Genomic DNA, 71,322 nt, shown 5'->3' on the forward strand with positions numbered 1-71,322 from the left:
TCCAGGGCTGCTTTCTGGGGATGACAGGCTTGTCCCTTCAGCAGTCAAGACACCAAAGAGAGTCTTTCTGAGAATAAAAGAGAGAAGCTTTTAAGGAAAAAAGCAGTTTCTCTCTCTGTTTGGGAGTTGAGTGCATTTTCCTACATTTACTCGGAGATGTTCCTTGGTTCCCACCATGTGCCATCGCCCCGCTATGGGGTAGGGTCACCCCACCTCGTACCTAACCCAGGAAAACTCCTTTGTAGTTATTTCAGAGGCTGTGTGCATTTCTCTTGCCTCAACGGGTAGAGTGAGTTTTTCTTCCTACTGTTTTTAGTCAGTTTTCTTAATCTAGCCTGTTACTGGGATAAGTTCCAGAGACGAGCAGTTTCAAAAACAATCTTTGTACGTTGCGTAGAGAGCAGTCCACCTGTAACCAGTTTGTTCCTGGAGGTACCGCAGCGGCCTTGGTTACGCGAAGGCCCCGTGGCTCAGGATGGGCCGAGGAAGGAGTGCGTGAGCAGTGGGCACTGGCCGGAGGCAGGGGAGGCGTGGCCACCTGTGGCTCGAACTCCCCCCATCCACTCTACCGCACCGCTGGGACGTGAACATTCTCGCCCTGGACGTTTTGTCTGAATGTTCAGTGCCCAGGCTCTTGGGTACACAGGCGGCCCCGGGTTTTATTTCAAAAGGGTGTCACGAACAGTGAAGTAACCCACGTGCCTAAGCTTTGATTGACATGAAGGAATGTAGAGGCTGCTGAAATCCTGGTCATTTTAGAACAAAGTATTTTATTAACAGTTTTCTAAAAGAAAGAAATCATTAAAAAATTGATCCCTGTTGAGGTAGAAGGATCTCGTCCTCATGCTCCTCGGTTCCTTCCAGAATCAGCTTCCAGTTCAGCTGCAGAACAGGTTCTGGTGGTGGCTGGAGCAGCCCAGGCACGTGCCGTCCGGTCTAAGTTCACACTGGTGTCCGTGTGGTCTCCAGTTACGGTGCGGGCCGTGGGGTCTGAGTTCACACCATTGCCCATGTGGTCTCCAGTTACGGTGCTGGCCATGGAGTCTGAGTTCACACTGGTGCCTGCGTGGTCTTCAGTTAGAGTGCTGGCCATTTGTGCCTTTCTGGGAAGTTAGAAGGAGGATCATTTCATCACGTCTCTGTCCTCCCACACCTGATCTATGCTGGGCCACCGTGAATTCTTCCTTTTAACTGTTTCTCTCATCACGGGCAACACTGGTGTTCTGTGGTCAATGTTTGCCATTTCTGAAAACGGATTCTGTGTTTCTTTATATAATCACCTGGTCTCTTTTACGAATTTCGCTTTTCTTTAAGAAAATCATCGTGCTTTTATCTCTTCAATGTCAACTCTGTTCCCTGACACAGGCTCTTACCAGCTCGAAAATTAAAAGTAATCTTTGATTATACTTAATACTTTCTAAAGTTTTCAAAAGTTTATCAGCATGTGGGTTACTGAACATTGACTGTTTATTTAATGGAAAATTAGATTCTAAGTAGAGTATTAGAGTGAAAATGATCTTTTGATTTTATTAAAATATTCAGGTAAAAATATTAAAATGCCTTCGCCAAACTTCATGCCTGTGTAGCGTGAAAACATTAAGCTGCTCTCTGCTCCCGGGAATGCATGAGTAGAGTATGTGTTTGAAAGCGTCATTCCAGTCTTAAGTTTTAGGTATTCTTAAAGGGGTTGGCTGGAGAAGTGACATTTAGCATTGAGTGAACGTTTGACAAAGATTTGTCTCGATATAAAAATAGTTAAAAACAATCTTTAGTGTTTCCTGTCAGGGTTCACCCATTAAAGAATGGTCTTGTAAAAAACTCATCGAGAGTGTCGGCGCCCAGAGGTGCTACCTTGCCCACAGTTGTGTCATCTGCTGTCACCAGGCGACACGCCCAGCGTTTAGCTGCACGTCAGATGTGGCCACGGGGCCACAGGACATCCCTGCGGACGGATGTTCTTATGCAGATTAATGAGGATGGAGACCGCTGCAGAACTGTAAGCCCCCCAGGGGCTGACGGAAGCCTGGGAATACCCGAGACACCAGAGTCGCTGCTGCCCTGGGTGGAAGGAAACCTGCCCTGGAAGATGGGAAATGCAATAAGGAGAAAGTACCAAGGTACATGATGCTGTGAAAACGGAGATGTTTTAATTAAATTAACAATTAAAATCATTTTAATTATGTGAATTATTTGAATTCATGTTAGTTCTTTTTAGGAAATTAATACTTAAAGCAAGTTTGTTTTCTGAATTGTTTGATTTAATTGAGTCAGCACAAGGGTTAGCATTGATATCTGACCCTCTTCCAGGGTTGGGGCAGAGGAGACAGGCCTCCCACCCGCTTTCCCCTGGAGCTCAGCCAGAATTTCCCATTGAGGAGCCCTCAGCTCCCTGAGAGCCAGGAGCTCTTGCGGAGAAGCCGCTGTCGGCATGCCACCCGCTTTGATGGCCCTGCTCTGCCATCCCTGCGCTCCAAGGGCCGGACCCTGCCGCTGCCTGTGCCAGACGGGTCTCAGGGAGGTGCCAGCCAGGGGTTATGCATGGCGGGGCCTGGGCATCGCTGTCCAGATTCCGTGGCTGCCGGTTTCATTCTCTCGCTGTTTGTCCCCCTAGCAAGACTCATGAGGTTCCTTGAGGACAAGACCCCCTCCTGCCACCTGGTCTGTTTCCTGAACGTTCTCTGCACGAGTACAGCCCCGGGATGCAGCCCTCGGGAATCAGGGTGTCGGCCATAGTAGGGCGGGTCGCTCTGCTGGGCACCATGATGGATGTTAACCGCTGTGCTTCACTTTGGGGACGTGTTTAAGTACAAAAGTAATTTTAAAATTTCACCGTTATTTCAAGACAGCTAAGAGCCTGTTAGCACAGAATCCCTGGTCTGAATGAAATCAAACGGTTCTTATTAATTATTCATGATGCCACGAATATGTAGCCTTATTTTTTATAATTGCCAGTCTGTATAATTAACCTTTCATTTGGTTAAAGTACTTAACACTAAGTAGAGCTGTAATTTCAACTGTTTATAAAGCATATGGAAGAATGTTTAAATGTTTAATTAGAACCACTTTTTTAAGTTTCATAGAGAATTTTTTTTCTTGTCAACAAGGGTCTTTAATTATTTAAACCAAAAGAGAAAAACAGACCAGAAAAGAAAAACAACTAGTAAAGCTCGGAACTGCGAAGGTGGCATCATTCCGTTAGTCTCGGATTTTGCTTCCTGGGTTTGTGACGTGGTCAGAGTCCTTGTCTTTGATTTCCTAACACAAGTTGTTAAAGTTGGAAGTGAGTGTGAAATTGAGTTAGTCTAGCTTTATTCTTTCACGGATGAGAAGTGAATTATCTTCAGCAAGGTGGGTGCAGGCGTGGTCCCCGGGGGTCACTGTGGTGAACAGGCCGCCCTTGTGGGGAGCCAAGTTCGTCATCACTGGGGCAGAGCCCAGGACACTTCCCCAGCTGGCCAGCCTCTTCCTAGAACCTCACACATTGCAAAGGATGGAGTCCAGATCTATACCGTGAAGAAACGAGGGTGGTTACAGAAAGCACCACGATCTCAGCTGAGTGGCTCTGAGCACCCCAACGTTGGGGCACCTCAGCATCCTGTGTGGCTCAGGCTGTGCCCAGCAGGGAGGCCGGCCCGATCGAGCTGCGGTCTCCACCCTGAGAGTGAGGGCTCCTTCCCCCAGCGCGAGTTAAAGCATCATGTGTCCACCTGTGCAGTGGCTGGTCCCAGTGGCCCTGGAGGGCTGAAACCCTGGGTCCCGCCACTGGTCCGGGGCATCCGTTTCCCCTTCCTGCAGTTCCTGTGTCTGTGTGTCCAGGGGGCTCCGATCCCTGTCTTAGGACCATGGCTGAGGGGTCAAGTTCACCCGCTTTGGAGCTGGCCCGGATCTTGGTTCTGTGGATCCTCGCTGTGTGGCTCTGGAGCAGTTCTGTCCTCAGGAGATGGATCCTCACAGCCGCCTCTTGGGGCCATGAGGAGAATTAATAGGACGACCCCCGGGTAGCTGCTCAAAGCCCTGTGCGGGGCCAGCCCTGTGTCTCCACCAGTTCCTTTGCTCTGTGCTCCCCCCCACTGTCACATCGCCAGCCTTTATTTCCTTTTCCTTGGACCCAGACAGCGAATGCTCCGCTGGTCTTGGCAGCCCCTTCTCTAGTCTATCCTCAAATCACTTCCTGACGGACAGCCATGACTAGCCATCGGCGTGACCAAAACCCCACAAAATAGAACCCAACTTTCCTATTAAGCTGTACAGAGCTGTCCCAGCCCCACTTCCCACAGGCTGGCCTCATTCACCATGGGATCCGTGGTTCTCACCTGGGGCTGGGGGTGCCCCTGGCATCTGGTGGGGAGTGTCAGGGATGTCCCTCCAGGCCCAGTACAGTCCCCCAGCCAGTGGCCGGCAGACAGCAGCACCCAACCTGATGTCCCTGTGGCTTCTGGTTCCCCGAGGCTGGCTGTGCTTTGCTGCCTCTACATGCTCTCAGACGTGTGCCCTCTCTCCACCTTCACTGGTTAGCAGTGTTCCATCCATTAGAGCTCAAAGCACTGCCTCCCGGCAATGCAGCCCCTTCTCCTGGCCTGCCGTCTGCCTGTGCCCCACGGTCTGTACCGTGTCCTCACGGACCGATCAGAGCGAGGCTCCCAGGGATGGAAAGGTTCCTGCTTGTGTCTGCTTTGGGTTGATTGTCAGCGAAGCAGACAATCTATATGGCTCTAAATGGCTGTGAACATGCTTGATTGGGTTATTTTAAAAATAGTTGTATATGTAAACATTTGAGTGTGACACAGGTGGATTTTTGGGCTAATGGTCTTGTTCTTCAGGGAGTAACCACAGGCCCATGCACAAGGACCATTTCCAGCTGATTTATGGAACGCTGTTCTACCTGGTTAATTTTCAACGTTATCTCAGCCTGAGAGGTAGGTCAGCATGTGACGAAGTTCACTGGTTTGAATCCTAATCTGCTCCTTAGGAGCTGCACCTTCCATGCCTTCGTTTCTTCCTTGGTTAGGTAGGGAAGGTATGAGCTACCTCAGAGTTGTGAGTGAGGCCTGCATCGAGTGACCGCATTAAAGTGACAAGGACTGCACCCGGAGTGTTGATATTTAAAGACCTTTAAACATCGCGATGCTGCATTTTCGTACCCAGGTAAAACAGCAAAGTTCTTTCAGATGCAGACACAGACCCTCGGTGAGGTGGGGGGCTGATGGCAGGAGGTGGACCACCGACCCTGTAACGAGGGCGTGGTCTGTTCGAGGCTGAACGAAGTGCACATCATTGCATGTACCACGGAGGTCCCTCTCGTGAAGTCCTGGAAGGGTCCATGTGGCTAAGCCATGTGGTCTGTCCATGACGTCTGGCAGGAGCAGAGCTTTCGGGTGCAGCTTTGCTCTTGTGCGCACAGCCCTCAACGGTCTCAAAAGTCTGAGGCTTAAAGCAGGCTTGGGGTTTCCTTACACCTCCTGGACATCTAATTTGCCTGGCAAACATGTTTTTCTTGGGTGTAAAGGTGAAGGAGTGGGTGATTCTGGTGAAAGTGTACTAATTACTGCACTTCTGGGTCAGTGGCGCTTGGTTGAAGACACTATCTGCCCTGGATGGACATCTCTGGGATGGTGAGAACCGGTGGCTGGATGTCGCGGGGTTGCCAAGAAGATGCCAATTTTTTCCTTTTTCCTGAGTAACAACACCCTACTTTGTTTAGGGAAGCAGCACACCCAGCTGAAAATCCAATTCTCTTGTACGGCGGAGCGGCTGGTGACACAGGTCCAGATGCTGGGATGCTGATGGGGGGTCCTGGAGTGGGAGGTGTCAGGAGGCTTTCCTGACCCACAGCAGCCCTGGGCCCTTGTCCGGCCTTCTTGCCCGGGGCAGGACACCTGGAGGGAAAGCAGCTTCGGGGGCCCGAGGGCCAGAAGGCAGAGTCCTGGCGTGTGAGGCAGGCCTGGGCCAGGCTCCTCGGAGGATGTCACAGACCTGCTGCCCATGCAGGGACCACCCACCTCTGAGCCCCACGCAGATTTTCCTCCATAGCCGAGTGAAATCCTGGTACAGCGAGTGAGGCAGTCAGAGGCACCTTTTGTGGAAGGAGGACAAAGCTGGAGAGAAAGAGGTTTTCCTAAAGGCACAAGGCGCTGATTCTGCGTTAGGGATAATTCCTAGGAGTGTGGTTGCTGGTGGGTGGAAAACTGTAGCCAGAGAATAAGTGGGAATGGCACTTGCTGGTATTTAACTGATTCGTTCACGAATGGTCCGAACCGTTCCAGTGAAAAGAACATTTCGGACACAGAAGTTTTCATCCTGCCTGACAATGAGCATGACCGTGGGCTGTTCCATCCTTCCTGGGCGACAGTGAGAGGGTCTCAGGCCCTTCCGGCCCTGTGCTGGCATTTCCCCAGGGTGTGTGCCCCATCCTGAATAGGCTGGAATGCCTCTGGGTGCAGCTGAGCCTCTTGAAAAGGGAAGAGACATGTGATGTGCTCTGGCTGAACAGGAAAACGAGGGAGGATAGGGAGAGGGGCCTGGAGGTGAGGAGGATGGTGAGCAACACTGGGGACAGAGGAAGTAGGGTAACACCAGGGACAGGGGGACGGAGGGTAACGCCGGGGACAGGGGATGGAGGGTAACACCACTTCTCCAGGTGCCTTTGGGGGATGCTGCCGCCTCTCGCACCCCAGAGTGAAGTCAACAGGATTCTGTCCCGAGGAGCCCCAGAGCCTGGCAGCTGGGATTGTCGCAGTATGAACCACTGTTCACTAGCTCTGCACCCTGGGACAGGCTCCCTGGTGTTTCCACCCTGGTTTCCCATCTGGACAGTGGGACCCTGAGTGTCCCCGTCCCAGCTGCGCCCAGAGCCCTGGACTCCAGCGTGTCGTCGGCACTCATTAGCGTTTCTTTTGTTGTGGTCCGTGGACGAAGTGGCTCTCTCTTTGTGTGTTCACAGCCCTCCTGCTCACTTTACCTTCTGGGAACACTTTTTACATAGCTTCGTATGTGGGGAGGACTCGAGTGATTAATGGAATGTTTCATCAGGTGCAGTTCTTCTGTTTCTCAGTTTTGACACAACATTTGGTGAAATTTCCAGGGACTCCTGTGGTCAGCCTCACGGTTTCACTCTGTCGCTTTCTAATGCAGTATTCTTTGGGAGTCTTTTCAATTAAGCGCCATCATTTAAAAATAAGTTTTATAATATGCAGTTTCAGGTTAATTCTTTACCTTTGTGTCTCAGGCAGTAGCTACCTACCTGTGAGTAGTCACAAAGGTTCATGCAGTTTTCTCTAGCTGTCCCTAGCTCGTAGCTCAGCAGGTCCCTTCAGATGAGTCAGCCAGCTGTGTACCTGCATGTTCAGGATACTTGTCAGGGGCCTTCCTCAGAGCAAGACCGACGCTCACCTCATCCTTGGGACTTTGGAGCCCGCCCTGGAGAGACTCCAGCCACGTCCAAAGGGGCCGTCCGGGTCCCACAGGCTGGTGGGAGTGACTTCTGAGCCACTCCAGACCACACTTTGTGTTCCTACACCCCACAAAGCCACTTAAAGTGCCATGTTCTGGTGCTGTGTGCCTCACCAGTGTGCCACACAAGCCTGCACGGGGATCTGAGCGGGCGCTGCCTTCCTCAGGCTATGCTGGAGTTTTGGGGCAACTGGAGCACTCCTGGCTGTGATTCTCGCCACTGTCTGGGCTTCCCTAGAGGGTCTCACCTGCAGCGTGAGGACCACATCGGCAGCCACTGAGGAGTCGTCAGGTGCAGCGTTGGTCCCACTCAGTCCTTCTTGACTTTGGTGAGAGAGTAGACAGCAAAACTTCAGCTGGGAGCCCCAGGCCTTCTCTGCTTGGGGCCCTGGGACTGACATAGCACAGATCCTGCCATCCACGTGCTGGGGGCCCCGCCGTGCGGCTCCCTCCTCTGGTCAGGGGCTGCACCCTTGGGCTGTGCAGCTCCTGGTTCTCACACTCAGGGGCCCAGGGAGGGTGGTGGATGAAGAGAGAAGGAGAAGGGTGGCAGTTTGAGCCCAATTGTGTTGGCTTCATCTTCCGCCTCTTGTCCCTAAGTACATTGGCAAACTTTTCCAGGTGAAAACTCAGAAGGGATTTTTAATGACTGGAATCTGTGAATTCCATGGAAGCCACGTCTGTCCACCTCTTTCACCCACCTCATTTCTCCCCGTTGGGGCTGATTTTGGCAGCGTTCATAGGGGCAGGGACGGAAGGGGTGGGGGCCAGCCGTCGGCCCTGTGTCCCTCCCTTCCTCCCCTCAGCGCCACAGCATTTCGGTGTCATCCCCTTCCGTGCACGCGTCCTCATGAAAACCAAGTGCGGCTGGAGGGAGATGCCTGCGCCCACTCCCGTGACCTTCCCGGCCGGCCTGGCTGCAGCGGCCCCTCGGCAGGCATCTTTCTGGTGCTGCCTCCGTGCCCCTCCCATCACCTGATGCTCGTGTTCCTGAATCTTCACGCCTGTGCTCTGTGCAGCCACCTCACGGGCTCCCTGGGAAGGAAGACAGTGTCTCACGCCGGTCAGAATGCTCTTCTCTGTCCACTGAATAGTCCAACACAGAATCATTCCTCTGTGATTATTTGTGCTTTGTTATGTAGAACTGGAATAAAGAAAAAGTGAATTTAGACATTACAGCCATCAGGTTGAAGCTTAGTAATTGCATTAGGGAATTAAATGGAAACATTTGAGCTTCTCGAGTTCTAATTCCACATCTTCGTATCCCCATCACCCCATACCCAGTGTCTAACAGAGCTCTTGGTCTAGGAGTTTCTTGATAAATGCTTACTGAATTGAACTGGACTGAGCTTAACATTCCCACCCAGAGTTAGAAGCCAGTCCCTGAATAAATTGCATTTAGAATATGAGTTTGACGTTACTGTGGTAAGGGGTATCCTACACATCATAATTCCTAGTCAATATCGGGTATTTAGTCAAATAGACTCAAGTATAGAGAAGCATAGGCCCATCTGGCAAAAGGGCAAGGCACGCTGCTTTAGGTCCAGGTCCCCAATATCAACTATGAAAATAAAACGTCAACTCCAATGACAGCCCTGTCCTCAGCTGGTCACTGTTTATGCTAACAATTATAAACAGCTTGAACTTGCTGTCCTGAGAGGCAACACACCCTCCATTCTCTCTGCAGTGTAGCTGCCTTGGTGGATGGAACATGCCCCTCCTCCCTCCCTCTCCCTATCCCTCCCTCCCCCCTCCTCTCTCCCTCCCTCTCCCCTCCTCTCTCCCTCCTTCCCCCCTCCTTCTTCCTATCTTCTCTCACCTTTCTCCCCCCACCTTCTCTCCTGGACAAGGGGCAGAAGAAAGGAGACCTCCGGAATCTTCTGCTTCATCCAAGCAGCTTGGGGGCAGCATCAACAGCTGCAATTTGGCTGCCCCAGCAGGTGCCTCAGGGCAGCCTTTCTAATGGGAATCCTGGAATCATGTCTTTCCTTAATGTGTCCTAAAGGCTGGAGGACATGAAGTGAAACAATGCTCCATGCTCAGTCCTGTGATTTTGTGTAATTATTGGACTTACTTTGAAATTAAACTAAATGATACCCAAGGTAGAGCATGAAAAAAAAGAAAAAACAGGCTATGGTGTTTGAAAAACAAACAAAACCGTTTGGTTTGTTGGTTTGTTCTTAGACCTTCACAGGCTCCTAGGTCACACGTTTCAGTTTCTTAGCAAGTGGCATTCTCTGCAGAAGCTGTGTCAGTCTGTTTGATGATGTCAGCCACAGCAGAAAGAAGCACTCCGTAGGCCCCGTGCTCAGCACCTTGGCGTGAGCTCCTGCCATCTTCTGTTCATGCTCATCACAGCTCTGTGCAGTGGGCATCCTCCTGATCCCTGTGGGAGGATGGAGGATGGAGGCGGAAGGGTGAGTGATGGCAGGATCACATGAGGGGTCTCTCCCGAGGTAGGGAGGGGAACTGGCCCAGGACCTTAGTGCCCATCGCATCCTTCTTCCTCCTCCTCTGCCTCTCTGTGACTGTTTGACTCAGGCTGCAGGGACAGACATGAGTATGTGCAGAGCCTGTGTGCATCCCTGGGAATGTGTACTCATATTGGCAGGGAGGGATGTGAGTGTGTACAGAGCGTGTGTGCACACCTTGGCGGTGTATGCCGGCGTTGGCAGGGACAGATGTGAGCGCGTATGGAATGTGTGTGCACACCTTGGGGATGTGTGCTGGCATTGGCAGGGACAGATGTGTACAGAGCGTGTGTGCACACCTCGGGGTGTATGCTGTTGTTGGCATGGACAGACGTGAGCGTGTACAGACCGTGTGTGCACACCTGGGGGTGTGTGCTGGTGTTGATAGGGACAGATGTGTACAGAGCGTGTGTGCACACCTGGGGGTGTGTGCTTATGATGTTTTGTAACCGGCAAATACGTGGCCTGTTGCATCGGGCGGCCCTGCGCCCATGCTGAGCCCGTCAGTGGCCCTCGGGTTGGGGTCTCCATCTGCCCAGACAGCACTCGAGTGGCTTGAGGTTTCAGATTCTTCCTCTACGGATACTTGGGCCTCCTCAGGACCAAACATCAGAACCAGCCAACTGCAAACTACAAGAACGTTCAAATGCATCTTCAGTAGGAAAAACAAAAGCAATTGGAAAAATTTTCCAACGTGACCCCGTGGTTAAGCCGTTAGATACTCCAGCCAACAGATTGAGTCACTTTAAAATTCACACCAATTAAAATGGTTGTGAGAGTTGCAGAGCTTTACCGCTAAACCTTGAAATAATTGAAGCATTCTGCTCCACTTGCTTACAAACTAGAGTTGGGGATACCTTTCAGTCCAAAGTAGCAACCTTCTAAATCCAGCTTAGATGCGAGGCTCCCACTGACACAGGAAGAGACAGTGGCCCTTGATTATTCTCCTGTGTTCAGATACTGTGTCATTTCTTTTTTTCTTTTTTTTTTTTTTTTTTTTTTTTGTATCCTGATCATCACTTCTGCTTTTCCAATTCAAACTAAAGGGAGTTTAGTTCTGTTTTGGAGAAGCTGTGGTTAGTGGTTTCTTTTCATGGTTTGCTTAATCTCTTAAGTCTGGTGCTTACATTACCCAAATAGACTTTTCTTTAGTACGACAGTGCCATAACCCAGGGCTTCTCCCTCCATATCTTCTCCCCAGGAGGCTCCCTAGGAATGGGTGCTGGAGATCCAGCCCCTCTCCATGTGCCGTTTTCTTTGAGTCCAAGGTAGCTTTGGCTCAGAGAAGAAAAGAGGCCTCCGGGTTAGGTGCCTCTGACTGCTTGCTTGTGAAATGTTTAATGATAAGGCGACTTCCAAACTAATTTACACATTGATAGTTGTAGCTTGAAGTATCACCGCAGTCATAAGAACAAGAAACACTCCCATAAAGTAGATAAGCAGAAAAAAGCCATAGAAGTTTAATAAAGCGCAAATAAAATGGTGTTGTAAGAATGTCCAGTGGGAAATGCTCTCAGTCCAGCCAGATCCAGCTGTGGCGTCAGTCCAGCTGTGGCGTCCTCCTGTAAAAACATTCAGCCACGTGTGGCCCTGATCGCAATCACTACTCTGAATTGTGATCCAGAATGTTGTTGGGGGCCGATGCCGGGACTGTTCCAGCAGTTGAGTCTGATTGGGCGTCACGGTGGTGATGTGCTTAGCGCGGCCAGCTGGGCTGAGTGGTGGCCACCCGTGCACTCGCCACGTGCAGCCGTTATTCTGGTGATGGGGTTGCATGCGGCGCGGCTTGTCCACCTGGGCAATTAAAGTACTGGGAACCCAACCGCGGGCGGGTGCCTCCCGACATGGGAGCTGTCTTTTTTATCCAGGGCCCTGTGGCGCTGCAGACCCCTGCCGCCAGTCTGAGCTCACAAGGAGGTACCGGAGGGCTCTGCTGGGGCATGGAGGTCCCTGAGCAGGTGGTCACTTATTGCTTGTGGAGTGGTCCATGGCCTGTGAGTTTATTCTCGGGGTTTGTGTGGGCGAGGTTAACCAGTTCACAGCTGGGCACTTACCCCTTACACAGGTGACACTAGTTAAAGTGGAATCTATATTAGCTCACACGGGAGTGTGTGAGGAGCTGGGAGGGTGGGGAGGCTTGGCCCTAGCACTAGATCCCGGTCTCCTGACGTTTCTGCGTCTTCCAGTTGAGGGGCCGTCAGAGCCGCTGTGGGTCCTGAAGACAGGGGGTGCCATATGGACCAGGGGATGCAGAAGCCTCTAGAGGCTGCGGGAGGCAAGGAGACGGTCGCTTCCCCAGAGCCAGCCCTGCCGCCACTTCGACGTTAGATGGTGGGACCTGTTTTGGACTCCAGCTTCCAGAAATGTGAGAAAATAAGTCAGTGTTTAGGGCGCTAAATTTGGGGTGATTTAGTGGAGAAATAGAAAACTAGCCCACAAAGGTGCACGCATTGAAATGTGCTCTGTCCAGGTGTTCACAGTGGTGTGAGGGGGATGGCATCGGGGTTCTGGGAACTCTGCAGTTTTACTGAAGGAAGGGGGCTCGCCACGCCTTTCCTCATATAACTGAAGGTATGTATGCCTGCCACACTGCCCAGGAGACAGGGACTAGAATTCTGACTTTATTTCTTATGGGAACCAAGCCACAGTCAGAACACGGTGAGGGCCGAGACGAGCTTCCTACAGCCTGAACTGGGAAGAGGAATCGCAAGTAGTTTGTGTTTTTCTACACAGACCTGTCCTTTTCAGGTTTTGTTAAGTTTTGGAAAAAGGGAGAAGCCAGGCACACCTCGGCGAGGGACAGTGTTTCTGGAGGTGGTGCGGCTTCAGCCTGAACGTGGCCGTGTGGTTGGGAGGCTCAGAAACTGCCCTCCAAGGGCACTCATCTATTCCTTATTGCAGTAATACCTTGTTTACAGAAATCCACAGAAATTACAGTGCGGGAGGCTTCTGGTCTGGATGGGTTTGGACCGAGGTCACGGGGTGTTGTCCCAAGTGCTAATCCTGATCTGGCAGAGGCTCTGTTCCCAAACAATTATTCCACAGTTTCAGAGCCTATATCTGAGTGATAGTCTTTTAACTTTGTTGCATAAAAGGAAACAAAGTATGTCTTGAGGGTCCAAAAATCCATGTGGTAATCATGGCTGTAAACTCATACCTGGGGCTTTGGGATGGAGTGAAAACCACCGTCACCTGGCGTGGACGCTGCGTGGTATTTTTAGCGTGGCGGCCTGCTCGTGCCTTGAACTCTATCTGCAGTGTGAGCAACAGCTGTGCATTTGAGAAATGTGGACAGGTCAGCTTGCTCCTCCAGGGGCCTGCAGGCATCCGGGTGAGGGGCCTGGGATGAGGCCACATCAGTGGGAAGGAGCTTGGTTGTGTCAGCAGATCTGTCTGTCTCTACAGGCCCGCAAGCCAGCCAGAACCCAGTTTTCCTTTGGTCATCTAATGCCAGAAAAAACCTGTTTCTTAGAGATTCTCATAATTTATATTAATGAACCATTTGACCGTACCTAAAATGTTATAAATGCATGAGGCTTTACAACTTGGCAGATGTGTAACTCACATGTCGTTGTATCAAACTGTTGAAGATATTTGTTTCACTTGAAGGTTTTTAACATTTTATGTGCAAAGCAAATGCCAGTAGCATTTTGAAGGAGTATTTTGGAATTTTAAACACAGTGGGATAGTGCTGGGTCTCTGGGATACTGGTGAGGTGGACGTGACCTCAAGCTCTTGTAGCTTGCAAGCAGGATTGTTAAATTGTCACAAGTGCAGTGCTGGAAAGTCAAAGTGGATTTCTGTAAATGAGGTATTAGTGCAATAAGGAACAGATGAGTGCCCGTGGAGGGCGGTTTCTGAGCCTCCCAGACACCCCAGGAGGAAGCGGGGGACGGGGGCAGTTACCCACCAGAACCTGGACGGTGAAGCTGGGTTTGCTGGTGGCCCTGCTTGGCAGGTCATTACGTGCAATAAGAAACAGGTGAGTGCCCTTGAGAGCGGTTTCTCGGCCCCCTTCAGAACCGCAAGTGGAAGACGCTCCAAGGTGGGGGGTGGGTGTTTGGTTAATCCACAGGAGCCTGGATGGTGGAGCTGGGTTTGCTGGTGGTCCTGTGTGGCATGTCATTACATGCACTAAGGAACAGGTGACTGCCCTTGAGGGCGGTTTCTCGGCCTGCTTCGGAACTGCAAGTGGAAGACGCCCCAAAGTGAGGGGGGGCTGGTGGTCGGTTATCTAGTGGGGCCGGATTTGCTGGTGGCCGCTGCGTGGCAGGTCACTGCGTGGAGCGATGGGAGGTGAGTGGAGTGGGAATAGAGGATGCACCCTCCACAGCTACTGCTGGGAGTTGGCTGTGGTAGCAGAAGGGGCATAGAGGGATTCCCATCAGGGGCAACACGACTGGGGTCCCACGTGTGGTGGATGCCGAGGTGTGGCTATATGTAATCTCAGTCTGCACAGCCGTCCTGGTGAGTGGGTTCAGTTACCTTCCCATCTCACATTTGAGAAATCTCGGGGGCTCACATCACAGCTAGGTGGGTTGGAAGTAATGTCTCAGGCAGGACGTTGGCCCCAGAGCCCAGATCTTACCCGCCCCCGCTCTTTTCAGTCCACCAAGCTTGTAGAGAGGGTTGTATGGTGGTGGGTGGCGGCTGAGAAACCAACACAGTAGAAGGCGGGGAGGAACTAAACCAGGCAGGAGACACAGGCAGTGCTTGGGAGGTCTGCACGGGGTGTGGGTGTGGGAGACACCTCTGGGCCAGTGAACCCCGTTCTGTGCTCCTGGCTTGCCCAACCTTGGCCCTCAGCCACATGCTGCGTGCTTTAGGTGAAATCTCAGTCGCTCGTGTGGTGCGGGCATCTTTTCTCCCTGGCTTTGCCTCTCTTTAAATCACGGAGTCTCAGTGGGGATGACGGGGCGGATGGTTGTCCGTGGAATTTGCCCTCCACCTCCCCATCCTTGTCCTGTCCTGTCTGGCCTGTTACCTGAATCTGTGTCTCTTCAGAGCCTGCAAATGAGTGGAGGCCACGACAGCCTCTCGCTGACCGACCTCTCAAACTTTTATTCATCAGAATAGTGTTAAATGCCGATTCCTAGGCACCCCCCTTGGACTCTACGCCTGCCTAGCATGGGTACTTTGGGGGAAGGTACAGAGGATTGCTGGGCTGTTCCAGGGGGGAATTTGCATTGTTGAATGTCTATTGTGTTCCTTCCAGCACTCTACTTTCCACGCACACGTGGCATTAAACCTGGAAGACCTCTGGGTGCTGTGCTGGTGAGGAAGCCCCGGCTGGACGAGGGGCTGCTGGGGCTCGGACTTGATTCCTGGGCTGGGGGCTGCGAGCTTATTCTCTTCAGTGGGTCTGCTGATGGGATGCCCTGAGAAGTCCTGCTGTGCACTCAGGGGAAGGTGCAGAGACAGGCTCAGAAAAGACAGACCATGGATTTAAAAATTCCTACTGGAAAATCTTTTATGTGCAAAGTAATTTGCATCTAACTGAAGACAATCATTGCTTGAATAATTGGTTTGTTTACAAAGTTGGTCCTATGAACAGATTAAAGTTTTCATTCATGCCTTATCTATAATGTGAATAGGAGCTATTACCGCAACTTAAATTAGCTTTAAATTTCGTATCAGATTGCAGTACAGATTACAAACGGCTGCTTGATAATCTAATTGATAAAACGGAGGAATTTAGTGCTTGGAACCCAGAGTGAAGGGAACAGAATTGCTTTGGTTTCTCAAAAGGGTGTTGACTGAGTGGTGACCTGGGGTGAAGAGAAGTGGCTAGAGTCATTACACTCGAGGAGATGATCTGCCCCCGCCTTTCTCAGCTGTCTTCTGGACAAAACAAAGGGTGATAAATGGAAAAAATTCAGCACTGAGTTCGTCTATGCCCTGAGCTTCTCATACAGTCATTAATGGGCTGTATCTGTGAAGCCTCCATACAGGCACAAAGGAATTAGGCTAGAGTAAGGCGGCCGGCGACCTCTGGCGTCTGGACCGCGTGTCACTTCCTAAAGCCCTTTTGGGTGAAATGACAGTGGCAATGTCGTTGTTCGGAGGAGTGTAATCTCACGTATGAGATGCAGATTTTAAATGATGCAGATTTTAAACACCAAAGTCAGGAAGCTTGGTGGGAGTGGCTGTCTTCCAAGTGGTTTTCTGTGCAGCCATGGATGAGGCGTGGATGTGTCATCTGTTGGTGAGATCCACTGGTGAAGGGGCTAAGCAAACCATGGAGGTCGGGGGGGTGAAGCTGCATCTCTTCTGGCATCCCAAGTAAATACCTGGGATCCCATCTCCAGCCTTTCAAAGGACACAGACGAATATAAAATGCAGATGGGAGAGTTCATAATTTGGGCATCTCTGTTCTTTTGAAATCAAAGTGCAAAGAAAAAGTTTTGCCTTGAGGTCTTAACCCATACTTGTTTTTCTCCTGAGGTTTTAAGATTTTCTTAACTGCTTTTCTCTCCCCCAATCCTTGAGGAAGTTCTATCTTCATATCTTCTTAAAAGGTATGGTTAAAAGATATGGTTAAATTCAACACTGAAATATAAAAACATGCTTTCATATTTTTCTTGAAACTGATGTATCTGACATTGGTGAAGAACTAACTGGGAGTATTGGTTTATTTTTATTTTTTTGAGACAGTCTTGCTGTGTTGCCCAGGCTGGAATGCAGTGGCACGATCTTGGCTCACTGCAGCCTCACCTCTTGGTTCACGCCATTCTCCTGCCTCAGCCTCCTGAGTAGCTGGGATTATAAGTGCCTGCCACCATGGCTGGTTCATTTTTGTATTAGTAGAGACGGGGTTTCAACATGTTGGCCAGGCTGGTCTTGAACTCCTGACCTCAGGTGATTCGCTCACCTTGGCCTCCCAAAGTGCTGGGATTACAGGCAAGAGCCACCACACTCGGCCTGGGATATTCTTGATTATAATTGTAACATATCCCTTTAATAAAAACAAAACAGAACAACAACAACAACAAAACAGCTGTCTGAAAAGTCTCGAAATTAAAGAGCTCACTTGGACAGGGATTTGGACACCAGTTGAATGGCCCAGCACACCATAGTTACATGGGCCACTCGGCCTGTTAGGTCCTTAGGGTATTTGAAGTCATATGGATATTTGCATTTCTGCCTCTGGATATCGTGTTAGTATTCGGCTAGTGTTTGAGGGCCAGGCTCAGATCCGGGAAAACAAGAGCCCCTGCCCTCACGGCACTTCTCTTCCATGTGTGTGTGTTAGGAAAATAGAAAGCATAAGATATTTTTTTCAATGAGCTGGGAAGATGGAAAAACAAGCTTAAGATGTTTACTTGTTCAGAAGAAGGGAAGTGCAAGGAACACTCAGCTTTGTTGCTGCTGAAGGAGGCCCCTGGTGGAGGCTGTTTCAGAGGTGGGGTTTCTCTGAGAAAGGTGGTAAGAGGCCAATAGGATGCCCCATCTGGTTTGCCAGAGATGGGGAAAGTTAGTATCCCCAAAACAGCTTCAGCATTCTGGCAAAGCTTTGGAAAACCAGCTACGGTGTAGGACCTTGTTGGCCGCTGGGTAGAAGGAAAACATTGCTGGTCCTGAGGACTGTACTGTTGTTCCACTGCTATAAAGAACTATCTGAGGCTGGGTAATAAGGAAAAAAAATGTTTAATCGGCATACAGTTCTGTGGGTTGTACAGGCTTCTACATCTGGGGAAACTTACAATCAGAGTGGAAGGTGAAGGGGAGGCCGGCATGTCTTCACATGGCTGGAAGGGGAGAGAGAGTGAATGGGAAGGTGCCATGCACCTCCAAACAACCAGATCTCAGGAGAACTATCATGAGGACAGCGCTTGGGGGATTGTGCTAAACCATTAGAAACCACCCCCATGAGTCAATCACCTCCCACCAGGGCTCACCTCCAACATAGGGTTAGAGTTCAGCATGAGATTTGGGTGGGGACACACAGCCACACAATGTCAGGCTTCCCATTCTTCTCCTGCACGTGCTTCGCAAATGGTTCTGTCATTGGTTTTTGTTTCTGTTGATACATAATATACGTACATATTTTCAGAGTGCATGTGATACCTTGATTCACCCCTATATTGATGAAATCTGTGTACTTGGGATGTCTTTCACTTTAAATAGTTTCTTTTCCTTGTGCTGGTTATGTTAAGTTATTCTCTCCTAGCTGTTTTGAAATACACAGTAGATGACCCACTGCCATCCCCCTGCTGATTTATCAATAGTAGGTCTCGTGTTCCCATTAGGCTGTGTGTTTGTGCACATTACCAGCCTCTGCCCATCCTGCTTATGAGTGGGCTCTGCTGGGCCCTGTTGACCACCTACTTTTGGCCTCCATGAGATCTGCTCTCAGCTCCTGCTTATGCGCCGTTTCCTTGCTTGACTCGTTTGCTTAACGTAATGTCCTCCAACTCCATCCATGCTGCCGCGGATGACAGGGCTCTCCGCTGTGTGGTGGAGTATTGCTCCTGTGTGTGTTCGGGCCACGTTCCCTTCATCCCCTGTTGGCGGGCACTCAGGTGATTCCAGACTTTGGCTACTGTGGATGGAAGCTGAGAGCAGTCACTGGCTTTATACTCGGGGGACGTGAGCCACTTTGATGTTCTCAAGCAGCCTATCCCCAAAGCCCTCCGTAGAATGCCGCATTCGTTTGTACTCATGGCTTCTTCCACTAGGATGAACAGCTGGGAAGGGGCTTTGAGTGAATGCTTGGGTTTCTGTCTTTAATTGGTACCCAGCTACACTGGCCAAGTAGGGGTCCCAGTGACCCTGGACACTACCTCACATAAGGTCCAAAGATGCAGTTAGGTTCTTTTTTTAACACGCGGTGGCTCACGCCTGTAATCCCAGCACTTTGGGAGGCCGAGGCGGGCGGATCACAAGGTCAGGAGATCGAGACCACGGTGAAACCCTGTCTCTACTAAAAATACAAAAAATTAACCGGGCGCGGTTGTGGGCACCTGTAGTCCCAGCTACTCGGGAGGCTGAGGCAGGAGAATGGCGTGAACCCGGGAGGCGGAGCTTGCAGTGAGCCGAGATCGCGCCACTGCACTCCAGCCTGAGCTGGGCGACAGAGCGAGACTCCGTCTCAAAAAAAAAAAAAAAAAAAAAAAAAAAAAATGCTTTTGACCTGGGTAAGCTATGGCATTACCAGTTAGAGTTTTTTCATATTGGAAAGGTGTATATTTTATTTTCTAAGAAGGAAAGAAATCCTCTTAAATACTCTAACCACAGATTAAATCATGTCAAGGAAAGAGGTACTATTTTGGGGGAAAATGACCCCTTCATGTCAAAGATCAAGGAGATGACTTACATTGTTTAATTGAGTTAATTATGAAATCTTAAGTGGTTTTAAGAAGATGAGCTGTGGATCCTACAAGACATGAGACTGATACTGATTTAATGTTAGTCAGCCCTGGCAGAATGTGGCTAATATTTAAAGCTTGCTCCAGTATTGCTTGATAGATTGTAAGTTAATGTAAAGATCTGTTTGACGCTTTTATTTTACAAAATATTATTGAGAAAAAGTTTGACAGCCAAGGAACGGCCTTCAACCAATTTCTTCCTAATTTCTATCACCAGAAAATTTTGTCCTGTTAATTCCAGAATTTACTTTTGGAAAGTTCCCGTAAGGAGAGCAGAGGTATTGGTGGTTGAATGGTGACTTGAATTTAGGTGAAGATCGTTAAATATTTCATAGTCATGTTTGTCTTGGTGGTTTTAGCAATTTTATATTAAACTTAGAACTGTGAGTCAAACCAAATCTGTTCTTTTGCTTTTGTGATACTCCTTTGTATGACTATACTGGTAAAGAATGATAAAATGTGTATTGGGTATTTTTTCTGTGTAGATATTAGGATTTTTAGGGGAACAAATTAATCATTCTTCTAATATACACTGCTGTGTGTTGGGTCCTTTGTATATTAGTTGAATCACTCTAATGAGGACCACTTGAAAGTCTGTTTCTATAGCAGATGTTTTATATGTTGACTTGTGTTATGCAAAATCCTTCATCCTCTAAGAAGACTAAGCAATGGGTTGGAGGAGAGATTTAATCACCCATTAGGTCTATTCCGAATGCTCAGAATTGAATGCAAGTACTAATTATGTTTTTGAAGTGAGGTGTGTGTGTGGTGGACTCCTTTTTAGGTCATGGGAGGGAGGTAAAGCGAAGATGAGATTTGCTGATGAACATTTGTGCATATGCTAGTGGAGAAGTCATATGACTTGACTGCACCTGCGTACTCTGATTTTGGTTTCGTTAGTGTCCGTAGCCACAAGCCTCAACTGCCTCTGGGACCCACCCTGAGGGGCTGTGGTGAGGGTTATTACAGAGTCGTGCGTCTTAGTGAAGGGCACAAACGGCCTTGTGGGCCTACTTTGGCTTTGTTTGAACGTCTAGATTGTTAAACTAAGTTTACCATTTTGAGGATTATAAATTGTGATTCTTGTCTAAGAAGAGGTTTCTGTTGTCTCTGAAGACAGGAGCCCCAATACAGATGGTCCCTGGCTCCCAATTGTTACATATCTGATTTTTTTTTTCAACCTTGTGATGGTGTGAACTAGTCACACTCAGTGCATTGTTTGGCCCAAGATGGGCTGCCTCTGGATGAACCCGTTGTAAGTTGAAACTATGATGTCAAATGCACTTTCTATTTAGGATATTTTCAGCTTACGCTGGGTTTATTGGAACAGTTTCATCCCATGGTAAGTCAGGGAGCATATGTGCTCATAAAAGTGGAGACGATCTCATAGATACCGTGAGATATAATGTCTCTGATGTTATAGAGATACGATGAAAACAATCAAGTGGGACTTGGAAGCCTTGGAGGGACTCACATGGGCGGCTCCTGGAATGCAATCTTGAGCGCCACTGGCTTCTGGATGTGACATCTGTACCTTCTGCTTAGCCCAGTGTGTTATCGGCTGCTCTCGAGGGCAGAGAGGTCCAGCGTTCCTGTGTTTAGGTATTTGAGCTGCCTTAAGAGGCTAGGTCAATTCTCACTGGTGTCTTCAGGGCTTTAGGCCTTCTGAACAAGCAGGAGGAAGCACGACTTTGTAGAGCTTTGGAAATCTCAATGGACTTCAGGGCCATCCCCTTTGGCAGGAGAGAGCCCCACTGGAGGCGAGCAGGGTGCCGTGCGGGCCTCTGCTGGGCCCAGGCATGTACGGACGTTGTGAGGGCCACAGGACACAGATCGGTCTTGGTTCACAACTGGTGTCGATGGCCACGCAGCATTTCTGCCAGGTACATGAGTGCGGGGACTTGGGTTTTGGGGTGTGCGTCCTGGTTGCCTAGTTGCTTGGAAGACCCCCATTCAGACCCCAGCCTGAGTCACCGTGACAGGCCTCCTGCTTCACACGCCACACGGAAGCCGTGGCGTCGGTCACTGACGTCCACCAGCTGTCAGATGTGCGTGTGTATCTTCCTTGGTCTCGGGATGTGTCTTGTTTTGAGGTTATAGTAAACGTTCTTTACAAGGGGTTTTGGATTTTTTATGTTGTTTGCAAGGAGGCAGCAGGGAGTGCTTGAGCAATGAGATCCCCTTTCCAACCAATACAATTTCAGATCCCAGCAGGTAATTAAGGCAGCGGAGCTGTGGGATCACCTTTCCAACCAATGAGAATTCAGATCCCAGGAGGTAATGACGGCAGCGGGGCGGGTGGCAGAACCCTGAACTGTGGCTGTTTCTGGTGTCTTGCCCCGCGGACAGAGCGTGCTGGGGCCTCTGTGGGGTGAGTGGAGCGCATGAGCTGGGTGCTGCTGGGCCCTGGCTGGCTCCCCAGCCCGGGGTTTATGCAGGACTCGTTAGACAACTTGGAACCCAGAAAGCAGCACGAGGAGAACGGGATTGTGCCTTTCTGGATCCTTGGTGCTTCCCAGTCTCAGACACTGAGTAGGCTCTGAGGGGTCTCGCCGGGAAGACTTGCACAGTCGGCCCCCAGGATGGAGTGGGGCTGCAGCGGGTCTTGCAGGAGCTGGAAGTGGGGGTGAGTGTCTCGCAAGCGGGACCTTCAAGCGGGCCCAGCAGGATGCATCTGTGGAAATGGTGCCACCTAACGCAGGGCTGCGGCCAGCAGGACCTGAAAGGCTACAGCGGGCTGTGTTTCTGCTCTCTCTCTCGAGTCTCTGCACGGTTTTCCTTGGTTTTTGTCTGTTTGGAGGACGCTTCCCCCTTTCTTGCGCTTACCTAGCCTTCTGAGCTTCTTTGTTGAGTATGACAAAGCCCTGAGAAGGCATTTTTATCGCATAATTGTGTTATCCTGGTGGCTGGATAAATGACCTGCAAATGTGGGTGACTCAGTAGCTCTGAGGGTGTTCAATATCCAAGACAGAGGTGGGAAGGAAATGTTCAGGCAGGCATCAGAGGATCTGTTCTCTGCTTTACACTGGGGCCCTGGTTTGCTGACAGTCTTCACACTCGATCCAAAATGGGGGATAATGAAGTCTCACGGATTCGGCTTCAGCTGAGAGTTGCCTCCAGCACAGTCTTGTGTGAGTAACAGTTTCTGTGTTTGGTGCGAAGGGCGGGCGTCAGTCAGTTGATCTTATTTGTGGTGGTGCTTATGGTGGGTTTTCCGTAAGGAATGTAGACTTTATTAGCTTTGGCAAGGGAATCCTGAGTGATAAACTGGAAGAATGTCTCAGGAAATTCTGGAACCTGCAGTGAATCTGGAATCTGTATGAAATTGAGATTTGGATTCTCACGATTTCCTAATGCTACCCCGAAACCCAGTAGTTGAGACAGTCGTAGAGCTTCAGTTGTGCTGCCCCGGTTCCCCATTTTCAAAGGAACACGTTGCTTTCCTCTAGAATGTTCTGAGCTCTGAGTGCTGCCGGCAGAGTGACCAGCTCTCTGCATCAGAGGGGAAGCCAGGGCTGCGTTCACGGCGTCGCGGCAGCCGGGAGCTGACCCTGGACCTCAGGCACGTGTGATGCTGACCATTTTCTGTAAACTCCAAGGGTGTAGTGGTCTCCTTGGCCGCTTACAGTCTTCTGAAGCTTTTGATGTGTCTGCACTTTGTAGATTTTTCAGAAGTAGACAGCCTTTTCCCACACCCTTGGGCTGAGTTTCCTCAGAGGCTGGTGTGTGGGAAGCACCACACCCACATTCTGACAGGGAAGACTCTGGTGCCCAACTGAGGTCAGAGTGGAAATTTGTTCTTCCTTCCCTCCAGTCTGGTCCAGCTGCTCCCTGCTTGGCCAGAAGAAAATCATGCTTATTCAAGTCGTAGGCAAACCCCCGAAGTCAAACATTTGTCTTTTTTCTTTAATATGCCCATTTAGTTTATATGGAATGATAGCTAGAGAAATGCCTTTTAGGGGAAAATTAATTTCCTTAATTACAGAGAACTTTTTGGATAAAAATCAGGAGGCTATTTTGTCATAAGATCTAGTTAAATACTACAGTGGAAAGCTCCTTATATTTGATCTTACACTTGGGCCCTGTGTGCGTGTCCGCATGCTCGTGCTCATGACGCCAGGCGCAGATGTGAACTACAGGCACAGTACATACTTTCTGGTTGCTTCTTTGAACGTCTTATTGCTTGACCTCTCCGACTCAAATGTTGAGTTATGTTGATTCTGTTCAGAATGTTTATCCCTCTGTCTAGGGTCGAGTCGTCTTTCAGGGAGGAACCGTCTTCCTCATCTCTGTCTCCTACAGTATTGTATATTTAATAGTCAAATATTTGTAGGTTACAAGGGTGACTGATCTGTTCATTAGGAGGAAAACAATGCCAATTTTCACATCATTAGAATGGACTTGTTAAATGATTGTTAGTATAATGAAGTTTCCATGGCAAAAGAGGCTTTGCAGATGTGAGTGTAACGGACAGTGAGATGGGGGAGGACCCTGGGTTGTCCAGGTGGGTCCAGTGTCTTCACATGTGCCTTTTGAGAAGGCAGTACGAGGGTCTGCTTCAGAGGAGGAGACCTGAGGACGAGATAGAAGCCAGAGGGCTGTGGGGGTGAGGGCGAGTGTGGGGCAGGGGCAGGGTCCGGAGGGGTGCAGGACTGAGGCCGGGGCAGTGGTAGGAGGGGTGTGGGGCTGTGAGCCAAGCTGCATGGTGGCTTCTATGAATTGGGAGACTCCAGGCAGGAATACAAGCTACTGACCCCTTGACTTCAGGCCTGGGACTCCTGACTTCCAGGGCTGAGAGGAGGTTTGCATTTGTGGTAGTTTGTTGCAGCAGCAATAGGAAGCTAATGCATTGTATCTGTTCTTCACCTCCAAACCTTTGAAAAGTAACCCTGTTGTATTGGCCTTTTGTGTGCCCTAAATTCTAATGAGATGGTTTGTAGGAAATAATGGACACAAACGATGGCAGAACACAAAGTTGGACAGAAGCAGCGTCTTCTGTGGTTCTGTAGTTTGGGTCTGGGAAGTTAGATTTCGGTCAGAGTGTGTGGTCTTGTTCAGCGTATACCTGGAGTACTTGTTCAGAGCTCCTGGGGGAGTGGTCTTTAACACTGTTAGGATTAAAACTCCAAGCACATCAGGGCCAGAGTTCCTGAGTCAGTGTTAGGCGACCTTTGAATAAGAGTTGGCATGTAGAGTCTGCCCACTTTACTAGTATGAAGCAGCAAAATCTTTTTTTTTTTTATTTTTTGAGATGGAGTCTCGTTCTGTCACCTAGACTGGAGTACAGTGGCGAGGCCTCGGCTCACTGCAAACTCCGCCGCCTGTGCTCAAGTGAGTCTCCTGCTTCAGCCTCCAAATTGCATGATTTATTTTCCTGTTTTATATACTTAGTATGTGAAAACTCTGCAAACTTTATTAATACAAATGACATGCCAGAACTTAGGAGAATCTGGCATTTTCCCATGCAAATTAGTAGTGATGTGGAATTCCTGGGCTGATTTGGTTTTATAAGACATGGGGCAGATTCTTTGCCTTATTTCTGTGGAACTAACAATTGTTAACCACCCAGCACTCTTACCTCCCCCAACAGCTCAGGTGAGGGGGTGTTACCCCCACTGTCGTGATGAGAGGCAGGAGACTGAGGCTTAGATGAGCAGGTGACACATTACTGTCCAGCCCCACCCACCCTGTAGTTTCCTGCCATGGCTCAGCTGTCTTCCTGCAAGAAAGGACAGACACCCTGGTGCTGGGTAGAATTCCTTGTGAACCCCTTTCCATCCTCCAGGGAGTTCTTGCTTTACAGTGGTGGCTCATGGGGAGTCCTCTGGCCCACTGAGAAAGTGACTCATGTTGTGACATTACTGTCTCTGTCCGGCTGCTGTCGATTGGGTGATTTGTAAAGAGACATTTATTGCTCACAGCTCTGGAAGCTGGAAAGTCCAAGGTCAAGGCAGTCCAAGGTCAAGGCACCTGCACATCTGGTGCCCCAGGGCCTGTGGCTCACAGACGGCAGCATCTCAACAGGTGTTGCGTGGCAGCGGTCGTCTCGTCAGAACTCACGTGGTGGAGGAGCAGGAGGGCTCCTCTAGGCCTCCCAACAAGGACACCAACCCCAGTCCTGAGAGCAGGACTTCCCAAAGGCCCCACCTCTTAATGTATCCCGTCGGAGATGGTTTCAGCATGAGGTTTTGGGGACATTCAGGCCAGAGCCATTGCTCTGCTGTGGTGTTAGGGCTGCATGGCATCATTACTGCAGCAGAGCCACAGCTTCTTATCTGCATTTGCTGCAGGAGGAAGACGCAGGTGCCTGTGCAAGTTGGGGTTCGGTGCAAGAAGTGGAGACTCTGGGAATCTTTGCAGGAGGAACTTAAGGGCTTTGAGAACTGACACCTTAGGACTGTAGTTTTCTTCAGACTGTAAAAACCTTGGTGTGTGACAATACTGAACATTGCCTGAGCCCTGTGATCCTGTAAAACAGTGATTGTTAAGACATTCCCCCTCCCCACAACTGCGCCCCCACTTTTACTGCAAGAAGCCCCTTCCCATGTGGCTTAGGCTGACTGGCGGATGACCATTTACCGAGGACAATACCAGATACAGGCCTTCAAACCCCACTTCTCAGCCTTATAAGTGATTAGCTAAACTGCCTGTTCCCACTGATCAATCACTTCCCACCTTGAAATGGTTCTTCGTGGTGCAGTTGCGACTAGGGGGGTGGACTTGTCTTTGACTGTCGCCTTCCACGGAGGACAGTTAGGGTGGGCAGGAAAGAATTCTCTGCTACAGGTCTGCATTCCTGGCTGTTTCCAGAAGTGGGATTTCTGGTGCCCTGGAGTGTGGGAATGGATTTCTAGTGTCCCAGCTTCAGGTGGAGTTGAAATTGAGTGAGGCAACCCACCACACCCATCTGGAGCCAGGAACTAGAGCCATTTTTAAAGTGGCAGTTTCTCCATAAGATTACCCAAAAAATGCGCTCAGCACGTTTCTTTCTTTCTCATATGCATTTGGCCATCTAAAATGGGAATGGTGGTTTTTTGAAGCATGGATGTAGTTTTAAATTTTGAGTATTGTAAACCTTAATGTAGCTTCTTAAAATGTTTGCCTGATTATCTGGAGATTTACTAAACCTTTGGAGTGGTAATAATGAGTTGATCTATATGACTTTGCTTTCTATGATGCAATGAAAGTACTCTAATTAAAACCTCTGCAGTTGGGTCAGCAGGCGATTGGCCAAAACAAATTCTGCTTTTTGGGTTTCTTTAACCAAGCAAGGGAGTAGAGTGTAGGCTGAAGTGGCAAATTCATTTCAGAGCACGCCAGAGCCCTCAATGATTCAGCAGCCTTCTCAGGTGAACATGTAACGTGCCGTGAGTCTTGGCAAGCCTGGCTACTGAAGTGTGCACGTGACACCACAGAGCCACACCTAGGAAGATGTGGTTTCTGTAACAAGCTTTGGAAAATCAAAGTTCAACTAAATTATCCAACTTTGTTACAGAAAAAGCTTAGACCAGATGGCCAAAGACCTGATTGTTTCATGGTTGAGACATGGTTATAAAATCGCCCTTACTTGGTGCCAATCAGTGTTGGTCCACAGTGATACTCCTCCAACCTCACTGAATAGTTTGGAGACTGATATGAGACTATGAAAATCTCCTTAAGGTGAAAAGGGCTCTGGGGCACCCGGGAATATCCGCACACCCGTGGCCATTCCCCTATAAGGTGGAGAGGACGGCTGGGTCACGCGGGAGCATCAGCACACCCGTGGCCATCCTCTTTAAGACGGAAAGGGCTGCTGGGGTGCCCCGCAATATCTGCACACCGGCGGCCATTGTGGCTGTCCCCCTTTCTGCTCAGTCACCTCTGTGTTCCCGCATTCAGGCTTTGGGACACTCATGAACAGCTCATCCCCTGGGCTGGTGAGGAAGGAGTGGGAGGTTGTTCTGAGGCTCTGTCACTGTCTGCCCTGTCATGAGCTGGGCAAGGCAGTGGCAGTGACCCTGGAGGAGTCTGGTCAGTGAGGGCTCCGGCAGGAAGTGCTGAGGCTTGAGGTGGCTCTGCCAGTCGTAACCAAATGTCTTCCCTCTTATTTCCATGATTCCTTCTAGTTCTGCACCTTGCACTGCAGAGTCTCTGTGTGTCTATAAATACACATGAGTTACGATACAGGTGTCTCTTTCCCCTCTGTCTGCGGCTGGGCCCAGGGAGTGAAGTGCAAGACCCCCTTACTGCTGGATGCCCACCAGCACGAGGCACTGCCTGCCCTGCTGACGAATGCCTACAGCGAGTCCTGGAAGCCGCCTCCTGAGCACCTGGCCTGTTGACGGTGTATACGGGAGACAACGGAGCTCCCCTTGCCCCACCCTGAGCAGAGACTGGGGAGGCGGCGGCAGCACTGCCCCCATGGTGCATCCTTGGTGCATGCAGGAAAGTCTGTTCATGCTTAAAACACAGCCCATCCTCTCAAAAGCAGGATGACAACCACATTTACTTCTGGAATCTTAAAAAAGGGCCCGTCTCTTTGAGAGAAGAACATGGCATGTATGTGTGTACCTCCTTTGTTTTTTTTTTTTTTTTGAGACAGTTTCCCTCTGTCACCCAGGCTGGAGTGCGGTGGTGAGATCTCAGCTCACTGCAAGCTCTGCCTCCCGGGTTCATGCAATTCTCCAGCCTCAGCCTCCCAAGTAGCTGGAACTACAGGCACCCGCCACCACGCCTGGCTAATTGTTTGTATTTTTAATAGAGAGGGGGTTTCACCGTGTTAGCCAGGATGGTCTCGGTTTCCTGACCTCGTGATCTGCCCACCTCGGCCTCCCAAAGTGCTGGGATTATAGGTGTGAGCCACCACGCCGGGCCGTATGTGTGTACCTCTTTACAAGTCTTGCCTGACCTTCGCATTTAAAAATTAGTGAAAAACTTAAGGATGTAACTGACAAGAACTTGATAGGTTTCTCCAAGTAAAAATTTGGAAAAGTGAAGTGAACCCATAATGTGTTTTATTTCTATGAGTCCCACACTTGGATTTTTAAATGTGGGCAAAACATCTGTATGTTCTTCAGCCTGATTTCCGTGGAATCGTGAATGAAACGTGCTGAAGTTGCCGTGCGGATTTTGTTATGTGGCGGTGACAAGTGGGGCTGGTCATTAAACAACTGGAGGAACCCTGTCCTTTCTGTGCTCCTGTTGGACACTAGGCACGTGCTTGGGTGTTTTCTGTGTGTGTGGACAAGATGACGACAGAATTTCCAGATTCACACGGTGGTATCTTCTCCCTTTTCTGTTAAAACGTGTCTTCTGCTGCTTCTACATAGACCAAGTGTTTCTTTCTCTCGCCTGTCTACATAAACGCTGTTTAACAAAAACCGTATTGTAGACTTGTGAAGCTGAATTCCACATGATCAAGCAGATAGAGATGACTGAGTATACTGTTTTGTGGAAGGAAGGTTTAAAATGATTTTTAGCTTTTTCCCTGAAATAGGGAATACTTTTAACTTTTTCCCTGAGATAGGGAATAATGAAATGGGAAAATAATTAAATTTTCCCATGTAATTGTTAGATTATATTTAATTATTAGATTATTCATGTATTGCAAGGGAAAAAGGAACTAGATCACCCCATGTACCCAAATGAAAATTTAAAGGGTATGAGCGAGTTCATTTGAACTCCTTTAATTTGTTTTTGTTTGTTTGTTTTTGACAGTCTCACTCTGTTTCTCAGGCTGGGTGCAGTAGTGCAATGACAGCTCACTGCAACCCCAACTTTCTAGGCTCAAGTGATTCTCCTGCCTCAGCCTCCCCAACTGCTGGGATTTACAGGCGTTAACCACCACACACAGCTTATCACCTCTTGGAGACTAGCTATGAGTTTGGGCATTCACTGAACTATATTTTAGTTAATTCTCAAAGTTTGTCACTGTTTATCTTTAATTTGGTAAAAATCTACATGTATTGTAAAATGCGTTACATTTCCTTAGCATTCACGGATTCCCTGTTAGTGGGGCAGAGACACAGAAGGGCAGAAGGCGTTCGGACATCATCAGGGTTGCAGTTGAGTCCTTGCCCCGAACACACTGGAGCTCTGGGCTCTGTGGTCCCACGGGGGTCCTCTGTCCACTGAGGGGGACGGGTTACCTGGAAGGTCCCTCCAGCCTCTGCAATTTTGCCCTTTTCAGGTTAACATCTCATCATTGTCCTGGACAGCACTGCCTTTCGTTCACTGATCCACGAGTGAACAGCTGGTCAGTGGCCAGTGCTGCTTCCTTCAGCTGGGAGGTGGTGATGTGATAACACTTCCGTGGAAATTGGTTCTTGGTGTATTAAGGGTTCAGTTGTATGTTTATTTTTAATCTGCACCTCTGAATTGGTCTTTTGATTGCAAAGAGATTGCTTACTGGATTTGTTTCTGAATATTTGGTGGATAACAGGAGAACCTTGCTTATCTGTGTGTTCATTTAGTGTGTTTTTGCCAGGCATTTATATGATAGTGTTAGCCCTCAGCCCACTTTCTGTGTGTGGTGGAGTCATTGAAATCATTTATGTGAAGTCTCTCCTCTTTTAAGGCCAGAGGACGTGGGGTGGTGTCTCCCTAAACTAGGGGGAAATGGCATTGTTCTGCCCTCCTCCCTGGGAATGCTGGTGTTTCCAGGTCTCTGAACTTGGCTCCCACACTGGGAGAGTAGCTGTGGCTTCTGGAGCCCGTTTTGTGCGGGACTGACTCCTTCACTTGCTTTATTCCCCACTGCCTTTGCTGCTTTATGACGCAGGGATGAGGGAGTTGGGCCCGGGGGCCTTGCCTGTGCCTGAAGGGCCCGATGCAGAAAACTCCTCATGGGAAGGATGTTCCTTGAGGGCAGCTTTTGGAGTCTTTTCCTACTTTTAACTGAGAAGCAGCTATTCACATGGTTCTATTCTGCTGGTGTGTTTCAAAATAACTGGTGTAGAGTTGTGAAGATGTCCGAGACACCCATGATCCACTCCGGGCCAGTGCAGGACATTGAGCTCAGAATCCTTCAGACCATTCAGATGCCAAAGATTCTTGCTTGGTTATTCTCAAACTTATGAGAATCTAAAACGCGAGCCACGGTATGGATTTTCTCTTGAGCCCCCATGACTTTGCCTTGTATTTTGGGCATGAATGACTTCATCAAGGGGAAAGAATTTGAGGAAGGAGCCTCTGAGGCTAGAAGGGGGGTGGGAAGGGGCGGGGGGAAGAGGAGGGAAAAGGAGCTATAGAGGGAGGAGCCAGGCTGGGGCTGGGGCGTCTCCCCATGATGCTCCCCCACCCCTGGCGCGAGGCCCCAGAGACTGACTGATTTTCCCACAGGAAATGTGTATGATTGCATGTCTGTTTTGTGGGCTGGCCATTTGGATTGAGGGAATGTCTGTGTTGTGATTCCTTATTGATTCGAAGGTTGGAAAGGTTTGTGCTCAATACAGGGGTCTCTTGGTGCGATGGGAAAATGTGATCGCAGCCGCATTCGGGGTGGGGAGAGCCCTCGAGGCCCTCAGTGGTGGCCGGCGTCAGCCTTCGCTTCCCTGGGTGAGCTGCCCTCAGGGTGGGAAGGGAGGTCCTCGGTGGTGGCCGCTGTTGGCCTTCGCCTCCCTGGGTGAGGGCTGCTCCATCCCCGGCTCTCCGACTCCTTGCCTGGCACCTTCCTCGTTGGAGGCCGTGATCCATCAACTTTGTCCACGCGTGTCCTGCAGACTAATGCTGACTGGAGGTTCAGGAGTGGTCAGAAGAGGCCAGAGGAGGCCCTCGTGATGCGAAGCTAAACGTTTAATGATGGCGCTGTTGAGTGCATGAGCCGCGTCAGCCCAAGAGTCTGGGTAAGAGGGAACCCCGCGGGGTGGAGGGAAGACTGGACAGATGGGTGCTTTCCTCGGCCCCTGGGAGCCCGGCCAGGTCCACGCTCAGACCTCCTGGTTTCTCCCATATTTCCATCAATAGCAAGGGAAGGACTCGGGGCAGAAGTAGTTCAAGGGCCTCTAAAGACTTATGTAATTGTTAATAGGCCTACTTTTATGCTTTCTTATGTATTAAGAGCAAATCATGATACCAACTCATTTCTGTTTGAAGAAATCTTTACTGCTCTCATTTTTGTGGCAAGCAACATTGATTCTTTGCTTAGTGAGCGTTAGTGCCCTCCTGCCCAGTGCTGCTGCCTGGCGTGTCCTCGCACACACCTCTGTCCATTGGTCTCCATTCACCTTTCCGCCTAGAATTGTAGGAGGGGCGCTGGGATCTTAGGGCTAGAAAAAAATTCTGAAGACCACTTTTAGGGGCGGCTTTTAGTCAGGGCTTCCAGAGAGACAGCCAGCCGGGTGTGCGTGTGTCTCCAGGGCGAGGCTTGCTGCAGGGGCTACAGAGTCCAAGAAGCCCCAGGACCCACAGGCTGCAAGCTAGAGTCCTGGGAGGGTGTGGCTTGAAGACTTGAGAAGCGGAGGGTGCAGATCCCACCGGGGTCTGAGGAGCTGAGACCCAGAAGCACGGGCTGCAGAAGACGGATGTCACTGGCCCATCAGCCAGACAGGTGGAGTGAACCCAGTTTTCCCCGCCTTGCTGTTTTACTCGGGCCCTGGGGGGATAGGGTGGTGCCCCCCACACCGGCGAGGATGGGTCTCCACTCAGTCCAGAGGCAAACATGCATCTCACACAGAAATAATGCAGAACCAGCCATCTGGGCACCCCGGGCACGCTCAGGTTGATGCACAAAACCAACGCCGCGCGTGGCCCTGACATCTGCGTGTTCGCATCACTCCACACACATTGCTCAGTCATCGCCTCGGTGAGTTTGTAAGCTCGTTGTGTGGTTCTGGGGCTTTTTGTCCTTGGTGATGACAGGCTCCCCACTGCCCCAGCTCAAGTATGGAAGGTGATGGCACCAACGGCTCCTTGTTTCTCAGACACTTGAGTGGGTGCTCTGTGCAGCCAGTTTCACCTGCAGCAGCATCTGTTCCCTATGCCGATTCCATTCGGAGTATGTGCCTCCCTTCTGTTGAGGGTGCAGCCTTCTTTCAGGGAAGAACTGTGTCCTGTTCGCCTATATCGCCTGTGGTGTATCTCATGGCTGAATAAGTAGCTATAGGATACCTCGGTGGCTGAATGATAGGTTCATTGGAAGGAAAACTTTATATTTTTTTTTCTTTTTGGGATGGAGTTTCACACTCAACGCCCAGGCTGACGTGCAATGGCATGATCTTGGCTCATTGCAAACTCTCCCTCCCGGGTTCAAGTGATTCTCCTCCCTCAGCCTCCCAAGTAACTGGGGCTACAGGCTTCCGCCACCATGCCTGGCTAATTTTCGTATTTTCGTTAGAGAAGGGGTTTCACCATGTTGGCCAGGCTGGTCTTAAACTCTTGACCTCAGGTGATGCACCCACCTCGGCCACCCAAAGTGCTGGGATTACGGCCATGAGCCCCTGCACCCAGGAACTTAATACCGTTTTTTTTTTTTTTCCTTTAAATCGTAATGGGCTTGTTAAATGCTTACGTGTTTTTTTTTTTTAATTTATTATTATTATACTTTAAGTTCTAGGGTACATGTGCATAACGTGCAGGTTTGTTACATATGTATACTTGTGCCTTGTTGGTGTGCTGCACCCATCAACTCGTCAGCACCCATCAACTCGTCATTTACATCAGGTATAACTCCCAATGCAATCCCTCCCCCCTCCCCCCTCCCCATGATAGGCCCCGGTGTGTGATGTTCCCCTTCCCGAGTCCAAGTGATCTCATTGTTCAGTTCCCACCTATGAGTGAGAACATGCGGTGTTTGGTTTTCTCTTCTTGTGATAGTTTGCTAAGAAGGATGGTTTCCAGCTGCATCCATGTCCCCACAAAGGACACAAACTCATCCTTTTTGATGGCTGCATAGTATTCCATGGTGTATATGTACCACATTTTCTTAATCCAGTCTGTCACTGATGGACATTTGGGTTGATTCCAAGTCTTTGCTATTGTGAATAGTGCCGCAATAAACATACGTGTGCATGTGTCTTTATAGCAGCATAATTTATAATCCTTTGGGTATATACCCAGTAATGGGATGGCTGGGTCATATGGTACACCTAGTTCTAGATCCTTGAGGTATCGCCATACTGTTTTCCATAATGGTTGAACTAGTTTACAATCCCACCAACAGTGTAAAAGTGTTCCTATTTCTCCACATCCTCTCCAGCACCTGTTGTTTCCTGACTTTTTAATGATCGCCATTCTAACTGGTGTGAGATGGTATCTCATTGTGGTTTTGATTTGCATTTCTCTGATGGCCAGTGATGATGAGCATTTTTTCATGTGTCTGTTGGCTGTATGAATGTCTTCTTTTGAGAAATGTCTGTTCATATCCTTTGCCCACTTTTTGATGGGGTTGTTTGTTTTTTTCTTGTAAATTTGTTTGAGTTCTTTGTAGGTTCTGGATATTAGCCCTTTGTCAGATGAGTAGATTGCAAAAATTTTCTCCCACTCTGTAGGTTGCCTGTTCACTCTGATGGTAGTTTCTTTTGCTGTGCAGAAGCTCTTTAGTTTAATGAGATCCCATTTGTCAATTTTGGCTTTTGCTGCTGTTGCTTTTGGTGTTTTAGACATGAAATCTTTGCCCATGCCTATGTCCTGAATGGTACTACCTAGGTTTTCCTCTAGGATTTTTATGGTATTAGGTCTAACATTTAAGTCTCTAATCCATCTTGAATTAATTTTCGTATGAAAAAACTGCTTTAAAGTTCATATGGAACCAAAAAAGAGCCCGCATCTCCAAGACAATCCTAAGTCAAAAGAACAAAGCTGGAGACATCACGCTACCTGACTTCAAACTCTACTACAAGGCTACAGTAACCAAAACACCAGGGTACTGGTACCAAAACAGAGATATAGACCAATGGAACAGAACAGAGTCCTCAGAAATAATACCACACATCTACAGCCATCTGATCTTTGACAAACCTGAGAGAAACAAGAAATGGGGAAAGGATTCCCTATTTAATAAATGGTGCTGGGAAAATTGGCTAGCCATAAGTAGAAAGCTGAAACTGGATCCTTTCCTTACTCCTTATACGAAAATTAAATGCTTACGTTAATATTTATTTTTAAAAATGTTATCTGTGACCTTTCAGCTTTTCATAGCACTTCTCATGTGAATATTTTAAAAAGGCCCTTTAGTCGTGGGGGAGAAGGAGGTTATCCCTTTCAGCAGAGGGAGATGGAAGAACAGGCCCTGGTGGGTCTGAGCACAGGCAGTCACCCCAGCCTTGGTGCTGGCTTAGGTCTGTTCTCCGTTCACCGTAGCCGCATCCACTCTCATTGTCAGCTTAAAAATAAGCTTTTTCCTCTTTCTAATCGGAACAGTTAGTTTGTTAACCATCACATTAAGGTATCGAGAATGATGGCTTTCAGGCCTCAGATATGACACAAGTAATAAATGCAGTTGACCCTGAACAACATGGGTTTTGAGCTTCGAAGGATCACTTATGTTAATTTTTTTTCCAACCAAACCCTTATTGAAAAAACCTGGCTTTGTGGAGGGCCGACGTTTCCTACATGTGGTTCCATAGGGTGGCCGTGGGGTCCTGTGGATACGTAGATTTGGGTAAACTCGGGGCATGTTCTGGAATCCATGTCCCTGTGTATACAGAGGGACAATTGCAGCTTTTTAGAAGTTTGTGTCCTGCCTTGTCCTAAAAAGGTTCCAAGGTGGATGCAAAATTATTTCATTCCTTTTGTTTTCTTGGTGGGATATTGATGTTTATTCTTCAGTGTCTAATATCCTGAGTGAACAGAGTTACCGCTTCAGGAACAAAGCCAGTCTGGAAACACATATTGAGATATCCACCTTTTCTTCATGGTTTCACAAAAGGCCATGATCATATTTTATTCAGTTGAACTGTAGGAAACTGCCAATATTTGCTGTTTTTGGCCTACAAAATGGCAAGTTCGTACGATATTAAAAACAAAGGCTTCCTGGATGGGGAAAATAGGAATCGGTAAGAACCTGAAGTTCTCTGTCATGGCCTCTGAGTCACAGGTAAATAAACCTGCGTGAGGGGGAGTTGACTGTACAGTATTTTCCTTCTGTTTTGATACTGTCAGAAAAAGGTCAGTTCCAATGTGTTGGGTCCCTTTGCCTCAGCTTTGCTGCAGAAGGGACTTGCCATTATACCTCTTGTTCCCAGTGCCCAGGAGGCTGATGCCACATAGAAGACCTGCAGGTCGGTGGATGTGAAACAGGCATCGGACATGCTGTGCACCTTGGGACGCATCTGAGAAGTGTGTGCTTGCAGCAGATCTGAGGTGAGGGCGTATTCCATCTCCTCTCCCTTCTCTGGCTTTACAGGCCTTTGAAGTCGGTCCTGGAAAGTGAAATTAGTTAATGCTGATTTAAGCTCCAGGTCAAAGCCGGGGGGCCAAAGAGACCCGCCCTTCACTAGTGGTGTGAAGCATTGGGCCCTCCCATCAGGAGGCAGCAGGGACTCGAGAAAGCCCCACATGCCCTCCAGTTCCCTTATGTTGAAATTTTTTGTACTCGGCCATGGCGGGTCATTTTGGGAGGTGAGTAGGGGATTCACATGGGGGTGTGCAGTATTCTTAGGTGTCAGGTGCGAGAGTTGAATTTGTAGAAGCTGTGCAGATAGGAAAGGGCCTGGCAGGGAGTGCTGTTTACACGGAGCCGATTTAACGCGAGGTCTGTGCTCTGCCTGGGTCCGTGTCTGACTGCTGTCTCCCAGTCTGCAACAGGACGTTGACGTGACTTGGCGCCATCGTCCCACTCTGTGTAGATGTCTGAGGATCTGTGCGCAGCTGCTCTGTGAGAATGCGTTGTGATAATGAACTGAGAAACAGTGAACAAACCCTGAATTGGTTAGCACTGGTTCCACGGCCACTTCTGCCGTGGTTGGAGTCATTCATAATAAAGTGTGCTGGACTCCTTTGCAGAGCTCTGAATTTCAGAGGCCCTTCAACTTGGCAGCTAACCAGCTGCTTCCTTCAGAAGACATTTGAGTCCCCTTTACCTGCCAGGGTGACCCTGGGAGTTTGAAGATGAGTGAGACAAGCCCTCCGTGTCTTGTGGATTTTACTGTCCAGAGGGGAGACAGATGTGGATGGTGAAGGAGGCCCTATCAGAGGTCATCGCATGTCAGTTTTATTTCTTCAGCACTTGCTGTGTTCAGGCGGTGCCCCGGGCCATGTGCAGAGCATCTGGGGACCCTGCCCATGGCATCCCAGGCACAGCTAGCATCTGCGCCATCTTCATACTTGGCCTGAGTTTTGAGGAAGTTACCGAGGACGGCTTCTGCCTTTGCTGGAGAGAGTTGGAAGTCAGGGCAGCCCTCCACAAGGAGATGATCGCCAGCTGATTCCTCAAGAAAGAGAGGTGGTCCCCACATGGGTAGAGCAGGGCAGCATGTACAGACCTGGGTGTGGGTCTGGGGCATGTGCATCTGAGTGGGTTCTGCTGGGAGACAGCAGGGGTGAGGTGTGAAGGCAGTTGGAATTTACAGGATAAATTATCACTAAGGCGATGCCTGGAAAACATAAAATTGGGACTCTCTGGGGTAAACGTGGACTTAGGGTGACCCTGGGCGTGGGTGTTTTCAGGCTCTGAAGGCAGAGATTTAGGAAATTGGGGCAGAGCTAAGCCCCAGACGAGGATGAAGACCACCCTTGGGATGTTGAATGAGACAGGGGTGGAAACCCAGTGAATGTCCTGGGGGGTCAGTCCAGCAGGCAGGCAGCAGAGGAGACCGGTGTCCTCAAAGGCCCCTTGGGCCTGCCTCTCAAAGTGCTGGGATGACAGGCATGAGCCACTGCTCCCTGCTGATACTTTTAAAATTTCTAAGCTACTCTCTCTCATACCCACTCCCGTATTTTTTTTTTTTTAGACCAGGTTTATGGGTATATTTTTTCCAAGGGAATCAAAAAGTTACCTGTTTGAAGTACAAATAACACCGTGTTTAAAAACCGAAAATGCCACTTTGCATAGAAGTTTCCAAATACCCAGTTGGTTTGAGCCTTGCATTGCAGTGTCACTACCTGCTCTTAAATTTCTACCCGATGTATAGATAGCGAGACAGGGACGGCTCGTACATCTTCAGGTTTCAATTCTACTACCTTGGGCTATATTTTCATTTATTTTGGCACAACTGTGGGTGTGGCAAGCAATGCCAGGGTATTTATTTTGAAGCGTGTCCAATAACAGTTGGGAAGATTTTCACATTTTTAGAATTTTCATAGTAATAGTTATAATTTACAAAGAATTTAAAATTGTGTAGTCATTATTTTGCTTTTTTCTAGATGTGCCCCGAAACAGGGTTGCTAACTATCATTCTACATCACAGGATTAATAACAGTACCCTTTTGGAGCAGATGCCTGTAATCAAGGAATTCGGCCTAGTCAGTTCACTTTAAGCGTGTTTAAAAGGTTGTCTTTATCCTAGTTGGCACCTGTGGCTATAGTTTGTTTTCACTGCTGAAGAATATTCCACGATGGAAGCCGTAATTCATCTGTTTTTCATATCGGTGGACATTTGGATTATTTTGGGAGGGTGTGTATGTCTATTCAGCCTTCATTTTTTTCAGGATTTTTTGTAGAAGATAATGTAACAGTGTAACATCCTCTGCTAGGGAACCAACACGAACCCTGATTACAGCCACACTGACTCTCACACAGACTCTCAGGCCTTGTTACCAACACACAGAACCATTTTCTTAAGTTGAAACACAGTAGCAGAACCTGAAGCCATGTGAACGGTTCCTCCGATCTTACACTTGGAATTCACTTTTTATTACTATGTCTGCTAATTAGGAAGCATATCAATTATACAGAAATCTGAGAATGTAAAATTATACGTTTATAACAGAAAAAACCTTATTTAATAGCCCAGAACACATGGCTATGTTTTTCCCTCATGCCCCGTCACTGTTTTCTTTGCTTGAAATGGGAAATGACACTTGAATGCGGTTTTCTAGCGACTGTTAGCCTGGCATAGTTCTTCAGAGACAGAGGATGTAAAGCACATGGAGAATTTCTGTTTGTGGATTGTGATTTCCCGGTCGCCTCATTCAGGCTGCCGCCGCCTTCCCCTCTGGCCGCCTGCATCGTGGGACGTCTGAGAAAGGTCCCTGTTTCATCCTCTGGAAATTCTGAAGAGGAAGGAGAGGAGGGTGTGCAGGGTGTGGTGCATTTGTGTTGGTCTTCCAGCTTTTATTTGGAGTCTCCGCTACCTTGGTTCCTGCCTTTATGTCCCTAGCTCGTGGCTTCATCCTTGTGTCTAACTCACAGGCAGACAGATGGAAAGGGAAGTTGTATTCAGCCAACAGCTTGATCTTATTCTCAAGGCTTAAATCGACTGGGTATTTGGAGACTTCTGTGCAAATGGGCATTTTTGGTTTTTAAACACCATGTCTTATTTGTACTTGAAATGGGGTAACTGGTTCTCTTGGAAAAAATATAGGCATAAAGCTGGTTCTTAAAAAAAAAAAAAAAAAAAAGGGAGTGGGTGTGAGAGAGTGGCTTAGAAATTACACCAGTAATGGTCGGGAGTGGTGGCTTATGCCTGTAATTCCAGCACTTTGAGAGAAGGAGGCAGGTGGATCCCCTGAGGTTAGGAGTTCGAGACCAGACTGGTGAACATGGTGAAACCCCGTCTGTACTGAAAAGATGAAAATTAGCCGGGCATGGTGGCAGGCACCTGTAATCCCAGCTACTTGGGAGGCTGAGGCAGGAGAATCACTTGTACCCGGGAGGCAGAGGTTGCAGGGAGCCAAGATCGCACCACTGCACTCCACCCTGGGCGACAGAGCAGAAACTCCATCTCAAAATAGAAAAAAACCAAAAAACTAAACAAAACAAAAACCCGGTAATGAAAACCTGATTGCATCATCTGTGATGGAGATGGCGGATTATTTCATTTTTAGTGACAGGATGAATTGGATATGTTTGCAGTATTGATTTGACAAGGGAAATGGTGAGAACCAAATGTGCCGCCCAGCTTGGGCCTCGTCGTTGGCAGAAGACCATGGCGGGCAACAGACTGGAGATTCGGAGACCGAGGGGAGAATTCTCACGCCTTGACACTGGTGCAGTGTGTGCTTCTGGACTCCTGCTGGAGGGAGCTGCCCCTTTGCCTTGCAGGCTTTGGTGCAGTGGAGACCTTAGGACCTGCCCCTCCTGGCACACCTGTGGGTGTGGCGAGCAGTGCCAGGGCTGAGGCACAGGTGCTGAGCCCGGAACGTGGGACGGGAGAGGCTGCACACGCCGGCAGGCGTCTGCTCCAGCAGCCGGGGGTTTCCGCAAGGGGGCGGGGCGTTGGTTTTCCTCCTTGAATTTGGGTGGAGAGGGTGTCCTGGGGTGCTGTGTCTGCACTTGTGTTGCTCTGAGGTCAAGTTGTGGCCCCGAGTCCCTGTCCCTCTGCAAAGAGAGGGTTTGCCCATTTTCAGGTCAGATTTCCCTTGGGTCCGGGTCTCTAGGAGTGGGGCGCATTCCAAGGGGGCATGAGCTTTTTCAGTTTGTGTCAGGACATTTTAGGCAGAAGGAAAAGCTTGCTAAGATAATCTTACAGAAATGTTTGGTGCAGTGCCATTAACTCGTGGAATAAATGTGTAACTTTGCGTGGTGGCCCTCTGGAAAGAGATGCACTTTGAGTGCACCCTGGTCTGCTCGCTACAAGAATCGGCCGTGTCACCCCGCTTTCCGTGGGTCTGCAGGTGTGCGTGGTCCATTGCCCTGCACTGTGGCCATGGAAGGGAAGATGATCTGGAATGCTGGCGACAGTTATCGGTGCGTGTTGGTGTGTGCTGCTTTCTACAGGGGAGAACATTTCTGTTTAATAAACATCTCATCTCGATGATGACTGCAAGATATTTGAGTCTCATTCAGTAGTGTTTCTGGGTTCCTTCTGTTTTTATCTGCTTTCTAGCACTAGGCAAGTGAAGACATGGAAAGTAAAAACCCATGGAACTTGTAGAGACATGGTGTTGTGTAGGAGCAGACTGTAGCCTCTGGCTCTGTTTAAAGATTGTAGTAAACCTCTTACCTGGCACGGTCAGGGTGTAAATTATCTTGTTTAATCGAAATGTGTATGAGTCCAAGCTGGCGCCTGCATTGTTGATGAAATACCAGATTTTAAGGGAACATGTCAATGTGCTGTAAGATACCAACAAAGTTCCTCACTGAGGTTCGGCGCGGGTTCGGAGCAGCTGGGCCTTAGGTCACCAGGGTCGTCTCTGGGAGCAGATGCTCAGTGTGGGCATTAGTCACTTAGCCTTTCCAGAGCCGAGGAGCAGCTCTCTGTGGTGGTTTTTGAAACCTGTATTTTGAGTCAGTTTGTCCCACTTGACTCGAAGTTGCCGCGCGATTTCAGACCTTTGCCTCCACCATGCGCTCGTTTTCTTGTCCCCTGATAACTGCCTCGGTTGCCCCGGCCTGACATTTGAGCCTCGTCGTTTATGGACACAGGTTCCGTGGTGGGGCAAAGGCCGCGACTCCGGCTTGCACAGTTCTGTGCCTCTCACCATGGCTTATCACATCACTCCCGGGATCTCCCGTTTAGAGGAAGAGTGTCCCTTTCCTGCAGGCCCTGTGTGGTGTGGAAACCACCCCTACCTACCTTTCTCCTGTTTGAACTGTACCGTGAAGCTATTTCTGTTCTAGTCAACCGTCAGAATTTAAGGAACAGTGATTTATGTAACTTATCACACGCTTCTGAGCAATTCTTTATGAATTTCATTCTGTTGTGAAATTATTGCAGTTTTCATGGCTATGCTGGTCTCACGTTGTGGCCCTTGAAATGAATTCCCTTCCCCATTGTTTGTTAAGGTTGTGCCTGGGAGCTGTTGAGGCCTCACCTCTGCTTAGGGCAGTGGCTTTGCTCTCCTGACAACAGGAAGAATCTTATTTAGAGCACTTCTAATGTAGTTTTTGCTTCCAGACAGAGTTACTTTTTTTCACAGAGACAGCCACTAAAGTCATAAATTATGCTGAGGATGCACACACACGGGTCAGCTGACAGAGTGGAGTCAAGAACAGATCCAAAGACGCAAAAGCAGTTCAGTGGAATTTGAGTCTTTTCAACAAATGGTGCTGGAATTATGGGACAGCCGTATGCAAAAGAGTGAAAACAGGGAGTAATTTCTGTATGAAAATTAAGGTGGGTCATAGCCCTGAATGTAAAATACCAAACTACAAAACCTGCAGAAGAAAGGGAAATTGTGGAGACCTAGGGTGAGAGCTCTTAGCCATACCATGATCCATAATCAAGGAAGAAAACAAGTAGGTAAGACTCATCAAAATTAAACTTCTAATATAAAAGACACCCCTAGGGAATTGAAGAGACACATTTTCGATAGATGGGGAGAAGATGTCCACGAACCATGCAGCCGGCAAAGGACTCGTATCCAGAATGCACAGGACTCCCACGGCTCATGACAGAGAACAAACCACCTGACTTAAAAGCGGAAGAGACCTGAACAGATGCTTCGCTGAGAAGGACGGGAGGATGGCCCGAAAGCATCTGAAATGACCTTCAGCATGACTGGTTGCACCGAGATGTGCACCGAAGCCGCAGTGAATTTGTTCACACCCCTGCTGGAGCGCCTGACTAAGGTCTTCCGACAGCCCCAGGTGCTGGTGAGGACAGGCAGTCGGGACTCCTGTGCGATGCTGGGGTTCAGCACGGTGCAGACAGCTTGGCGGTTTCTTACAAAACTGAACTCACACAAACGTGGGTCCCAGTGACCCCAATCCTGGGTATTTACCCTAGAGAAACAGAATCTGATGTTTAAGAAAAACTGTGCCCAGATGTTAATAGCGCTGTCTATAGTTGTCCAAAACAAGTTACAATGTGCCACAGCCATATGTGGAATAATAAATACCCAGCAGCCCCGAGGCCTGGCTGTTGATCACAGGACACCCTGGGTGCACCTCCAAGCACGATGCCCAGGAAATTGTGATTTTGCGAGTGTTTTGCCACAACGCTCGCAAAAGATAGACCGGAGTCATGGGAGGACACGGAGAGGGTGGTTGCTGAGAATGGGAGGGTATGCTTATGAGGCCCCGTGAGTGGGTTTGGGGCTGTTGGACTGTTCTGCTTGTGTGATGATGATTATGGGAATATTTGTGCCGAAATTCACAGAACTGAACACTGTCCACTTTACAGTAATTTTTAAAAAGTGGTAATATGCTCATTTTCGGTACTGTTTTTAATGGAAGATGGAGTTTGCAGATGATTTGTCAGGGCAAGCCTGTTTCAAGAGTTTGTAGACAATTCGTTAGGGGCCTGTCTCAGGGCCCTTGGGTTGGGTTGGGTTGGGTTGGGTTGGGTTGGGTTGGGTTGGGTTGAGTTGGAAAAGCCTTCTCTGTTGTGGGCAGTAGTACGAGGCGTGGAAAGGATATTGCCAAGGAAACATGTAGAATCCTTTGAGGAAACGTGTATTTCTAACTTGCTATAAGATAGAATTGGAAATTGTAATGGTTTTGTTTTCTAGAGTCTTGGTAGAATAGGGAAGACAGTGTAATAAAAGCTAATTTTGAAATGAAGAATTTTAAAGATTTTCAACAGCAATTGCTCTAGGAAGTCACCCTGGAAATGTTTTTAAAGATGTTCAATAGCAATAGCTCTAGGAAGAGTCACCCTGGAGTTGCTTCTTGAGCATTGGTTTCCTGGCTGTATCTTCCAACTTTCATTTTTAAGTTTTGCTGTGAGTTGGGGATGTGTGGGAATAGCCATCCCGGCCCTGCAGGGGGGTGCATGTGCCCCGAGGCCTGAGGCACTGTTTCAACCTAGCTTGCAACATGGGGACTCTTGTCAGTGGCTGGAGTAAGAGTACCAGCCTGGCAGGCTGGGGGGAGCCCCAGGGTGGTCTGGGCACTGTCCTCCCTGCCTGCAGGATGGCAGCTGGAGGAGCTCGAAGGCTGCCTGCCTCGTGGCTGTCAGCGCAGCAGCCCCTCCTGGCCCTGGAGCAATCTTTGGGTCCATGAGTCTCTGCCCCGGGACTTGCCTCCTGGGACCTCCGCCACAGTCCTGAGGGCCCTGGTGCCACTTTCCCGGTGGGACCCAAGCCTCAGGCAGCTGCGACCCCAGATTCGGTTGCTTTCCCTGCCATCTCATTGCAGCACGAGTGCTCATCTCACTCAATGTAGAACCTCAGGTTCCTTCAAGATCCCCAGAGATGGAATCTCCCAATTTAACAAGATAGTTGGTGACAAGATTTGAGCGGCACTGATTTAACTCAGCTTCCAGAGTTTAAGTTCCCAAGACACAGTCCTGCTCCTTCCCTGGCCTCATCCTGTGTGGCTGGTGTGGATGCGGGGTTTCCGGAGGGTGGGGCTGAGGCAGGTCAGCAGCCAGGGGGATGGCTCATTATTGATCGCTCAATGCCTTGATGATAACTAGGATTAATGACCTTTATAGGGCTGTAGGTTTGGAGTATATATATATGTGTGTGTATATATATACATATTTAAACGAGGTGGACACGGTTATCACTGCATTTTTCTGACATGAAACTTGGAGAGCAGAGGGTTTAGGAAACTCCTGAAGCCACACTATCAGCGGGACTCGGGCGGTCTGGCCTTAGACCCTGCACTGTTTGCCCCTCACCACGCTGTCAGCAGACCCGGGTGGTCTGGCCTTAGAACTCACGCTGGTCGCCCCTCCCTGCCACGTTGTGGGGTTTTTCCTGCTTCTGGGCAGCATTTGATAGCTTGTGAAACAAGACCAAGACTTACTATGAGTGGATTTGCCATTATCTGAGATCCAGAACGTTTCCTGGACCTGGCGTTGCCGATGTCACGTAAGGGAAGGTAAAAACATTTTCATTGTGGTCACTGGGGCTCCTGAAATGGTATTTTTCCCAGTGAAAGTTTACTCATAAAAATCTTTTAACTCAATACTATGTGAACAGGAAGAAATGTGTTGGGCTCTAGTTAAATGTCTCAGAGCCACAGAAGTAAATGAGGGCACCTTCCGAGCACAGCCTCCCGGAAGAGGCCAAGGACGTTTGTCTGGAGGGTTTGCCATGAAGTAGGACTTGGGCAGGGCTGGTCTGCCTAGGGAGGCCTCTGCCATGATGTAGGTTAGTTGAAGTAGTTGACGGGTGGTGGCTTGAGGTCGGTGGTCCCCGAGGAAGCCCCTACCAAGGCCGGTTTCCGTGGGATGGAAAACTGCCGTTCAGTGGCTGTAATCTTGGCTTCACGGGTCTGACATACAATCCTGCCCTCGGATACTTGGATCCCAGCCAGGTCAGATGGCCCTGAAAGGACATTCGGACTGTGATGGCTGCACCCATTCTCAGCATCTGTAGGGTCTCCTATGTATGTCTGTGTTTCCATTTTCTTTTAGCACAATTTCTCCCAGTGAAGTCGTGAGAAATAGAAGGAAAGGTGGAATGAAGATGTGATTGAGGAAAGTGTGGTGTGGTCTTCGACCTTATTTTGCCTTGGTTGGTGCTCAAGAACTCCACCTGACCTCAGAGCTGAGCGTTTCTGCCAGGAAGTCCTGCCTTTTATCCTACCTCGAGGCCTGTTGAGACACTCCAAGAAGCTTCGTTAACAAATTGCCTTTTCCTTTTACAGCAGTTGGATATATTTGCAGCAAAACAAAGGAATAACCCCCCAATATGGTGATGAAATGCATTTAAGTATAGATAGCATTCAGTCTTGAAGGGCCTGGGATTTTAATCATCTTTGGGTCATGTAACAAGTGGTGTTGGTGATTAAAATCTCCTGACAGCTTTGTTCTGCCACGTTCCTCAGTTTTGAATGATGATCTTCCTGGTGTTGTACCTTGGGAGGGGCGTTTGTGTCAGTAGAGAGCAGAGTGGTGGTTCCCAGAGGCTGCGAAAGGACAGAGGTGAGGCCCCTGAAGGACACTGGTCTTCCTGGTTTAGGGGTTTGGGGCTCAGCCACCTTCCTGTGTCCGTGTAAATTATACCCAGGATCATTTTCACTCGCCCCACTTTAGTTGAGTATTGGAGCTTCAGGATATGTGTGCCCACGTCACCTGGGCTGTGATCCTGGAGTTGGGTGAGACTGATTCCCGGGTTTATAGAATTACTCTGGGATTATTGAAAACAGAAGCACTTGAGGCATTCATAATGCTATTTCCTGAACGTAATTTATGTTCAGTTTTTCAGAAACATTTATCTGAGGAAGCATCTATATTTTTGTTTTCTGCCACTCAGTGCTAGAAAGAATTGTGCAAAACTCAAGTAAGTGGCATTATTCCTCTCCCTCCACCATGCAAGCAAGATTAAAGGTACCTCTGGCTCCCCTCAATCTTCTCATCTGCAGGGTGCCTGGCATGGCAGTGTGCTGCCTTCCGTCTTCTTTTTGGGGAGAATTAGTTGTGTTTGTGTGTACTGCTCAGCTCAGCCTCGTGCAGTTGTGTGGATGAGGAGCTTGGATGCTAGGTGACCCTCCCAGGCCTGCCTCCCACCTCCCTAGGCCTTGTTCTAAACTGACAGATAAACAGTGTGTTTTGGAAGAGGACAGCAGCAGGGCAGGAGAGAGTTTGTTCAGACTTTCTCCTTGCACTGACGTTTGAGCCTTCATCCAGCCTGGGCACTTTTACAGAGCTGCGTTTGTGTGTGGCAAACCATTCCCTCCCAGTAACCGTGCTTTCAGAGGTTTGGAAATGTGACTTAACTCATCTTCAATTTAAAGCATACTATCAAATTTTAGTGTTGAAACTGATGTATTTTATGGCCTTTATTTGATTTCTCTTGATTTTTTTTCCCATATGAGACAGGGCATCTTAAGGGACACAGCCTGGTGTTGGCCCCCTTTCCTAAGGATGGAAGTGAATTCTGAAAGCCCTTTATGTAGGCAGCGAAGGCCTCTTTTATTTTGGCCTAGTCAGGTATATAATTCTTTTTCTCTTTGGTTTTTTTGAGACAGGCAAAAAAACCTTTTTGTTGCCCAGGCAGTGGTGTGAGCACAGCTTACTACAGCCTCAACCTCCCAGGCTCAAGTGATCTTCCTGCCTCAGTCTCCTGAGTAGCCAGGACCCACAGGCACATGTTCCATGTGTCCCCATCCCTGACTTAGTTTTGTATTTTTTGTAGAGATGGAGTTTTGCAATGTTGCCCAGGCTGGACTTTAACTCCTGGACTTAAGCAGTCCAGCTGTCTCAGCCACCCAAAGTACTGAGATCACAGGCATGAGCCACCGTGCCTGGCCAAGTGTGTTTCTAATTTCAAAATTAAGAGGACACCCATCCAGTTAATTATATCTCTATTGGAACATGCTGCTTATAGTGCATTAGGAAAAATCATCCAGAACTTGGAAAAGGAGCTGGACAGACACAGCCCTTCGAGGTTGTCTGATGAACCCCTGGGGTCTTTAACTATCTGGAGGGATGTACCATGTCAGACTCACTGTTGACCGGCTGAAGCCTAGGTTTCATGAGGTTATGTGTCAGCTTGTAGTACTTTCTCTGGCAAAGATGCGAGTGACTTCTGCTCAGTGACAGGCTCATCTCAGGGACTTCATGGCCTGAGGGACGGCAGCCTGTTTGAGCTGATCGAGCAATCTCGCACTACCCTTATTTTCTGAAACGCCTATGAGTGACTTCTCACACGGTCTTTGAAGCGGCTTCATGCCCGCGCTCCTTGGTAATGATCGAATGCTTTTTTTGACCCCTCATCCCTTTCTTTGGGGTGTTCCAGTCTCAGTTCTCATGATGTGTTCTGCTTCTGCAGGAATTTCTGAAGCTGCTGAGTGTAGAAAAGCACTGAGGAGGCTGTGCTCCCACCCCTGTGAGCCTTCCAGGCGTCATCCTCTCCCCTTGGTGAGGCAGCGTCCATGACACACCGAGGAGGCTGTGCTCCTGTCCCCCGTGAGCTTTCCAGGCATCCTCGTCTCCCCTCCAGGAGGACAGGAGGAACCTTTCAAACCCTTCTTAAACTTGTTTTCATGTCTTTGTTTTAACAGTTTTCTTTGCATCGTCTCCCTTATCCAGAAGTGAGGGTGAACGCCGAGTTATTCACGGGAGTCAAGAAACCACACGCAGCCCAAAGTGACGTTTGTTTCCCTGAAATGATTTGTGTGTGTTCACCTTAAAATGCAACTCAGTAAAACAGGTGTGTTTTGAGGAATGATTTTAAATTACCTAGGTAAAAATGTGACAGTTAAATTTCATCATCTGTGTGGGTGTCCACAACCCCCTTCTGTGATTGCGTGTGAGTTTGTGACTTGTGGTTATTTTTGAAGAAAGAAAATCTGTTGTTGAGGACTTCAGATGGTGTGCTGGGATTCTGTAGGGTGGACATCAGGGGCTTCAGTGTGTGGCTTCCTTGAAGAGGTTCAAATTAAGGCTGAGAGTCCCTACTCCAAAATGCTCCAAAACCTGAAACATTCTGAGCTTCCTCATGACACTCGAAGGAAATGCTCTTTAGAGCACTTTGGATTTCAGGCTGGGGATGGTCAACTGGAAAGTGAAATATTGCAAGACCCTTCTGGCCGCAGGAGCTTGGATAAGGACATGGAGGGGGCCTGTGCCAGGTATCCCTGGAGTGCGAGGCAGCCTGGGCTCTCTGACTGGTTTTTTGTAGGAGCCACAGAAGGGAAAAGAGGGTCAAAGTGGCCACGCCTGGCTCCTGAGAAGGCTGGACCAGAAGGAGGTGGATGCGGAGGACAGCAGTTGAGTCCCCAGCGTCCGGGACTCCTGTCCCTGGTGGAGTTGAGAGCCTCCTCTAGTTGTGGCCTCTCCGCTGTCAGCAGCCACTGAGGCCTGAAGGGAGAGGGGGCTGAGGAGAGGAGGAAGGATAGGCCTGCTTCTGGAGAGGGCCAGCATCGGCCTGTGCTAGCCTCGTTTGTTACTCCTGCGTCCAGTGTGCACGGCCGTGCCTCGTGGTGTAGCGGTTCCCGGGATGCACAGCGCTCTTGTCTGCAGTAACGTCTTTGTCTCCGACCCTTGGAGGCAAGTTACCTTTTTCTCCAGTGAAAAGAGGTAGAAAATCTTACAGAAATGCATTTGCTCTAATGTCTGTTTTCCGATAAGACATGGTCGCTTAGGCTAAATCTTTGTGAGGTCAAGACAGGAGGATCACTTGAGGCCAAGGGGTTGAAGACCCGCCTGGACATCATAGCAAGACCCCATCTGTATAACAGAAGTTAGCTGAGTGTGGTGGTGCGTGCCTGTGGTCCCTGGTACTCTGGAGGCTGAGGTGGGAAGATCACTTAAGGCTACAGTGAGCTGCTATTGCTCCACTGTACTCCAATCTTGGCGACAGAGCCAAGACCCTGTCTCAGAAAGAAAAGTTAAAAAAAAAATCCAGAAATGTCATTTTCTTTTAAAATCATCCCAAAAGAAAAATCGTTTTTTTCTAAGAATGTAAAGGGTAACTGATACGATTCTTTCCTTGCATTGTTTCTCCTTTTCGAATATTTACAGTAGTCCGTCCACATCGTCTCTCATCTCATTACAAAGCAGCAGGTGTCTTTGAGGTTAGTGGTGTTTCTCTGTGTCGCACCTTGGAGAACAGCCAGCATGAAACCTCTTACCACGATCGTGCACATCGTTTGTAGTCCCAATTAAAATCCTCTCCAGAGACGCCTGTGCTGCTTATTATAGCAGAACTTTGGTTGTGCTGAAATGTGCATTCAGCTAATGGTTTTAAGTTCATATCTGAGATGATGCTGTATAATTCCTGAAGCGTATGGGATCAGTAATGATTGAAGATAATTCTGGCTGATGTCATTTGGAGGATATTTTTCACTTCAAGTTAAAACTTCCTTCGCGATAGTCATTTTGGGATTCATTTAACTATGTGCTTTATTTCATAGCTCAAATTTTCATTAGTCATTTCATACCATAGGATTTTGAAAGCAGATTTGGCAAAACCTTTCTAACAAAATGTTTGCTTATGATGTCCCAAGGAACAGCACTCAGAATTGCTGGTAACTGTGGTACATTTTAAGGCTGATGATAGAAGTCACTTGAATGGTAAGGGCTGCTTTGTGAGGCAGATGGGGTTTGAATCCCGACCCTCCTGATATGCAAGCCCTGACCGTGGCCTTCTCTCCTCTCCCCTGGGAGATGGGAAGGTGCCAGCATCTACCTCACAGGCCGTCCTGAGAACCTGGGACTAAGGGCTTGTGTTCCTCTTGCAGGTGGCACAGATGTGGGGGCTTGACGATACACACACTGCAGGCTGCCAGTGTCAGGGTAATCCAGTTTTAGCCATAAAGGTGGGATTTGCTTTGCTCCCCTGCAGACCAGGTGCGGTGCTGCTGTTGTAGCAGGTGTGTGGATCCTCTTGGGTGGTCCTCAGGTGGACAAGAAGTCACCGATTCGGATTCCCAGTGTTAGATGTGAGGGGACCATGGACCTCATGTGTTCAGAGGGGAGGAGTAAAAAGCTTCCCTTGTATTTCCAGAACTGTCTATCCCAGGAATGCCAAACCACTGGCTTTCACCTGACGCTGTCGTAGGTGACACTGTCTGGAAATGAGGACTCATGTTCCGCATACTTGAGCCAGTACCCGTCTCCCTCCAGGGCCGTGGCCCAGCCCTCCTCATTTCGCTGGGTTGCCAGCCTGGGGATCTGTAAGCCCAGTGACGTCTCCGGTCTCGGCCCCCGCTCCCCCTGGGGACAGGAGGTGGCTTCAGGAGGCTGGTGATGAATGCCTGAATGAAGCCGACTTGTGACTGCAGTTCTGTCTAAGGGCCTCCCCGGGTGTTAGATGTCAGTAAATGACACCTGTGTGTGGATCTCATGTGATGAGAGAAACAGTGGGGGAAACCAAAGCTTGTGGAGTCTACAGGTTCTGAACTTGGAGGTGTGTGCACCTGTGTACTTGGTGAGGGGTGTGACGTCCGGAATGAGTGTGCACGTGTGTCACGTTTGTGCATGTGTGGTTGAGTGTATTTAGCAGGTGTGGGTGGAGTGAGCATGTTCATGTGTGTCGTATGTATTTGAGGGTGTGTGTGGAGTGTGTACACGCATCATATTTGGTGAGTGTATTTGAGGGTGTGTATGGAGTACATACATGCGTTTGCGTGTATACTGTTGGGTGAAGCGGTGGCATGTGTGGAGTAAGCATGCACACGTGTATGCTGTGTGTGGGGTTTCTAAGTGGTCCTCCCCTGAGCCTGCTCCTGGGCCCTGCTGTCCTGGCAGCTTTACAGTTTGGTGCGTCTTTGATTCCGGAAGATTCTGGAACCAAATTCTGAAGCTGTGATCACAAACTTGCAGCCCTGGAGGACGCTGGCCTGTGGAGCCGGCACGAGGGTCTCTGTGCTGGCCTCTCCCTGGGCTCTGTCCACAGAAGAGCATGTCCGATGATTGAGCTGTGCGGGTCTGTGGCTCCCCAGCCTCGAGTCAGCCCTCGGTTCTGTCCCACCTCTGTTTTTCTTGCTGAGGGGCTCCGGGAAGTGGTGCCTGGGATGGCGTTTTCACCCTGGGGTTGCTTCGCCAGCTGCCCAGGTGCTGGCTGCCTAAGCCCTGCTGCCGTCCTGGGTGGACGGGGCTGTCGCGGGGACATCCCTGAGCACCCGCGGGAAGGCAGGTTTAGGAAGTGCCAGAGGTGAGTGGCTTCCTCTCACACTTGATTTTCTGGAAAGTTCTGGGTCTCCTGTTTTTCCCTAAGGGAAGTTAGAAACTGAGTTTCTCTTTAGGGGAACGTCTTTGCAGAGTCTGCTGTTTGAATGTTCCCCAGGTGTGGAATACTCGGGGCCATATGTGTTTGGGAGCATCCGTGTCCTGAGCGAATTCAGTAAGGAATGGAGAGAGGCCTCCTATCAGCTTGGCCTCTGTTTCCAGCTTGTTGAGGGTTGACGGCTGCTGGTATCCCAGGGAGAGTTAAACACTGGGCGGTGTGGGATGGGAATGTTTGCTCTGACAAGGACAGTGGGAAAGCATCTAAACAAACGTCGCTGTTCTCCGGGCTCCTCGGGGTCGAGCTTGTTTTGTGGTGTTGAGGGAAAGCTACCCTTGTTCCTGTTCCTCACCATTTGAAAGGTGTCCAGGACACGTTCCTCTGGAGAGGTGATGTGCGTGAGTGGGGGTCAGGTCGCAGGCTCCGAGGTTATTTGGGACCTGTCAACTGATTTCCTGAACACACAAGTGCTTGGTAAAGATGTTCCTGATTAGCTAAAACATTTCAAGAGGACGTGATAGCTGGTGGTTGTTTAAAGACTATCACAATTTTCCTGTTACTTTTTAAATGCCTGTTGAATAAGGGAGGTTTCACGTATTTTTCTTTTCCTGTCTGCATACTTGATATTTTGTTTTTTGTTTTTCATGTGGGTGTGCAGTTAACAGGATTTAGAAACAGTCTCAGCCCTGGGGAGACTTCAGGGCCGCCTCAGTCAGTGCTGAAGGGAGGCAGGGATTTGGGGGCTGCTACCTCCACAGGAAGGGACACCAAGGGCCAGAGGTCAGCAATCTCAGTGAGGTCACAAAGACGGGCACACCCAGCACCCTGGCCCATGTGCCTCTCCTTCACCTTTGTCTCTGCTCAAAGCTGCTCTCCTGGGTCATCACGGGTGATCTTTAGGCACGTGATTGGTTCTTGCAGAAGTGGTGTCAGGCTGTGGTCAGTGTGGGCCCTCAGGACTTCCCTGTTTTTGGCTCACATCAATATTGGGCAGTGGTGTATGTTTGCTTTGGAGTGGTAGATCCGGTGGATTTTGGCTTTGCCAACTCATTTAATACCTGTTCTCCTAGGTGCTGGGACCCTCTCCTAAGCCGCCTGTTCTCCTAGGTGCTGGAGCCCTATCATAAGCCACATGTTCTCCTAGGTGTTGTGACCCTATCATTAGCTGTGTGTTCTGCTAGGCGCTGGGACCCTATCGTAAACTGCTTGTGAGAGATCTCGGAGGTGCTCCTTATGAGGATCCGCTGCCTGACCTGAGGTGGAACAGTTGCAATTCAAAACCACCCCCCAGAAAAATTGTCTTCCATGAAACCCATCCCTGGTGCCAAAAAGGCTGGGGGACAGCTGGCCTAACGCGGGCTAAGATGTCAGTAGATTTTTGGACTTGGGCCTCAGTTGAAGAGGATTAGATTTTGAAAGGTGGGGTTTGAAGGCTTCTAAAGGGCAGGTTTTCATCTCCAGTGGGGCCTGGCCAGAACTGGGTAGAACTGACCCAGAAGCTGACAACTAGTCAGGCTGGCTCACTGCCTGTGTCCTGTGTGTGCAGCCTTGCTGTTTATTCAATTGTCTGGTGGTGGTGTGGATTCCATCCACAGCCTCAGAGTAGTGGAAGCCATTACTTCAAGGCTGACCTTATTTAACTTTATCAAAAAGACATGAAAATCATTTAGTATAAATCTTCCAGATACCTGTATCCTTTCTTTTCCCAGAGGCTTTTAAGTATTGCAACTTAAAAATCTTCAAAAATAACTTGAAAGGAAAACCTCTAAATATATTTTTGATGAGCACCCTTGAGAGCTTTAATATGTGAAGTAAATTCCCTTGACTTTTGTATTCCTAGAAACTCGTTCATGTTTGCAGATGACTTTGTATTTTGTCAACAGTGGCCACTGGTTGGTGACCATCAACACCTGCCGTGTATCATTTAGAAAGTTGGATGTGGATGTATTCACTTTTCAGACACACAAACACATGGGCTGTTTTTGGTTTTGATTTTTTTGGTTTTTTTTCTCCCCCCAGCTGAATTCAAGAAAGGGAAACAAGCAGACAGAGTAAGTACAAGAAAGCGTCTAAGTGGCTGGGTGGGGGATCCTACTATGGTGTTGGATTGTGTTCTGCCAGACATCGCTCCTCGAAAAGCTGACCCTGAAATGGCTGGCATTGCCCTCACCCTGGGACATTCGTCTGTCTCACCAGAAAATGAAGAATCTGCCAGAGTACTGTGAGTCAAATTCAGTCAGAACTCGATTAACTAAGAGGCTTTGTCTCAAAGGCCAAAACATGAGGACACATTTTTAATTTTTAAGGAGTGCTTCATTGTGAGTCAGTTCTGATGTGTACTGCATTAGGAAACCTCTGAACTTCCACGGTCAGGCCCAGAACTCTGAGGGAAAGTGGTTGTGCCCTTCCCACTGTTTTTGTCACTAGCTGTATTGATTTCCTTAAAACCCTTTTTATATGAGTTCTATTATAGTTTGAAAAAAATTCACTAGGTAGAACTGGAAGCGTTTGCGCTGTGTTAATACTCATGACCCGTTCTGGGTCTCGGTGTATGTGTACTGTATAAATGTACATGTGTGTATGTGGTGTACACATACTACGTGTATTTCCACTGCATGTATTTACAGTGTATAGGTATGTACACTACATTTGTGTCCTACACACGTGCATGCTGTAGGCATGCATGTACATGTGTATATGTGTGTATCTACGGGGATGATTATATGCACACTAGTTGGACACCTATCTGTTCTACATGTGCACATACATGCATGTATTTAATGCCATATACATACCTGTGTACGTGCACCATGTGGGTATGTGCACATTATTTCTGCAGATGTATATATACATATGTGCACACAAGCATGCATGTACACTATGCACACTGAATAAACTTCTGGATATGTACACAATAATACGTATACATGCTGCATATGTACGTACACTATTGCATATGTGTATACGTTTTATACGTTAGTGTACTGATGTACATTGTATACATGTGCATATGTGTACACTGCACATGTGTATGCATGCTGTAGTGCACCTACGTACATTGGATAAGAATGTATGTTATATGCATGTGTATACATATAGCAAATAGCATACCTGTGTACATACGGATGTGCATGTGTATGCCATATACATGTACATACAGGTTATAGTATACCTGTGTACACTGTATGCATATAGACGTGTGTACATGCTCTGCATGTACATACATGTTAGCATACCTATGTACATTTGCTATATGGATGTGTGTATGCTCTATGCTTGTACACACGTAGTGAACTTGTTTGTACACTATATATATTTGGATGTGTGTACACTCTATGCATGTACCCTACATGGATCTGGATGTGTGTGCACTCTGTACGCACGTAGTGCACTTATGTACACTCCACGTATTCGGATGTGTGTACGCTCTATGCAGGTACACGTGTTACAGTGTGCCATATACGTACATTATGTGGATGTAAATGTGTGTGTGCGCTCTATGGCACCAGGAATAGGGCTCCCGCAGGGATCCAAGAACGCACCATCTCGCTGGCACCGGAGCGTGTAGGATGAAAACAGTTGTTTGTTACAACCTAGTTGAAATTTGGCAGGTTACTCTACCCTTTGCAACGATTTAGGAACAGTCACTTCATTGATGTGTGTGTTCCTGAAATCATAAACAGCTCTGTGAGGTGTGTCTCATCCCCAGACGAGAGAGGGAACTGAAACAACAATGACTCGGTCACTTAAGTGAGGTAGAACTAACAGAGCAGCTGTCTAGCTTTCCGTATTATAACTTTGTCAGCAGCTCAATGAGAAATCGGCACTCATCAGGAAATGTGTCCACTTTCTACTGTTCTTTATTCGTGGCGTATTAACTGCCTCGTGTTATTCCTCACAATGTAGCAAAATCCCTCCTAGAGTTGTGAATATAAACAGTTCATGACAAATGTAGTATCTTCTTTGTAACATTGAAAACGATATGTAAGTTCATCTTCAGATATTGTTTGGAAGGATGAGAAGGAAGATGTTTAGGACAAAAGAATAGAGAGCTTTCAAGTAAACAGGGAAAATAAGGACTTTGTGCAAAATATTTCCAAATTTGGAATTTGAGAATACTAAATCTCACATCTAAGATCATAGGTAGTTTTTTTTTTTTTGGGGGGGGGGTTAAAATTAGTACTTGGTTTTCCATGCCTTTGGGAATTTCAGTCCTGATGGAGGATTGCAAGAATAATCTGATTTTTCAGAACAGAAGGGCAGTCTGTCTCAAAGGTAAATTCCAGGTTGTACCATAGAGAAATAGAAATTGCTGTCAACTTTCTGTAAGGTTCTTCAGTTCTTTCCTCTTCTGTGGTTAAAAAACCATCTCTGGGTTTAGTCTCAGCCAAGTTCCTCTTATGAGGTTGCCTTACATTTCACACAGCTGTTGAGAGTCTTCATCATTCGTAGTTAACTTGTTAAAAGCAAAACCTTGTACTAGTTAGATCTGGGCACCTTGAAGGCAGGGGTTTGTTTTATATTTTTAATAAGCAGCAGGGTGATGGCAGGGCTAGGGCCCTTCATCCCATCATGCATTCCTCTGAGCTTTCAGAGCTCTCACTGCATGCTGAGTGGTGTTGGCTGTTTAGGGTTTAAATAGGAAGACGAGGCTCTGCGACTTGGGACGCTCTTACTACCTTCATAGAGAGCTTGGTGACAGTTCAGCATGACAGTTTGTGCCCCTGCTGTGTATACTTTGTTACGGCCTCACAGAAAGGGTATTGATTTAAACGTGACTAATTTCTTCATGTTTATTTTTGCCTTTATTCCTAGTTACAGTCCTGATAATTTTTCTTCCTTTAAAATCTTACTAATGGCTAGTGAATTAGTGATAAACTATATTTACGTGTTCTTTAAATCTAGCGATTTAATTGGAGGTCATTCTTCTTGTACCATGTGTCAGTGCTGTGTCAGGAAGGCTCAGTTTTACGTTGTCAAAGGATTAACTAGAGCAGGATGCAGCCTTACTGGAAATTGCTCGTTTGTGAAATACAGGCACTTTATTTTTTGTTATACTCGAGGTGTGTTCAAATGTAAACATTTTGAGCCGTGTTAGAAGGATATACAAGATTGTAATGAAGAAAGCAGCAACTTGATCAAGTACTAGCTAATGAATTTTATGTTTTAAGTATATGGACTGTGGACCTTGGCAATCAGTTCTCATCTTGACCTTTTATTGTTTTATTAGAATCTTGCTCTGTCACCCAGAATGGAAGGGTAGAGCCCAGGAGTACAATCTCCATTCACTGCAACCTCTACGTCACAGGTTCACGCGATTCTTATGCCTCAGCCTCCCTAGTAGCTGGGGTTACAGGGTGTGTGCCACCATGTCTGGATAAATTATTTTTAGTAGAGATGGGGTTTTGCCATGTTGGCCAAGCTGGTCTGCAACTCCTGACCTCAAGTGATCCACCCACCTCAGCTTCCCAAAGTGCTGGGATTACAGGTCTGAGCCACCATCGCTGGTCTGACCTTCTGTTCTAATATTGGTTATTCAGTCTCGATGATAGCACCTGGTTGTATTAACTTGGGGTAGAAAGCACAATTGCAATGAATCTGGTTGTGTATATACGTGCTGACTTAGCGTTCATGGCAGCACTGTGAGGTGGGCATTGTTCCTGAAGGAAGGCCGATGGGCAAGTCGGGGCTTAGATACGGGACTTGTGGGCAATCACTGCTGTCCCATGGCTGAGATCAGGCCTGTCTGTCGCCTGTACCCTGAACTCTGAACACACAAACGAGCAACGGTCAAGAGTCGGTGCTCGAGTGTGATGTGGCCTGTGGTGTTTGCCTCGCAGCGCTGCTTTGGCTCGGGGCAACGGGGCAACAGCTCCCTCCCTCGTTCGGCTGCCTGGGAGTCCCAGGAGAACCCACTGATACCGTTTATAAATGCCGGACATCGAGCGTTCTCCTTGGTACCAGCACATCTGGAATTGGACAGCTCGGTTAGATTCTCGGCCAGCAAACCTGTACAAGAGTGTGTGAACTCTGCGTTTGCTTCGCCCGGACAAAGGTGAATTCGTGGTCACTACTGGATGGCAATAGGTGTGGCCTCAGGAGCAGCACGGAGACAGGCACCCGGGTGCAGGAAGAGCATCTGCAAGAGGGGTTGGGGAACGTGACAGACGCACGTGCGAGTTTAGCTGTTACCGTGGATGGGGGGTGGTTGGGTAAGACCAGATTTTCTCATTGTTGCCCCTTTCTGAAAAAGACCCTGAATTGACTTCTCTGTGGCTCCTCGCGCCTCCTTGTCAGGTTGGAGGAGACTGCTCTCCTGGCTCAGGCCCTGCTTGCGGCATCACGGAAGCTGCTCTTGCTTGCCCTGCCCTCCCTGTGACGTCCTCTGTGCTGTTGTCCGGGAACAGTTCTGCCGAGCAAGCTTGGACTCTGCTCCCTTCTGCTCTTGGATTTCGTGTCTGGAAAGCTTGTGTTCTTTCCTGATTTTTGATGATGCTGAGCTATGTTTTTGCAAGGATCACGCGTGCCTATAGCAGGGAGAAGCCCCTTTGCAATTTTAACATCTTGACGCTCTCAAGCAGAGCTTGCTATCGAAGTTGACAGCCTCCTGTGTTTTTGTTTTGGCAGAAACTGAATTTCAGTCCTAGGACAGCTTCAGCACACTTGTTCCTAGCTCTTCTCTCTCACTGCTCCCCTCGTGTGTGGCAGAAATCATATGCCCTGAAGTTTACCAGTCCCTTCATTTGAAAATCAGTTAGTGTATGTGATCCTCATGAGAATTTTACTTTTTATAAAAGCAAACGCAAAGACTGGGTTTTGCGAAACCAGTGTTTTATGTGTATATTAATTGCACTCACAATAAGCTTTGTCTTCTAAATATTTCATGTTTCAGATTAGCCCTGGAATCATGCCCTGGAGTAGTTTTGCTATTCCGCTTTTATTTTTGGCTAAGGTAAAGTTGAGAACATTGTGATATTAGATGTAGTGAGTCCTTTTAGTTTCTTCTATGTCTGTTTTCCTTTAAGCCAGAACCAGCAGACTGATACCAGTTTGTGAGCACCTGGCATCTCCCAGGCCTTTCCTGGGTCTTCCCTCCGCTGTCTTGTGGACAGAGCGGTCATTGGTGGAAGATGAACTTTTGAGAATCTGTGTGTGGAATTAAGTAAATGTCATAGCTCTCTTCTGTGACAAACTGAATGACATTAAGCCCAGTAAATTGTAACAGCAGACTTTGCACATACAAAGCATTGAACACCAGGAAGGTAACCAGGCTGCGATGCTTCTGGTCCTGCACAAGACCTCCGGTATCACAGCGCATTTAACATACTGGCAGCATTGAGCGTTTGAAAATGTTGTGTATGTACCATGTCCGTGATTTTCGAGGGCCTGGATAAACACCTCTGGTTATCGCAATCTTTATCAATGGGAGCTTAAGGTTAGTACTGGGGCAGACTGTGTTTTAAAGAATTAAGGTGTCTCGAGTATGTTTCAGTTTTCCCATGAAGAAGAAACATGTCAGCTGTTCTTTCCTGGACTGTGGCTAACACAGTGCCCCACCACGGTCGGTCACATGTTTACTTCCCCTCCATTTAACCGGGCTGGGCTTGGGCCAGAGTACTTCGGTTGTCAAATGTCATATGAGGCTGAGGAACTGTCTTCTGCTTCATCATTAGCTTATGGAAACACTGTTTTCCAAAGCATACTCTCCTTTATCATTTGTGTTTATATAAAATAATGGAATGGTTATTTTAACTGTGCAGTTTCCTATGTTTGGTTATTTAATTGCAGAAAGATAATGGTTTTATTTTGCTAAAATCTGTGCTAGGAATTGTGCAAAATCTTTGTGAAATGCCCAGTTTACTAGCTTAAGTTATAGATCTTTGTATAGAAAAGAAAAAGCCTATTGCTACAAGGAGCATTGTCTTTATCGATGCAAAAAGCTTGAAACTTATTGGCCGTGTAGTAGGTAAAAATGCATCAGAATGTGACGAAAATTGAGAAAAGCATTGAAGTTTTAAAATCCGCTCTGCAGTTTTCTTCAACTCCCTTGCAAGATACTTAATTTGAATAAAAGACAGAATAAAGTGTTCCCACTGAGGAAAGTGGCAGGAGGACTGTTTCGAATGTGTTCTGAATCTGAGCAGTCCTGCCACACTCGTCTGTGATGTGGTGGTGTCCATGGTGTCACTTTTACAGAACTTTAAGAATGCCTCTGTGAATAAAATACATTTTATTCTTAGTATTTCTGTTTTGAGTTTTGAGGTGTGTAAAACATGTTAATGGTTTCTTTCCCTTACAGAATTTGCTTGTTCTTTTTTTTTTTTTTTAAATGCCTACAAGACTCTGAAGCACATTAATCGCTTAAAAAGGAAAGAAAAAAAAAGGGGCCAGGCGTGATGGCTCACGCCTGTAATCCCAGGGCTTTGGGAGGCCAAGACGGGCGGATTGCTTGAGCCTCAGAACTCGAGGCCCAGGGAACCAGCCTGGGCAACCTGGTGAAATCCCATCTCTACGGAAAACACACAAATTAGCTGGGCATGATGGCTGCACACCTGTAGTCCCGGCTACTCCAGAGGCTGAAGAGAATCGCTTGAGCCTGGGAGGCGGACCTTGCAGTGAGTGGAGATCACGCCCCTGCTGTCAAGCCTTGACAGAGTTGGGACCCTGTCTGAAAAACAGCAACGTTCATAACGTATGGGTGAACTGCCCGGCTGCTCTGTCTAGAGTAGAATAAATCTAATTATGTTTTTGCCTTTTATTAGCATTGAAATTTTCTTAATTATCCCTTTGTTTTCATTACATTGTAGCAATATATTGCCGCTTAGAGTCTGGAACAAGTAGGCTTCTCTGGATCAGGTTCTTACTGGATGGCTAAAACTTAGAATGATTTTTCCCTTCCTTGGATGTGACTTATAGAACTTTGCCTTTTGAGGTGATGTGCTGCATTTGATAGCGGACACAGGAATGCCCGAAGAATTCACTTACAGGGCTAAAATATACGTGCTTTGTAGTGTTTCCCTCCTAGAATGAAAACGGTACCTCTCATTTGTGGGTCGATGATGCTATTTGCTGAAAACTTTTAAAATTTTATTTATTTATTTTTTTTTTTTTTCAGACGGAGTCTTGCTCTGTCGCCGAGGCTGGAGTGCAGTGGTGTGATCTTAGCTCTCTGCAAACTCCGCCTCCTGGCTTCACGCCATTCTCCTGCCTCAGCCTCTCGAGTACGTGGGACTACAGGTGCCCGCCAGCACGCCTGGCTAATTTTTTGTATTTTTGGTAGAGACGGGGGTTTCATCGTGTTAGCCAGGATGGTCTCGATCGCCTGACCTTGTGATCTGCCTGCCTCCTTCTCCCAAAGTTCTGGGATTACAAGCATAAGCCGCCGCTGCCCTGGTCTTTGAGGGGAGGGAGACTGAGGGGTCATTTTCCCACCTGCACCAATGTGTTTATTAAACCTGGTTTGTGTATCATTTGGATCTTTTTATGAAGGAAAAGCTACATCTGTGACTTTCAGATGAGTGGAAGTCATGTTAAAATATATATATATATATATTGGCTACTATGGAGAAGTTTTGTCCTTGTGACCTGTGAATACAGTCACAGGAGAGCAGAATGTTCACGGTGTGGGTGCTTACAGTGTACATGCAGAGTCACATTCTTCACTAGTATTACGTTAAAAAGTGACAAATAAGAGAGAAATATTTTGCTCCTTACAACGTCGGTAAGAAGCTGGCAGCACTCTTGTTTTTGGAGGGGTGTGAAGGGAATATTGAGAAAGTGTCATCAACATTAGACTCGCCCACTCTGCAAATCCTGTGCCAGCTGGAGTGAGGACCCCGTGATGGAAAGATGCACCCCTCTTCCCGGAAGGAGTTGAATCTTTGTAGCGCTCAGGACGCATGGTTCATCTCTATATAAAGGCAGAGTGTGAAACGCCGTGGAGGCTGAGAGAAGCGATGTGGTTAGCAAGTATGAGTGAGACGTTTGGGGCTTGTTAGCACCTGGCGTGTGTGCAGCAAGCTTTGCTATCTGCACATGTGTGATCCTTAGAACACTGGCGTCTGGAGCCATGGGGGCTGTCGAGGGCCCCAGCTCCTGGCGGGCTGAGGAGTTCCCTGTTACCACCAGGATAACCGTGATTTTTGAAGGCTGTCACTCAATCCCAAGTCCTGGAAGGGGGCTCCTTTCAGAGAGGAAAACACCCCTAGAGCCTCAGGCAGAATTCAGTGATTTTTCTTATAATGTTGCTTAGATTTCGCAAACATGAAACCAAGAACATATTTCAGAATGCTTATGGTTCTTTTGTAACCATGGAAACAAAGTAAGTTGCAGTCGATGGACAGTTTGCGGAAGCTGAACTGCCTACATCGTGAGCACGGCGCTCTCCCTACCGCCCTGGGCCTTGCTCCGGTTTGCTGGGGAGGCTTTGCAGGGCCTCTTGGCTGGGATACCTCTCTCATGTCCCATGTTGCTACCCCTGGTCACAGCCATACTGCTGGGCACCTGCGCCGTGAGGTCACTGAGTGGACACGGAGCCGCGGGGCAGCAGTTGGTCAGGAGGTGGCATCCACATGGTCCGAAACAGGTTTCTGTTCATTAAGAATGATCATTGCAATAAAAACAGAGTGAAAGAAAACTCTACTGACCTGAGAATGCGTCCGCTGAGTTGCATAGGGAAGTGCAGTGAGGAAGGTGAGGGCTGAAAGGAAATGAGGGAGGGAGAGGAAAGGAGAGAAGGGAAGCGAAAGGGGGAGGGCGGATGGGAGTGAAGAGGGAGATGGAGGAGGAAGAAGAGAGAGGGCGGTGGGCAGGAGCCTGGGAAATGTGTCCCAGAGCCGGTTCCTGACCGTCGTGGGTGCGTCAGAGCTGATCTTCCAGGAGAGGTGGCCTGGGAGGGCTGACCCTTAGGAAGTGAGAGCCAGGGGGAGCTGATTTTTTGGCCCTCAGCGGGGCTGTTGTTGACCTGAGATACAGTCGATAGTTTTCCTGAAGAGATCGTCTGCACAGCCACCGTTTGCTGCCAGGTTGGAGACAGAAGTGCTCCTCCCCATGGATTCTTTCTAGTTTGTGGATTTTTCCCAGTTTACCTGAGCAGCTTGTCAGTGGAAATGTCGGGGATTACTAACATGTCTCCATTCTACAGAGCAGTCGACCAGCTTCCAATCCTGTAGTTGTTGGGGGCACCATTCCGGTCCTGTCAGTGCCGGCCCAGCGTGGAAGCCGCAGCCCGAGGCGCTGGGAGACCTGCAGGGCTCTCACTGCCAGGGTTCTGATGGGAATCGAGCGCTGGAAGAAAGATGTCCTTAGGGCAGAGCCTGGCGAGGAGGGGGTGCTGCTGTTGCAGCAGTACATGGAATTTCAAATGACAAATGAAACAAGCTTTTAATTATGACCAGAGCCCTATGCTCTGCGTTTCTTCAAATGGAAATGTTGTGCTGAAATGAAATTGCTGTTAATCGGTTGCCTCATGCAAGACGCAAGACGGAGGGCTGGGAGCAAAGTAGAACGTGGACTTATCTACAAAGCTTCCTCCTCCCAGACTATCATCAGTTGGATGGTGCTACACAGGAATATGTGAGAATTCGTGTGAGAAAGGTGATGGGTGCAGACCTGTGTGACCGGCAGGTGTGGGGGAGGTTTGAGAGAAGCTTTTGGCTGAAGTGATGTCAGATGCAGGAGCTGAAGTGTGATGTCTGTCTGGATGGAAGAGCACACACGCCTCTGGGCTGCGGGAAACAGATAAAGGAGGAGGTGGACAGACGTGAGTCGTGTCTTAGGAATGGTAGCAATTCAGGCAGACCCAGGATCAGGCTCCCACGGGGGAGGAGTGGATATCAGGACCCAGGGAGCGTGGGGCGGGGGTCATGCCCAGGCCTCTGCGGGTCTTGCTCTTGTGTCAGCAGGGCCCTGTGCTTGCCCTCCTTAAAACTTTCCTGATCCATAAAACGGGCACGACAAAATCCACCTTGTGACACTGAAGCTTAAATGAGATGATGTACATGGTGTCTTCCTTCCCTTCCTGACACATCCTAGACTCACAGCTATGGTAGCAGCGACAGACTGGATGGAATGCTGGAGCCCCTTTGCGCCTGGTGAAGCCACATGGATTTGTGCAGTGCTGGCGACTGTCTCTGAAAGCCTTTGGTCATGGCAGTGGCAGCCTGGAGTGGCTCCTGGCATACTTGAGTCTGTGGAGTGCAAGGTTGACTGGAGCTCCGGGGCCATTGATACTATCCAGGGGTGAGCTGATGAGGCCCTAAAACATGGGGGGAAGGCCGAGAGGACTTGGCTGCCAGAAGCATTGTAGATTTCTGGCTTCGAGAACTTGCTGACTTATGGACATAGGAAGGTAAACCCAGATGGCTCCAAAATTGTAAGTCCAGAAGAAAGGTGGGAGGGTACAATTGCTGACTAGGTCATGGTTGCCCTGTCCCTTTGTTTCTGGCCATCGTTTCTCCTCCCTCCCCCTGCCTTTGTGGGCTGGAGGGCCTGAGCCTGCACAGCGGTCTATTTCATGATGACAATGGCCGATTATTACCCTGCAGTAAGAAGTCTCTCCATTTTATTTGGCAGCAGTAGTTCAATAAATTTAAGGAGTGATGGTGTAGTAGTATTTGTTTTGTTTGTGCTTTTTTTTTTTTTTTTTTTTAGTGTCATTTAACTGAATGTTATTTCCAATTTCACTGATCACTTTGAGAGGCCAAAACATGCTTTGATTTGTTATTTTGTGTTTGAGCTAGTTTATTGCCTCACAGGAATGCCAAGTATTCTGTTGTCACACATCATTAAGTATCTCAAATTGTGTTACTATAATACTTAGCTGAATTACCTCCCTTATTTTGGCTTTTAAAAATCTAAAATCTGTGTGAAACACAGGATGGTGCATCTCCATTGAGGGTTGTTGAGAAGTGTGACTTTTGCTGGCATGCTTGAGAATCAGTGACATTATTTTATAGAAACACTTTGTAACTGACAGCAAAGCTAGAAGCTCCTGTAAAGGGCAGAGTAGGCAACGTGTGATGCTTTGAGGGCCATAGAAGTCTCTGCATATATTTCTTTTGTGAAAACGTCAAAGTGTAAAAATCACTTCTGGTTCCCTGGCCAAGGCTCGGTCGGGGATCGTGGTTTGCAGACCCTTGACAGCAGCTTAGCTGAAAGCTGGTCTCCCATGCGGTGAGCAGGAGCCTACCTCATTGCTTCAGCCAGAAAGATGCTGCCCTCATGCTGAAATTTACTTCAAACAAACTTGAAAGCTCTGGCACCGCTGCTCATTTCCATACTGTTGCAGGCTATCTAAAATACGGAGGATGCCGTGGCGTTTTGATTTTGTTACTCCTCTTGAAGGGCTCTGAGATGGCTCATCGCGAGTTAGACATTTGCAGAAATGATCAAGCAGAGCTGCAGTCATCTTGCAGATCAAGTGAAGTTTTTTCTGTAAGCTTGTTACAGGCTTAAATTTCTGATCCCGTTCCATCCACTGATCTTGTATGATTGGTTTTGTTTTGCACCCATTTGGGTCTGTGAAGCGTCTCCCCACCGTGGTAGAACTTTAGATCTGATTTCATGCATGATTCGATATCCTTACTCCTCTTCTGTGAGGAGAAAGCGCTGTAGCTCCTGCGTGGTTTCCGGCCCCTCCCTGCACGCGGATGGATTGGGAGGTATTTGTGGTGTGTGAACTTGCTACCCCCAAAGGCTCCTTGTTGACTCCTCTGAACCAGACTCTTCCCTACTCCCATGGACTGCACTCCTCCCTCCTGGTTCATTCCCCGGACCACATTCCTCCCTCCTCCTCCCTAGCTCACTCCCCTGGACCACACACGTCCCTCCTGGTTCACTCCTTGGACCACACTCCTCCCTCCTGGTTCACTCCCTGGATCACACTCCTCCCTCCTGGTTCACTCCCTGGGTCGAACTCCTGCCTCCTGTTTCACTCGCTGGGCCGAACTCCACCCTCCTCCCTCCTGGTTCACTCTCCTGTGTCCCCACGCCTCTCTCCTGGTTCACTGCCCTGGGCCCCCACGCCTCCCTGTTGGTTCACTGTCCTGGGCCCCCATGCCTCCCTTCTTCTTCACTCCCCTGAGCCCCCACTCCTCCCTACTCCCCTGGGCCACTTTCCTCCCTCCTGGTTCACTCCCCTGGGTCCCCACTCCTCCCTCTTGGAGTCGTGTTAGTTTCTGCTGTGCTTGTGCCAGCACGATAAGGCTGAGTGGCAGCTCCAGGGCTATGGCTGCGCGCGCAGCTGTGGTGTTAGTGCAGAGAACTGTGGGGATGCAGCTGCCCTTGCTGTGATGCTTCGAGTGTCACAGTCGGTATGGGAAACTAGGTGGGATGTGGATGTCCCAGGAAGGGACAGGAGCCTCCCCTCAGCCTCTGTCAAACAGTTCTCAGCCAGGCATGGTGGCTCATGCCTGTAATCCCAGCCCTTTGGGAGGCCGGGGTGGGTGGATCACCTGAGGTCAGGAGTTGGAGACCAGCTTGACCAATGTGGTAATTTTTGACACGTTAAGGATTAAGGAAAATGACTCTCACTCGTTTGCCTTGCTTTTTAATTGATGATTGGTGTAGCCCAGTAGTCTGAACTTGTTAAGCAACCATTCTTACCGAAAGACTAATGTTTAAAAGTCTCTTCCTCTGGACACGTCTTTGGCTGCTGTAATCAAATGCAATGTAATCAAATGCAATGTAATCAGCACTGGTTAATGGCTTTCCTTGTTTGGCTAACAAATGCTCCTCAGAAACTTTGGTTTCTTGTTATTTTCATTTATAATTATGTTTTAAGCCTTCTAATTTTTCTAGCTTTCCTGCGAGTTGGGAATAATTGTGATGGGTGCTTAGTTTGGGATGTTGATGTATACTCTATGCCCAGCTACTATGCCATTGTGTGAACACTGATTTCTCACTTTCTCATGAAGACTGATTTCACCTAGTTTGGTAAATTCTATTAATTTTAAGGAAGGGGGTGGAATGCATCTACTGTTAGGAGGCTTTTTTAAGGATCGGGGAAATGTTGCCATGATTATTACCGTTACAGAAGGAACATAAAAATACGTGCTGCCTTCAGTCATGATGAATATGTAAGTCCGCGTCTGTGACTGCAGAAAACGGCAGCCCCAAATCTTAAAATCGTGTGGATGAACCAAGCCCATCTGCAGGGCACTGTGGAGCAGCCTGCATTAGCCGAAGTTGGCCCACAAGCCCTGAGGGATGGTGTCTGAGTTATGATAAGGCTCTGACTTGGGATTTAACAGATCTCCTAATACTGTGATATTCTAAACAAAGACACGATACTGCCCAGGGAGCCCAGTGGGCACCTGTAGGCAGTGTAGGTGAGAAAAGGTTCCAAAGAAGATTCCTGCAGCTCAGCTAGGAGGATTCTGTAAGGCAGTAGACACATCAATGTTCACATGGGAGTGTTGAGCTATATTCATTCCTTTTAAGCAGCCAGGCTTGTGTGTGTTTTTAGAGGCACTCACATAGCGCCCCTTCCACCCTCACTGCCGGTTGTGCCTGTTTGATGTTGCAGATTTCTGTGTTAAGTGTGTCCACTCTCCAAATGTATCTCTGTCTCTAGAATATTTTAGAGTAGATCATTTATTGTTTAAACGCTTGCTTTTAGTGAGGAAGAAATCTTTAAAACGGGCCATACAGACCCTGCTATAAATGTTGAACAATGGAATGTGTAATGTTTAACACGTAGTGTTTAAAGTAGAAGACAGTTTAATTTAGAAATCTTGTTGGAATGCCAACTTAAATTACCACCATCCGTATGCATATGGAAAAGAATGAGAGAGAATGTACAGAATTGGAATTTTGTCTATTTTGTCGAGATTCTGTAATGTATCAGGTACAAGCCTCACTTCATGATTTAAATGCATGAAGCTGAAATTACAAACCTTGACAAAAACATGCCTTTGAATAGTGAGCCTTTATCCTCCTTGAAATAGTGATTTATTCACTAAAATGTCCACCTGCAACTTTGTCAAACACATTTGTTGCATTAGTTCTCAAGTGAGCTCAGTTTTCCAGACAGGGAGATTATTATTGCTTAGTGTTTGTCCTGATGATGTTGGTGAACAGGGAAAATCCTATGATGTGGATCCTCTGTGTGTGTTACACATCAGACGCGGCCTGCCCAACCCTCTGCCTGTAACTGGGAAGCTTGACTGTCAGGATCATTGTAGAGAACCTTGAGGAAAGCAAAACAAAAAGCCTCTGGAGTAGCAAAAGATGTAGCTGATTTCATGCAGTAAAACTTACACATTTTTCTTTAAAATGCTTCCTTCGGAACCTCAGTTTGCTGATTATTTTAGAATCACTGTAGTCTGCTGACAGCAGTCGTGGGAACAGGTGCATGGCCCGGCTGGTGCAGGGGGTCTCAGAGCGGAGTCACACTGCTGACACCGAAGGAGGGGCTGGAGCCATCACGCTCGTGACTCGTGCAGATGGCCTTGGCTGACCTCCAGAAGAGAAAACGTCAGTATCCAAGGAGGAAAAAGTCTATTAATTTCATGAGTGTTTGCCTTCGCAGTGGCTACAACCCTGAGTTTGTGGCACCTGCTGTCTCTGGAATGAGGAGTCTTCCCTTCCTGGCAGACAAGCTCTAGATGGGAACAGGAGCTGTGGTTGCTGGATTGAAGAGGTTTCCTTCTTGGGGAGGTGACCTTCGAGCCTGACATGAAGGAAGCTGTGACTGGCGGGAAAGGGCCTTGGAGACAGTGTATTTACCAGGAGGGTCAGTGACTGAGAACCATCCTGTTCCGAGTGTTGCCATTCTGGTTCTAGAGTAAACTTGGGGAGAAACAACAGCCAAAAGCCTCGAGGAATATTCTGTGATGTTGATCACGTTTGGTAGATTTGTTGCTGAGACTCTGAAATGAGAAGCCCGGGAGGTGCAGGTCTATCAGGCCGTGGGACGTGGGAGAGCTGCTGCTTCAGGGGTTGGAGTCCCCGTGCCAGAGGCTCAGTCCTGCAGAGACTTTTGCACAGTGGGCAACTGCTGCCTCTGGTTGATTGTGAGTCCCCCAGATGAATACCCATGAAAGGTACCATGTCAGTAAAGAGTCAAACTCTGTGAAGCATTTGGAGATTTATTCTGAGCCAAATGAGTTACCATGGCCCTTGATATTACCCTCAGGAGATCCTACGAACGTATTCCCGAGGTGGTCAGAGCCCAGCCTGGTTTTATAGCTTTTAGGGAGACATGAGACAATCGATCAAATAAATGTAAGATGTACATGGGTTTGGTCTGGAAAGGTGGGACAACTGGAAGCAGGGGTGTCCAGGTCATAGGTAGATTCGAAAATTTCCTGATTGACAGTTGGTTAAGAGAGTTGTCAGATAAGGGGTTGTGGAGACCAAGGCTTTGTCATGTGGAGGAAATCCTCCAGGTAGCTTCGGAGAGAATAGATTGTAAATGTTTCCCATCAGACTAAACGTCTAAGTTCTGTCTAATTCCAGAAGGGAGGTAGGGTGATGAGGCAAGTCCGACCCCCCAGCGATCATGGCCTGGACTAGTTTTTCAGATTAGCTTTGGAATGCCCTTGTCAAAAGCAGGGGCTGTTCAGATGGCCAAAGTGGCTTCGAATTCTAATGTTTTTACAACCAGAAGGTGATTGTGTTTTTTTCTGTGGATGACAGCCAGTGTGGTAATTAATATTTTGTTAGCAGATTAAGTTGGAAGTCAATGTGTTTTCATGTATGTTAATTATTAAATCATCAACAAACAGAGAAGGGCTTACTTTGAAACCAGCCTGAGACTCAAGAGGCTCATCAAAGAAAACGATGGACTTGGGAGAACTGATTCACGTGTTTACTGCGCCAAGTTTCAGGCATTATGAGAAGTCTGTGCTGATACATTGTGACTTGAGAACTTAAATCTTGATGGACTCTTAAGAGTGAGGCTTTTTTCTTTTTCTTTTTCTTTTAAACGGTCAGCGTTTCTGTCTCCTGTGTTTTGTCTTCCAGCTGTGGAGCACTTTAGGTTTGTGTTCACGTGGCGTTGTTCCCTGAACCACCAGGTTTGTGGCTCCGCGGTCCTGCCCGCCTTGATCGCGTCTTCTCCGCCCCGTGGGTTTTATCCTGAGGACGGTTCTCCGCTGTGTGGAGTGGAGGATCAGTGGACAATGGCTTTACCGACTCATTTTCTATGTAGCTCCCAGTTTCTCAAAATCATAATTGTCTTGGATTCCCTGTGAACTGGGAGTCAGGCCTTGGGCACAGTGCTGGGTGGCCTTGGGTGCAGTACTGGGGAAGGAGGGAGAGATGAGAATAGGAAGGATGGGTTTGTCAGGGGAAGGACCCCTTTGCCGCATTCCTGTGTCTGTTTTAGGTTAAAGATGAATGGCCGGGTGGTGGATGTCTCCCCTGCTGTGGCTGGACCTCGCTGTGCTGAACCCTGAGCAGGGGCCCCAGCAGCTGCCTCCTGCCAGGCCGGGGCCACAGGGCTGGGCTGCTGCCTCTAGGGTGGGTTGCGAGGGCTCGTGCCAAGTTGCAAGGGTCTGCACCGCTCCTGTGTGACCTGAGGGGCATGGGGGAAGCTGGTCTGTGCTCCTTACCTGGGAGAAGTTGAGCTCACCTGGGCCAGAGCCTCTGGGGAGGTATTAAGGCAGAGGCCTGGAATTCCTGCTTTCCCCAGACAGCAAGAAAGCTCAGTGTTGCACCTGCTCTGAGATGCCCTCAGCAGCCATATATAGTTGACTTGAACATGAGGGAAGGTGCCAATTAACCCAGCTCTGTGGAGAGCTTTGAGGAGTCCAGACCCTGGGCCCCGGGCTTTTTAATATGTTCCTTCCTGAACAAAAAAGAACAAAAGATCCCTGTGGCTGATGCCGACTGCATGGGGTAGGACATGCCGAGCTTGCGTGGGGCTTGCCCCTGAGTTTTCCTGGTGCTCCTCCCAGCTCCCACGGACACCAGCCTCTCCAGGCCGAGGCTTGTCCTGTTTAGACCCTTGTTGGTGGGGTCTGTGGTCCTGGATCGAGGGCCCAAGCACTTCTTTCATGATTATAAATGATTCACCAGAGACGCACGGCTGCCCCCAAACATCTCACGAGCATGAGATACAGCCAGTGTCGCCGCCGCAAGCTCATAATTCTAGTGGAAAGAGGAAATTTTACTTTTAATGTGCTCGTGTGACTCAGATGCAAATATTTAATTCCCGTTCAACTTTCAAGACCTTGAGAACCTCTGAGATTCCTTGAAAGCTGTTCCTTTGCCCCACGACTAACTCTCCTGTGGAAGGAGGCTGGGGTGGTCCGCGGCGTCTGGGGTCCTGCTGCGTTCTCCAGGATTCCTTAGGTTTCATCATTACTCCCAGCTCTTCAGCAGGTGGAGCTGATTGACTCTGACATTTCCATTATATTGTTCTTGTGTTGCCTCAGTTAACTTAGAATAATCAGTATTTACCAGAAATAATTGATGGCGAGATGGGAATTATTGGTGATTCCCTGACATAGGCAGCCTGTATAGATAAGCGTGTTACACGGTGTCTGATTTCTGAGATGTTGGTCCAAACCTTCTCAGCAACACACTTTGAAGGGTAGATTCCTGTGCAGGGGAAGCTGCTTTTCCCCGAGACGCGGTGGCGGCCCCTGCACTGGCATGGCAGGGTGGGCGTGTGACTGGGCAGGGCTGGACCTGCTCCTGTCCGCCCCTGTGCTGGGCGCGTACCTCCGCACCACACGTGTGTCGAGGGTGCCTGCCTTTGTTCCCCCAGCTCGAACTCATAGAATTGTATACCTTCCTGACACATTCCTGCATAAAGATGATTAGATCTGGGGGCTGAATCTCAATCTCACATGCATGTAGGTAAATTATTCACGTAAATGACTTGGGTCCTCCACGTTCAGGGTCAGGAGGCGCGGGGTGGGTTTGGAGACAACTGCCTGGCCTCAGGAAGTTTCTCTCAGAGCCTGTTTCTTTCTCTAGCAAAGTAAATGATGCCTACCTCACGGGGCTTGACACACGCTCAGTACTCAGATGCTGTCTGGTCTTTATTATAGTTAGTATTTGGGGAACAGCATGGCTGGTAAGAAAATGCGTTATCTTTACAATTTATAGAATGTCAAACAAGGCAAGCGTGAAACCGGGACTCTACCCTAATCTGAAGGTGCTGGTGCTTAGTCTTCTGAAGCATTTTGTTGTAATTCTGGCGTGTGTCAGCCAAGTCATATGATGGCACCGCATGCGTGATGCCAGCTCAGTTACCTTGGAACGGGGAGCCTGAGGCTGCCAGGGAGCAACCCTCCTACCTCCAGCCTTCGGCGGTTTCTCTCTCACCTTCCCTCTGTCCCTCCCTATCCCCCACTCCTCCTTTCCACTCCTGCTCCCCTCCCTACCCCCCTCACTTACTCTACAACAGAGGTCCAGACTTTGACAAATCCCAGCTGGGCCTATTTATCACTGGGCTGGGAAACCAGAGGGAAAGGGGCCCAGTTACTACAAAAATA

General features: G+C 48.4%; 1 long non-coding RNA gene across 1 annotated transcript; it reads left to right on the forward strand.

Moving 5' to 3' along the window:
• The first annotated feature begins 7,762 nt into the window (after positions 1-7,762).
• LOC139361544 (uncharacterized) lies at positions 7,763-38,963 on the forward strand. The gene is made up of 3 exons (XR_011619104.1): positions 7,763-12,285; positions 35,449-35,566; positions 36,293-38,963. It is a non-coding gene; the product is annotated as an uncharacterized lncRNA (long non-coding RNA).
• The last annotated feature ends 32,359 nt before the right edge of the window (positions 38,964-71,322 follow it).

The sequence above is a fragment of the Macaca nemestrina genome, unplaced genomic scaffold (assembly GCF_043159975.1).
Source record: "Macaca nemestrina isolate mMacNem1 unplaced genomic scaffold, mMacNem.hap1 Scaffold_59, whole genome shotgun sequence".
In the NCBI taxonomy this organism is placed as follows: Eukaryota; Metazoa; Chordata; class Mammalia; order Primates; family Cercopithecidae; genus Macaca; species Macaca nemestrina.